This window comes from Plasmodium knowlesi, assembly GCF_000006355.2.
Source record: "Plasmodium knowlesi strain H genome assembly, chromosome: 8".
NCBI lineage: Eukaryota > Apicomplexa > Aconoidasida > Haemosporida > Plasmodiidae > Plasmodium > Plasmodium knowlesi.
In genome coordinates this window covers 986,975-1,059,063 of record NC_011909.2, presented here as the reverse complement: position 1 = coordinate 1,059,063, position 72,089 = coordinate 986,975, and the positions used below count along the sequence as shown (strand labels likewise).

At 39.4% G+C, this 72,089-nt stretch overlaps 11 protein-coding genes across 11 annotated transcripts in view; 4 read left to right on the top strand and 7 right to left on the bottom strand.

The window, feature by feature from the left end:
* Positions 1-1,625, bottom strand: part of PKNH_0823100 (conserved Plasmodium protein, unknown function) — a gene marked incomplete at both ends in the record, with an annotated part of 3,269 nt that extends 1,644 nt beyond the window's left edge. The window contains 3 exons of the mRNA XM_039113989.1: positions 1-741; positions 896-1,320; positions 1,535-1,625. The exon at positions 1-741 is cut by the window's left edge and continues 1,644 nt beyond it. Of these exons, the coding sequence (XP_038969622.1) occupies positions 1-741; positions 896-1,320; positions 1,535-1,625 (1,257 nt within the window). The remainder of the gene's footprint in view (positions 742-895; positions 1,321-1,534) is intronic.
* A 448-nt stretch (positions 1,626-2,073) lies between these two features.
* PKNH_0823000 (conserved Plasmodium protein, unknown function) lies at positions 2,074-7,177 on the bottom strand (the record flags this gene model as incomplete). The annotated part of the gene is made up of 18 exons (XM_039113988.1): positions 2,074-2,129; positions 2,868-2,986; positions 3,208-3,278; positions 3,403-3,469; positions 3,634-3,715; positions 3,868-3,937; positions 4,127-4,267; positions 4,410-4,481; positions 4,624-4,697; positions 4,807-4,912; positions 5,069-5,148; positions 5,293-5,350; positions 5,478-5,528; positions 5,619-5,682; positions 5,839-5,881; positions 6,156-6,281; positions 6,440-6,629; positions 6,797-7,177. 18 exons carry the CDS (start codon positions 7,175-7,177, stop codon positions 2,074-2,076), a joined length of 1,851 nt encoding a protein of 616 aa, XP_038969621.1.
* A 2,584-nt stretch (positions 7,178-9,761) lies between these two features.
* PKNH_0822900 (conserved Plasmodium protein, unknown function) lies at positions 9,762-23,234 on the top strand (the record flags this gene model as incomplete). Its single annotated transcript, XM_002258835.1, has 1 exon — positions 9,762-23,234. The coding sequence occupies one exon, from the start codon at positions 9,762-9,764 to the stop codon at positions 23,232-23,234; it is 13,473 nt and encodes a 4,490-aa protein (XP_002258871.1).
* A 476-nt stretch (positions 23,235-23,710) lies between these two features.
* On the bottom strand, positions 23,711-26,455 carry PKNH_0822800 (cleavage and polyadenylation specificity factor, putative; the record flags this gene model as incomplete). Its single annotated transcript, XM_002258834.1, has 1 exon — positions 23,711-26,455. One exon carries the CDS (start codon positions 26,453-26,455, stop codon positions 23,711-23,713), a length of 2,745 nt encoding a protein of 914 aa, XP_002258870.1.
* A 1,087-nt stretch (positions 26,456-27,542) lies between these two features.
* PKNH_0822700 (triosephosphate isomerase, putative) lies at positions 27,543-29,249 on the top strand (the record flags this gene model as incomplete). The annotated part of the gene is made up of 4 exons (XM_002258833.1): positions 27,543-28,349; positions 28,567-28,687; positions 28,927-29,021; positions 29,136-29,249. 4 exons carry the CDS (start codon positions 27,543-27,545, stop codon positions 29,247-29,249), a joined length of 1,137 nt encoding a protein of 378 aa, XP_002258869.1.
* Positions 29,250-29,806: 557 nt separating this feature from the next.
* On the bottom strand, positions 29,807-31,511 carry PKNH_0822600 (conserved protein, unknown function; the record flags this gene model as incomplete). Its single annotated transcript, XM_002258832.1, has 3 exons — positions 29,807-30,924; positions 31,060-31,140; positions 31,439-31,511. The coding sequence occupies 3 exons, from the start codon at positions 31,509-31,511 to the stop codon at positions 29,807-29,809; spliced, it is 1,272 nt and encodes a 423-aa protein (XP_002258868.1).
* A 1,946-nt stretch (positions 31,512-33,457) lies between these two features.
* On the top strand, positions 33,458-38,722 carry PKNH_0822500 (P-type ATPase, putative; the record flags this gene model as incomplete). The annotated part of the gene is made up of 1 exon (XM_002258831.1): positions 33,458-38,722. The coding sequence occupies one exon, from the start codon at positions 33,458-33,460 to the stop codon at positions 38,720-38,722; it is 5,265 nt and encodes a 1,754-aa protein (XP_002258867.1).
* Positions 38,723-39,397: 675 nt separating this feature from the next.
* Positions 39,398-39,724, bottom strand: PKNH_0822400 (E3 ubiquitin-protein ligase RBX1, putative; the record flags this gene model as incomplete). Its single annotated transcript, XM_002258830.1, has 1 exon — positions 39,398-39,724. The coding sequence occupies one exon, from the start codon at positions 39,722-39,724 to the stop codon at positions 39,398-39,400; it is 327 nt and encodes a 108-aa protein (XP_002258866.1).
* A 4,338-nt stretch (positions 39,725-44,062) lies between these two features.
* Positions 44,063-45,471, top strand: PKNH_0822300 (uncharacterized protein; the record flags this gene model as incomplete). The annotated part of the gene is made up of 2 exons (XM_002258829.1): positions 44,063-44,146; positions 44,911-45,471. The coding sequence occupies 2 exons, from the start codon at positions 44,063-44,065 to the stop codon at positions 45,469-45,471; spliced, it is 645 nt and encodes a 214-aa protein (XP_002258865.1).
* Positions 45,472-45,866: 395 nt separating this feature from the next.
* Positions 45,867-47,411, bottom strand: PKNH_0822200 (uncharacterized protein; the record flags this gene model as incomplete). The annotated part of the gene is made up of 2 exons (XM_002258828.2): positions 45,867-46,484; positions 47,328-47,411. The coding sequence occupies 2 exons, from the start codon at positions 47,409-47,411 to the stop codon at positions 45,867-45,869; spliced, it is 702 nt and encodes a 233-aa protein (XP_002258864.2).
* A 2,995-nt stretch (positions 47,412-50,406) lies between these two features.
* PKNH_0822100 (SICAvar, type I) lies at positions 50,407-69,369 on the bottom strand (the record flags this gene model as incomplete). Its single annotated transcript, XM_039113987.1, has 14 exons — positions 50,407-50,835; positions 51,048-51,713; positions 52,045-52,722; positions 53,028-53,714; positions 54,013-54,672; positions 56,225-56,875; positions 57,461-57,573; positions 58,193-58,754; positions 58,924-59,012; positions 63,430-63,955; positions 64,114-64,704; positions 64,851-64,954; positions 68,157-69,009; positions 69,256-69,369. The coding sequence occupies 14 exons, from the start codon at positions 69,367-69,369 to the stop codon at positions 50,407-50,409; spliced, it is 6,723 nt and encodes a 2,240-aa protein (XP_038969620.1).
* Between the last annotated feature and the right edge of the window lie 2,720 nt (positions 69,370-72,089).

The following is a 72,089-nucleotide window of genomic DNA, read 5'->3' as shown; positions in this document are numbered from 1 at the left end:
CATACTCTCCATCCTTTTATAGTATTCATCATTAAAAATGGTATTCTCATAATTGGCTCTGTTTTTTTTCCGGAGCTCAGCTAATATGTCTTGGATTTTCTTGTCCTCAATTTTGTTTTTCATTTTGTTCGAAAAAAAGTTCTTAATCTCTGGCTCCATGCCCAAATATATGTTGCTCGATAGTACGTTGTATTTAACTGTGTAGTTGTCCACACAGATAAGCACATCATTAAAATCGCTTTTGCTTTTCCCTTGTGCCTTGGCTAACATTTCTACATTCTTTATGATTGTGTCCACGATATGTAGGTCCACGATGACGTAGTAATTCAAGTAGGACAACTCGTGCTCCTTTATCAGGGGGTCCTTCAAATAGATATAGATATTCATAATTTTTTCATTCTTTCTCTCCTTAATATAATTGTGTAGAAAATTGAAGTATAGGAAATTGCTCTTGAAGAAGGAATTATTTTCATAATCTAAAACATTAATTCTTTTTCCACTTAGGAGGAAGTCATTTATTACGTAACTGGAGAAGGTGTCAAAGTTGCTGTTCCCTTGAAGGTAGTCTGTGGCAGACGCTTCGAACCTGTTTATGTTCTCATGGTTCCAGTTCCGTATGTTTTCCGCCTTTTCCTTAATCACTTGGCTGAACTGCTGCTCCATGCTCATCATTTTGTTCTTGAGCTCATCCAGGTAATTGTTCAGCTCCCGCAGGTTTTTCTGCCTCTCTCTGTCCATTTTCTGCGGCAAAGGGGGCAAAAAGGGGAAAATATGAAAAGGCAGAAAAAGGAGAAAAATAAGAAAAGTAAAAAAAAGACAACCGTGAAAGGGAAGGAATATACCACTTGGCTATCACTACTCACAAAATGCATGAGCAGACTCCGGCCTAACGTACCTTCCTGTTGAGGTCACTGAGCAAGTCAATCTTGGAGAGAAGGTTTCTGTACACGAAGTTGACATAGTATATATTCTCCCTCTGAATGTTATTAATGGTGTCATTAAACATTTCTAATTTTACATCTTTCAAATTATCCAGGTATTTAGAATATCTCTGTAGCTTATTCTCATTGTAGGAGTAAATATGGGTTAATATATTTTCATTGTGTTCGTACGACTCATACAAACTGACGTCGTGTTGTACGAGGTACTCGAATTTGCTTTGCAACTCCTTCTTAAAGTCGACGATGTAGTTGTTCATGTCTTCCACGTAGTGTACTATTTCAAGAATGTTATCCACCAGCGAGTCCACACTGCTCGTCAATACTGATGCATTTCCATTTTGATCATCTTTCGTCTGCGGCGGCTTTGGATCATTCGTATCTGTCGAGAAAAAAAAAAAAAAAAAAAAGTAAAAAAGTCACGCATATGGAGGAATGAAAAAAAAAAAAAAAAAAAAAAAAAAAGTGCGTGCGGTAGAAAAGGTCCACGTAGACCTGTGCTTCATATCAAGACACCAGCGACTGTGTATCACTCTAGGGATGGATAAGCACATGTGTTAACATTCCCCTTTTCCTGGTTGTCACTCATCCCTTACTGCTGGCGTAACAATGCAGGTGCTTCCTCTCCACGTATATTTGTACCAGCCAGTACACAAGCAGGTTCACACTAAGCCGTCCTAAATTCATCCTGCTGATATCTCTAGGTCGTTGTGCCCCTCTGAAGATGCCCCTTCTGACGAATAGACAGTAAAAATAAATTCCGTCCTCAATATGTTGCACGAGCGTAATCGCTACGATGCGCTATTCACTTTTTTTTTTTTTTTTTTTTTTCCTCTTCCTATGCAATTTAGTCGTTAGTATATTCCCTCTCTTTTTTCTCGCCTCACGAAGCGTTTCATTAATGCGAAATGGCATAGTTAACAAGTCTCGTGTTGGTAAAGTAGATTATGGCGTGTGATTTCGAGGCCAAGTCTGCATAAGTTCACCATAGTTTAGGCCCACACGCAGGGGTTACGTGGCAAAAAGGGAAGGGAAAGGAAAAAATATATACAAAAAAAAAAAAAAAAAAAAAAAGTCATGAACAAATGAAAAAGCCAAGTGCCACAAATCGGGCAGCGAAATATAACTGAGCAAACTACAAAATGTTCTTTATCGTTTCTACGCTGGACTCAATTCTCCTTAACAGGTTATCTGTAGAGTTGGGAAATAGGGGCAAAGAATAAATGGGACGCGTTCGTTACAAATTCGGCCATCTAAGGTTTTCCGCCGCTAATCGCAGGGGACGGCTACAAAAGCCATCCCCCAGGGGGGAATAACTGTTTTTTCTTTTTCTTCTTCTCGATTACCACGCACGCTGGTACGCATGTAACAATGAACAAAAAAGGCATGGAAACTATATATATGTTACGAACATATATTTTTTTCCCTTTTTTCTTTTATTCATGAACGCAAATATTGGGGGCGGGGTGACGGGGCCAGCCCAGGCTCACAAAAAAAATACAAGGAAATGCTACACAGGGAAATTTCCGTACAATGAATACGCGCATGCAAAATGGAGCGAGAACAAATGGAGAACGAACTAGGCATATGCAAATGAATTTACCCATCGACTACTTTCCTCAATGCAAACGATAAAATGAAGCTTCCACTGGGGAAGGGGGTGCTCTATGCAGCCTCTCCTCTACCGCGGCCGAAGAGAAATAATAAAAATTGTCAACGGGCCCGCGTAGAGCCACAAAAATGTATAAGGGGGAGAAAAAACGATGCACAATAGACCGAAGAAGTGGAAAATAAAATAATTGCGCAGGGGCGAAGCATTGGAAAATTGAAAAGGTGGGATAGTTAGCAGAAAAAAGCACAATTCATGCAGATGGCAAGAGCATCCCCCCTCCGGTAACTCTATCAGGGCTACGGCCGTGTTAGCCGTACCTGTGTTGCTCAGTAGCTTGCTCTGGATGTGCATATACTTCTGCTTCGTTGTTTTTTTTTCTCGCTCGTTGATATCCTCGCTAAGGTTCAAATTTGACTGCACCTTTTTTTGTAAAATACTGGGGAAAATAGAAAGGTAGCAAGCATGGTGGGAAATAAAAAAAAGGATCATGTGGAAGGGTCATAAAGGAAGAAGTAATACAACTAGCCTTTGCTGTAAATCACAGGAAGACGCGAGAAAAATGGGAAGAACAATAAAAAAGAACGAAGTGAAATCACTTTTTTTTCTTTTTTTTTATCCCATTTCTTTCCCGTCAGAGTTGCACTTATTCCGCCCAACCGTTCATTCCGCTCATTAATCCTCTGCAACGATTCCTCAGACAGGACACTCTTTTGCTGCTTTTCCATTTTCTGCTTAGAAGAAAATGATACATGATTCTTTAGTGCATCACGAGCGAAGGTGTATGTCTTCTTCGTGATGGGGAAGCCCAACATTAGTTCCCTTCTTTTCCCCTCTTTTTTTTTTTTGCGTTACGTTTTTCTTTATTTCCTCTTTTTTGTTGTTCAACTGTTCCTGTATCATTTGCTTTTTCTTCTTGATACTGAGCAGAGGGGGGGGGACAAGGTTGGATGTGTGTAGGAGGAAGTGTAGAAGGGGGCAAAATGGGCAGGATAGGACAGCGCAGGGAAGCACCCCAACGCATTCGTGGCACAATGCTATGTGACAAGTGCTCGGGATTAAAGCGCCTTCTTAGTGCTTGTTTACTTTTCCCGGATCATTTTGTTTATCTTCATTTCCTCTTTTTTCATCTCTTTCATTTCCTTCATCTTAATCGCCGACTCTTGCTCTGCGGTTTAACGGATGGATTTCAGAGGGAGGCACGTCGTCGCTCGTGATGGATGAGTCAAATCCATCAGTTGTTTAGCAACCATGTAGCAATAGCGTAGCAGGCCTCTGCATAATCTCCTCCGGGTGCATCCCCTCCCTTTTTGTACTCACGTTTTTTCTCCTTCCATTTCTGTATCATGTTCTTTTTCTCCTCAATTTTGGAATCGTTTTTGCGCTGCTCCTGTGATTAAGTATCGAAGAAGTACAGTAGGTGTAGGCGGAAACCGTGAGTTAGAAGAACTCCATGGAAAAAGGAGCTCCTTAAATTGCTGGAAAATATAAAGCGAAGTAAATGTAATGCGAGATTAATCTGAAATGTGATCCCTCATGGCACGTCAGTTTCTTTTTCTTTTCCCCTCTCATCTCTTACATTCACATTAATGATGCTGATGTTGTTGAGGCACCTGTTCTTTAAGTGCTTGTACGAGATGAATTGCTTGTACCAAGACACGTGTTCAATAATTTCTTCCTCCGATTTGTTCATGCAGCTTTTCAGCATGCCCAAAAGAACCTAGGCAGGGGGGAAGCGTATTGTATTAGGATTAACACGTGCACCTATCTGCTGGTCCTTTTTTCCACTTTTTTGCTGAAGGAAAGAAGCTGCCCTGTCTTTGCAGCTTCCCGTTTTTGTGGCTGCCTCGTCTGTGGACTACCTCATCTCCCAAATTCGCGTTGTTCTCGTACACTTTCATAAAATAGTTGTGTTCGTCTTCATCCCAGGTGCCCTGCGAGCCGTTAACGTGCGTATCGTCATGTATATGCCTTCCCGAAAACATACAGTAAAGGTATGTCTTTGCGCGCCTCTGTGTGTTCTCATAGGGTAATTAAGGAGCTTTCCTCTTTCCTTTTCCCTATATGCCTATGTACCGTTCTTCCGCCTATGTTCCTAATGTGCTCATTCACTTCCAGCAGCTTCTGTACGTTGCTATACAGCGTCTTGTCTTCAAAAGGGAGAACATACAAATGGGTTAAAGGCAGAAAAAAGGATAAGCACGAGTCCAATTTGGGGGTTCCCCAGAAAGACCTTCCCTTTTTTTTTCCTTTGTCTACCCGTGTTCGCCGATTCGTAACACCCTTGGAGGTACTTCGCAACGTCATCGTCAACTGTTATATCGTGCTTGGTCACCGCCAAATAGAGGACGATGTTAAGGTTGGTCTTCGAAGGGGAAAAAGTGAACAGGTTATTCAAACACATCAAACTGGGTAAATCGGGGCAACACTTGGAAGAACATCGTAATGCATGACATAGCATAGCGTCTCGTTGTGGAGCAAACTAGTCAGTCGTATATCTGCCTCGAAACCCATCCGTCACCTCTTCCAAGTACTTCTCCCGGAAATCTTCGAAGATATTCTTGGACAAAATTTGGTACTCCTTTTCGTTAAGTTCGGAAACTGCGCTCGTCACAAATGGGAACGGTAAATGGAAGCGCCAAATAGATGGATAGGTATACAGGCACTGCCTAGCCCATCACGGTGAGACCCATCCTTCCCCCCTTTTTTTTTTTTTTTTTTTTTTTTTTTGCTTTACAAACATACCGTGAGCCCCAATATTTTTCTTGAACTCCGAAACGGTCTTTACCAAAACGGACAGCCACTGATTTAAAGGCAAAGGTGGATACAGCCATGTGCCAATATTTCGATATGCACAGGTGAAGCGAAGGGAGCGGTAAGTGTTTTCTCAAAGGAGGTCGAAAACAAAAGAGGAAATCTTCCTTTCACACCTCCTTATACTCGTTGTCTAGGAAATCCTTGTGCTGCTTAATGCTTCGTCTCTGCACATGGAGAGTGAAATATGTTGAAATTCATATACATTTCCCATGTGAGGATTTTTTTTTTTTTTCATCCTTTATTCTTCATGTAACCGTTATTTGGTCGATGTGTTCACTGTTGATCGCTCTATTCATTTCCTTCTCCAATTTTCGGAAGCTGCTCGGTGGGTAAATGGCGTACGATGTTGCAACATGTTCGGTTCAGAGGCTTAGGCGAGGGTGGATGAACCTAAGCAGAGGAGCAGACAAAGGGAGACACAACGAATGGGAGAAGCCCAACACGTCGAATTGTATTCGTAACTTCTCAGCGTACGATGATGTCAAGTGTCTATATTTGGACTTCCAATCATTTATATCTACCAACAGGGAAGGGAGAAGAAAAATAAAATAAAATAAAGGGGAGGAGTCATCATGTATCTCTGTGCTGGTGAATTATCGGTCCTCTCTGCACCAGATGGGTACCATCATAGGGTATTTTTTTGTATAAGCTCATAACATTGAATTCTTCTCTCATTTTTCAATTTGTCCTTTTTTTTTCTTTCTTCGTTTTTTTCTTGGGAGTTCCGCTCGAGAAGATCATTACAAAATACGTGTTGTGGAATTATGTCACCCGTGACCCGTTCCGCTTACCCTTAATTTCCATATCGAAGAGTGCATTTTTTTTCTCGTTCGTATGCATTTGTTCTATGTTAGTAACATTGTCCTTTGTATCGCCGGGAGCCTCGTCACCCTCATCACATGACTTGTGTCGGTTGCCTGCGCATATGTTCAGGTGGGTACAGGGGTTTGTCTTTCTCCCCCCCTTTGCGTTAGAGAAGTACGTTTTCGCACAAAGTGGCATAGTGACGATGGTGTGTAGAAAAATATGTAAACATATGGTTGTGTGTGCTTGCTTATTTTGTGGTTCTGTCTACCTCTGCTATTATCAGCGCTCTCCCCCGTTTCGTGTCCGACCCCTTCAGTTGGAAGAGTATCCCTGTCATCTTCACTCGATTGATAAGCATCCTTATCACTACCACCATGAGGTAATGCATTTTCCCCTTCTCCTTCGTTCAATCCTGCTAATGCTTCCTCTCCCCTCGGCTCTACAAAGCTCAGCGAAGCCTACGATACGAAGAAAAATTGTGCATGCTCCAGTAAAAGCTCGAAAAAAATACCATAAGGGAAAATAACCGTCGAAGTGCAAATATTGGGAGGAACTTAAAAACCTCCGTCATCCCACGGGAAATATCCTCTATGAGGTTTTATCCAGGGGCGTGCGCATTTCTTACGGGCCCTGAACTAAGGTGATTCCTGCTTGCACTCCCTGCGTCAATGTCGTCCATAGAATAATCGTCATCCTTATCGCATGGGGATTCATTATTGGAAGAATCGCCTCCTGTGTTGCCCGAAATCGCCACATCTTCGTCCGTCAAAATGATGTGGTCCTCACTGTCTACATAACTTCCTTCTTGTACTTCATTTTCAACCTCATCAGAAAGGTGATCATCTAATTTTACTTCATCCAACGAATTAACTTCTTCCTCCTTCATTCCTTCCTCGATGGTACTCATATATTTAATCATCATTTTCTTTTTCTGGCTGTGAGTTTTATTCTTGCATTGTTCATCATCTGAATTTTCTCTACTAAAGGAATCATAGTTCCCCTTCATGTTTCGTTACCATTCCTACTTCACTTTTATCTAGAAGATGATATATGGAATAGGGAGAAATTGTGTTATCCGATGCGAAATAACCATACAAGGATAGTGTACACACGAATTACTTCTACCACGTTGGTCTTCTCCCTATTCTCTTTTTTTTTTTTTTTTTTTTTTTTTTGCAAAAAAACGTGGAGAAATAGTCATTTTACCAAGAATGGTGCATGCATCAGTGCGGTTCATTTATCACCTCGGAAAAAGGCAATTGTCACCACGTATGCTTCGCTAACGTTCTGTAGACACTCCTTCAAAGAGATCTGTTGGTAATTAAAGAAACAAAGGGGGACTTTCAACTGGTACCCTAATGCATGAAGTATTCTATGTAAGGCTATACGCATTAGAAGGCCTTTACTCAGTGGTACGGGGAGAAACATGCCTCACTTGTTCATATGAACAAAACGGTGAATGTGAATTTATACCATCTGATTTGTTTAAAATAGGAAGATAAATCCATGTGGACAGACAGAGAAGTTGATCCTTTTAGATGATACACATGTGTACTCTTGCGGGATTCTAGAGGATTTTTTTTTTTTTTTTTTTTTTTTTTTCATCTGCCTCGAATGGATGGGCCACTAATCGGTTTGAAATGACGAGACAAGGGGAAATGCCCTCTTTTTACGCTATTAAATTGATATAAGAAAAAAGAAAAACGGAGGAAATGCTTCACTGAATTTAAAGGGTATTATTCACATTTTTGTAAACCTCTTTTGTCGTGCAAAAATCGGTCTGCAATTTTTTTTGTCTGGACGCACGTTGATACTATGTAAACTCTTTTATCCCATGGCTAATGGGCTGAAGCCCAAGTAAGGTGAGGAAAAAAAAAAAAAAATGACAATTTTCGTCTACCCCTAAGTAATGCAATGGTCACACCTATACTAGAAAATTTGACGAGGTTATAAAGGAGTAAGTTCCTTTTATTTTGTCAGGAAAAGAATTGCTGCAAAGATGTGTTTCTCATTTGAAGGATGCAGCTTTAAGCGTTTTTTTTTTTTTTTTTTTTTTTTTGTGAGCGAATTAATGTGGAGAGGGAAAGAGCCTCCGTGAAGTTGGCCTTTCTTTTATCCCCCTATGCAATGCAAAGGTGACAGTCAGTATCATGCCAACTGTGCCCTCCCAAAGAAGGAAGAGGGGAATACGCACGTGTGTGTAGACATGCTGCGCACATACGCATGCTTCGCAAAACTCAGGTGACTATTTCGCAGGGGCGCGCCATTTTGCGGATGCAGCAACAACTGCTGTGCAGCTTTCCTTTTGAGTGTGACGATTCGTTGCCTATTCGCCCGTTCGCCTATTTCTTCAGGAACGTGCAACCGAGGCAAACTTCGCTTGACCATTCATATAGCGTCCATACATTTCGGTGGGCTGCCGCAAAATTGATGACAAATTGTTGGCGTAATTTTGGCCCACTAGTTTTCAAAAGGGTTTTTTTGAGCCTTCACAAAAATGACACTTTTATTTTTATTTTATTTTATTTTTTTTTGCACAAAATGGAGGGAAAACACACTTTGTAAATCGCCCGCAAAGTGGCATGGCAGCGACAGAACGACGTTGGCCAACTACTCGCGCACACCTCGACAAAATGCTGCGAAAAACAAAACATACGCACGTGGACCATCTATAGCTCAGTGCCCCACTTCACCCAAGGGACAAATCGCGGTGACACTTTTTAATGGCGCCACGTTGACGTGGGGTAAATTTTGTAAAAATTGATGAGGATATGGGTGCCGACTTGTCTGCACTGCATAACGCAGAAAATTTGGGCAAACATTGCAACGAAACATGCGGTGAAAAATCCTGCGAAAATTTCTGCGAAAAATGCTGCAAATGTTCTGGCGTCATTTCGCTGCATTTTTCTTATCCAGTGGATTTGTTTACAAACCAACTCGTACACTTCCATATGTGAAATAATGTACACACTCCTGCCACGTCGATCCTACGCGGAAAACTCACTCAAGTGTCCTGTTCCTGTTCCTGTTCCTGTTCCTGTTCCTTTTTTTTTTTTTTTTTTTTTTTTTTATTCCATCAGGTATGGTTTAATTGCAAAACTTACATTGTACAATGTGAGTGATTACTACCGAGTCATTCCGTGAAGGGTCTACATAGCATTTTCAACCGCTGGAGGGGGGTGGCGACGTCCCAATACAGTTACAAATCATTTGCAAAAAAAGCGTTGGGAATTTTTTCCTCACAAACGCACAGTTCAAATGCACACACATATTGAACAGCTGTGAAGATAGAATGATATCCCCCTCCGCATTTCTCTTTTTTGCCCTATTTTAGTTTTTTTTTTTCCTGCAGTTGTTCCTTTTATTTGATAGCTGTGACAAAGGCCCAGGCTGAAATTTCCCCTGGTGGCGCGGACACATACGTGCATATGCGCTAGTTGTAAAAGTGCAGGGGTGGGTCTACATGTGGAAAACCTTAAACGGTTAACGTACTGGGGAGTGTGCCTTTGCGTGATTGAAGCAAGCCACTCCATTTGATCCTTCGTTTCACCACCCTATCAGTTTCTCTCCCCTATTGACCCGGTGATACGATGAAAAAACGGGCAAACATCACGAACATCGAGCTGGAGGAAATCGTTTTCATATTGCTGAATTGTCTGGACGAAGAAAAAAAAAAAAACAGAGAAATTATCAACACGCTTAAAATATATCTCTTGTACCACAAAGGACAAATCCTCAATTATGTATTTTCCTTTTTGCAAATTCAGAAAGTCAGTCACGAAAATCAAAAGTTGCTACTCTCCTTGGTTCATGACTTTGTTCATTACTGTATTTATAATCGCTTTAGTAACACTGTTGATGAGTACCTAGACGAGGTGAAAAGGAATGAAACAGAAAAGGAGAAAAGAGGGGCTACACAAAAGTGGAGGACTCACAAATTTAAGGACCTACACATCTTTGAAAACATTCTAAAGTACTCCTTCTTTGATGGTGATGAATACTGTTTTGTGTTTCAGCATCTCCCTGAGGGGGGATTTCTTCCAGACGCAGTTTCACTACAAGAGGACGTGCCTGACCTGGTACTTCTCCAGCAAGCAGACAGTGGAGCCGCTTTTTCCCCACAGGCGGGAAATCTGAACTTTCCAATTGATGGGAACCCCATGGAGAGAATTATAAGAGGACAAAAAAAAAAAAAGGGGAGCATCTTTCATGAAGATAAAATCGCCAAGCTCATATGCCTCAAAAAGGAGGAATACAAAGCAGCTATGGTAGGCGAAACAAAAACCACACAGAAATCAAATCAGTGCGCATCTCTTCAGAGGAATGCCTCCCACTGGAGCGGACGCAGTCACGCCCAGAATGCCAAAGAAACTTCCGAAATAAATAACATCATCAGAAATATAATTGACTTCCTGTTGAACGAAATTCTGTTCATTAAGAGAGAAGACGACCGACATGGAATCATGACCAAGCTGTTGATTCTATGCGTCGTGAGGGAGGATGCTTATTTGAAGAAGAGGTTCGTGGAGAAGCTGAACGGCTGTCTGCGCATGAGCGGGACCGTCATGCACCTGAGAGACGCCCACGAGGGCGACGGAAAACGGACCAACGATAAATTATGTGAAGGACAAGCGTGTAACGACAAAGTGAAAAACGAAAAACAGGGTGATGACTTTCCCGAGAGGAGTAACACCAAGCTTTGTGCCTACCTGGAGCTCTACATTGACCTGTTCAGGCAGGTACCGCATCTGACCAAAAATGTCCTGAACGAACTTTTCAACGCCATTCTTTCTCTGGGCCAGAGTAGCAGGCATACAGATCTGACTTACAAAATTATGGTTGAAATATTTCAAGACATTCAGTTCCCCTCAGTTCTGTACACAATCATTAGCATGAACAAGAAGTATAAGAGGAAGGCCTTTATCATCCCAAATGAACACTACACTAACGTATACATTGAAAACGATATAATTCACTTGTCTCTGGAAAACACCAGTGAGGACACATGCACAACGTATACCAGGGAGTCGTCCCTAAATTCAAACGTCCAGGGGAAGAGTAACGACCTGGGAATTCTTACTGACAATATTAGACGGATCAATTTGCACAGGGTCAGGGACGGTGGAAGGGAGGATAAATTCACATCATATATGGACCACTCCTCTGAACACACATCGAAGAATGCATCCATGTGTGATGTATTCTATGACGCGCATAATGGTGAAATGGGACGAGATGTGTGGGATATCCCCCGTGAAGGAGAAGGCTCTCAAGAGAAAGGCAGTGATAGCAAGGCTGAGTCAAGCAACGGTGCCTCCAGAGGTAAACAGGATCTGGTGAAGGCCTTCCAGAGAGAAATTAAACCAAGCGATGATGCTACCGAAACATTTCGAAACGAATCGGAAGGGTCAGAAAAGTACTACACGGTTAAGAATTGGAGGGAAGAGATGGTTTGTCAGGTGGCAGAGGGAAGTGGGGGGAGCCCGCCCAAAGGTGGGGCTGATGTCCTGCGTGATAAAGAATCTCCTCCCTCCTTCTCTTTGTCCCCCTGTACCTCCCAGGATATTGGTCAGAAGGAACGAAAAAGGACGGAAAAAATTAGAGCAGTGTGCACAAAAATGTTAGCCTTATACCTTAGCATACTTCCCAGTTTTAAGCAAAGTAGTGAAAATTACAACAAGCTCCTTTACATCATATCAAAGTTGGTTCTGTATATAAACAATGACGAAATGACCAAGGAAGTGATCGAAGTATACATCCATTACTTCCTTGTTTTCTTCCACTCCACCATTAACAACGCCGCTTTAAGTGACATATCGGGGGTCTACAATAAGGATTTACAGGTACACATAAACTACAACAATGTGAGGGGTCTACCACAGTACAATATAATTAATAGCTTCCGAAGCATTCTTCAAAAATGTCTTACGAAGATACACCTCATAGTCGGTTTCGCTAACCACATTCTGAAGGTGGCCTATGCAATATTAATTATCATGATTAATCAGAATTATACAATGAACAACGCTAAGGGGGTTGTGAACTACATAACATCCAATGTTTACGTTTCGACTTTTATTGAAACCATGGAGCTATTTAACATCCTCATAACTTGTGCGTACACAAACAACTTGGTGTTTAATTTAATCAGGGAGAAAGCGAAGTCTAACATAAAGGTAGAAGTTATGGTTTCACTTACTCTATTAAGACAGTATCTTTTGCTCATATCGGGGGACATAGGAAGTGGTAATATAGTCCACTTATCTAATCAAAATATAGGAACAAAACGCGGTACTTACAAAAATTGCTTCAAACGGTTAAACAGCTTCATCAGTGACACGAGTAGAACTAAAACAAGTAACGTCGAACTAATCATACAGATGGTAGCAAATTTATCCGATCGGTTTAGCAACGATTTAAGTATCATTTATATGCTTTTAGAGATCGATCTAATTTTGTCGTACCATCATCATTTTGATTCCTCCTCTTTCAACCCGAGTGTCATTCTGGGGCTTCTCCCGCGGGTTAGCAGTCCTCTTTGTGATTTGTACATGGTATCCGAGGATATCCGCGGTAGAAGGAAAGAGGGGAAAAGTGAAAAAAGCCGGAATAGTGGAACGGGTGGAGAACCCCCAAATGGAGAAACGTTTCCTCCCCAGGAAAACCAAACAGATGAACACATAAACACCATGGGACACCACGACGAGGAAATTAAAACGTGGCTACTCATCCCAAACAGACACGTAATAAAAATAATGCACTTCCTAATTAACATCCTGCTGAGTGAAGAATCAAAATTTAAGAAACAAAATAAAAAATATGGATATTCAGTTGACGATAATGGAACCATCATAGACATAAACTGCAAATCCAATGAAGTTTTAAAAAACGGATTTCATCACAACAGGATGTTTTTTGATATACACTGGAACTTTTTCATCTTCATGTACCCTTCAGTTCCTTACATAAAGGAGCTAATATCCCTAGCGTTTCAGAAACATTTTTGCTTCTACTCTCCCAGAGTTCTGTACCCTCTTATGTTCGAATTATTGGTAGATGTAAAAAGAAGCTTCAGAATCATAGTACCTATTTTGAAGGCACTCAACATTATGTGTATACTTCTACACAATCACATGGTGAAGAAGCACTTGAGACTTCATTCCAGGCTACATTATAATTACTTGGTGTTGCCAAATATAAGCAATGTTATTTCGGTGCTGTTTATGTACTGCACCCACTCCAATTTTGTTGTTTCCTTCCTCAGTCTGCAACTCATATCTATATTGAGGAGCTTCACTCAAGGGAAGAGCATCACCTCCGTGCAGAGCTTCACTTACTTTGAGTTGCTCTTCAGTTTTTTAAGGCTAAGAAATCAGGTTGTGACACACAAGGGGGTGGACGCTCCTTTCACTGGGGATATTCTATGCAGCAGGAAAATCCTGAAACGTATAATTGCACTTACCAAAGGGAGAATGAAAAGACCTATAAGGCAAGTTGCAGATTCGACGCGGGTTCAATATTACCGTTCCTTAATTAAAATGAGTTACAGGGAGATTGGAAAACGGATTAGCAAGAAAGTGCTGAACATCTCTTTGAGTTCCAACTGTGGGGGGCGCCGAAAGACTTGGCGGCGAAAAGTTCGCGCTATTGTTAGGCATTACTTTAACGTGGATTTGGGTGCGCTTATGGCTTCACAGGACGGGAGCGGCATGAACGGAATGGATGCCAATTTGACATCCGCCAATGTCAGTGCCCCCTTCAGCCTTGACATGGGTGGACTGATGGGCACGAGTGCCTACGCAAACGCCGAGGCAAACACTTTGCATGCCACCCTGGAGCCCATGAGCTTCTGTTTCACTCGAATACTAAGACTTATGCAGAGATTGTTTAGCACATACGTTAAAGTGGAGATAGACAGGATATACAATTACCACAGTTATATAACCACCTTCTTTTACTCACTGGTAGAGTTGGCTAGGCTCGTGAAAAACTCCCAGGAATTTGAGAACACACTGATGTACCTAAATGTTGTCAACCTACTTTGCGTAATCATCAAGCAGTTCAGTGAGAAGTATGCAAATAAAATGATTACCATTTTTTTTAAGTTGAATGGTGAAGTACCTGTTAACGAGGAGGAAAACATGTTCCTAACGCTTTATATGAATTTCTCCACTATATATAGAAGCCACTTTTTTAATTTATACAGACAGAAATGTACCACTCCATATATGAAAAATTGTATTGAGTGCATTCAATTAATGAGAGTAGACTGCTTGTCCTCCAAGAGGAGCACTGAGAATCAACTAGACTTAAACAACTTCATGTTGTTATCTAATAAGTACAGTACTGATATGTCTAGGGAGAAAAACATTGGCCGTTTTCTACACTACCTCAGTGAATATCAGTCTGTTTACAGAGCAAGATTGTTTCAGCTGGGTGTGTGCTCTGAGGGGGGAAACTATCGTCGCAAAGAGGAAAAGGGGCACGTTGATGTAAAGAGGAATCCTTCTGCAGGAGAGGGATCCCATGATTTGGTACAAAACAACGCAGTACAGTCAACTACCCAACCAGTGAACCATAAAGATAATTTAAAAAAACGTCTTTACCAAAGTAACGAAGTGGTGAGGAAATCCTACCAACTACTGGAAGACAAACTAGGATCTTACATCCTCCAAAACGACATCAGCTTCTCCATAAGCAAACAGTTCCATCAGGATGTGATTTCCTACTACATAGAGAGCATACTAAAAAAGAACAACCTTTTCCGAGTCCTCTTCCTACTAAACAATATATACCACTCTGATGTAGCGAATAGAAAATCTAGCGCCTTCTCAATCTTTGGAAAATCAAGCAATGTTATCAATTCAGAAAATATAAGAAGTACGTTGATACTGACCATGGGTAAGTGTCTTAGGAAGGTACCCTCCGCAAAGGTTCGAGACCTGTCCATAATGCGAGACGTCTACATGAACGAGAAAATATTTGTCATTTATATTAAACATGTGTACGTGCCTCTAGTTAGGTATAGCATCGCTTTGAGCAATGCAATATATGGAAAGGACGACTCCGTCTTGAATGAAGAACATATTGTGAGGGAGGTGCTCTCCAACAGGAAGAGGTACGTGGATGAACGATACGGGGAGGAGATAAATATGAACGCGCTCGTTAGGAGGAGCATCCTCTCTGGGTTCGAAAAGAAGGAAAGTGTGTCGTCTTCCCCGAATGGATTGTCTCCTAAGATGGATGGTAACGTCGTGACCCTGGGGGGGACACCTACCGCCATAGCCAACAACAACGGAAACGCCATTTCCAGTTCCATTAATGGGGAGAACCGCGCCAGAGACTTAGCAAATATGTGGAAGCGCCTTCCGAATGAAAAAATCAACCTACTCATATTCCAGCTTTTAGTTGATCCAATTATCTGCTCACTCTACGAGGAAAAGGAAACGACTCTACAGGCGAACTTGCTCCGAGCGGTGAAAATGGTATCGAAGAAGCTAAAGTACATTAAGGAACCTGGTGGGGAGGTATCACATATGCAGAGGATGAAATGGGATCAGACCGATAACCAAGCGGGCGAAATTTTTACAAATCCCCCCGAATACACTGTCACGAACAACTTAGACATACCAAACCATCGGTGTTCCATCCAAGACGTGTGTGATTATTACTTGAAAGAAAATTTGAATGATGTCCCGTTTTACTCCTGCTTGTACATATACAAGTACATAATTATACACTGGGCTTTGTATTACCTGGACAATTTTGACGAGCAGACACCACCCATCAGCAACATAACGTTCACCGGAGTGGAAAAGTTTGCTCTGTACTTTAAGGAAGAGAAGAGTATAATTACAAATAAGAGCGAGAACCAAATTAGGGAGGATATAAAAACGAACGGATCAAATGGAGAACCGAAGGAAAACAACTTTTTGCAGATGCACCTGGAGAAAGAACAACGCATCATGGACGGAATTCAGAAGTGGGGGGAAATGATAGACTGGGAATGCAAAGAAATCCATACACCATCAGATAAAGTAATTTATAATGATTACTTTTCCGATCTGATGAAGGAAAGAGGCACAAAAAATGAGTCCAGGCAGGATGAGACAACCCCGCTATACTTAACCTCGATTGAGCCTCATCTAGATATACAAACTGAAACCTACACGAATTTGAAGAACGCACTGGAGAGCATACACAACTGCTTTTTTCTCCAAAAACCCATGCAATATCAGCCAGCATTTATCATCATTGATGTCTTAACAAGGTTGCTCTTGAAAATTGTGTTAAACGAAAAGAAGCAAATCTATCGGAAGTGCCATGAAGGTAGGTCTCCCCACGTTCGTGCCGGTGTGCTAGAGAAAAATGCAGATGAATTAGTGATGAAGGAAGACGTAACCGTGAAAAACTCACCTGTCAAGTTGGAAGCCTGCCATATGGGGACTGACCACCCCAGGGAAAATAGCACAAATAGAAATCTCAACATTACAAAGGGGAAGAGGAAAAGGAACATAACCAATGGGAAGTTGGCGAAAGAGAAAAAACACCAAGAAGATATGCACCACAGGACAACAGGTGGAAGGACCAAATGGGACACTGATGAAAAAAGTCACAGTGGCGCGGATGAAAATGTGGATTGTAAGAAAATCGTAGCGGACGAACTTTTTACCCAGTTGACGAAAGAAAAAAAAAAAAAAAAAAACGGAAAGAAAAGGAAGAAGACTCAAAAGGGACACAATGAAGGGAATACAAATGTCCCCATACGAGGAAGCCTATGGAACAACAAAATGCTTCACGCGAATAACAAAACTTTATGCAACCTAAGGATGTACGAAGACATTGCCTTGTCCTGCCTGAACCTCATCACCTCCATCATCGTCAAAACCGCCCTACATATGGATTGCTTCCACCTGCAGTTTAAGATAATTAAGTATCTACACGACATGTGCGTGGCGACAGACATAGCAGAAGTTAAGTTCCTATCCTTTCGGATCTTATCTCAGATAGTTATTAATGTTGGCAGGGTGGGGAGGAACAATGTGCACAGTAGGATAGTGCCCCAAGATGGAGGTCCTCTCGCGGAGGATACTCAAACGGGCCAGTTGAATATGTGTAAGCCAAATGAAAAAAAGCAACACTATACAAATGCAATAAAGGGGGACAAGTTAGAAGGAAAAGAAAATCGAGGTGACAACGATGGAAAGAATGTATCATCAGGTAACTCCGCAAACATTAAGAAGTATTACAATTTAATTTTTTCCTCCAGTGGGAACACGTCTTATGGAAATCCTTTCGATGCGAATGAGCGCGGCGGGACGTTAAACTTAAATGAGGGCAACAACCACAATGGTAGGGATAGTGAAAAATGTGGAAATAGAGGGATCAGTGCCGGTCTGGGAAAGACAGATGGACAGAGCGACTCAAACGAACAGTACCTTGACAGCGTCAGCAACGAAGAGAGTAACACGATAGAAAAAACAACAAATGAAAGAGTAGGCGGAAATCACCTGCACAGGGAAGAGACTAGTGTATGTGTCGAACGCGGGGAGGCAGTACAATTAAACGATCACACGGGTAGCGACAAAGGGTCCGACTCCAGCATTATGTGTAACTCCCTTGATGGTGCCAGTCCTCCATATGTGGATCCATCAAAAGGAAAGACGCGAGGAAAAAGTACTGCAGGGGGAGCGGTCGATCATGAACCAAATACGGATGAAGGGGGATCCATACAAGAAGAAAACAGTGGATCAGGAAAGGAAGCGAAGAGTGAACGCAATTACATATGCGAGTGCATAGGGTTGCTCATCCCTTACGTTAAGGACCCCGAAAAAATCATTAGCTACTTGAGCGTGTGTTCCGTCTGCGCACTGCTCGCCAAGTTGCAAAGGGGAAAAATGCTGTCGAACTCTCACTTCGTTTACTTTTTTTTCAATCGAATAGAAGTTATTTTGGATGTTCTTTCCAGTCAGATGACGAATCCAGCTATGGGGAAAAAGACGAAGAGGAAAGTGAAAAGGGAAAGGGCCAGCTGGAAGGGACAATCTGACAGAGATAAAAACAATTCCTGGGAGAGGCAATATGGTGGGGAAATTAGCAAAACTCTGGAGGAGGCCCCCCCCAACGAACCGATCAGCTGCGCTGCGAATTACGATGAGAATCCGACCGAAGAAACATTCATAGATGAGGGAGAGAGAATAAACGAGAAGACATGCGGCAGCATTGGGGGAGGAAGCGGTAGGGAAGATGGAGTAGAAAAAATGACCTACCAAGGAGAGAAAAGTAAGAAAGAGGATCTAAATGGTTTCCATGCCCGCGGAAGTTACCATCTTAGACTTGGAACCCCACGGGTAAGTTACAAAAATATCAGGAGGAATATGTGCACTGTAGAATTACACAACAATTTTCACGCCAAAGTGAGAAGAAGGATAAGGGAAATAAACTCGGGAACATACCAAACGAGTTTTATTAAAAAAGTGGGCCAGGTTATGAAGAAGACAAGGAAAGAAATAAACCTGTACAAAGTTATATGTGATGTAATTAGCGAGGTGCTTTGCTGTGAGGAGAAGAAGTCCTATGTGAAGTGCCTTATTAGTTGTATTCATAACAAGAATAGGCAGGTGGCTATTAGTGGACTCAACCTTCTCATGTATCACACGTGGAACGAAAGGATCAGCCATCAAGACATAGATATAATCATGAATAGGGTTCTTAATGAGGTACACTATTACACTAAGGTGAATGTTTTGAACGGGCGGTGGCAGAGTCTCCCAAGTGGGTCCTTCAGTAAAACGGCAACCCCCGGGGGAACGGATGCCCCTAACAGCACGCTAGATGCATATCGAAATATGTGCAAGGCGGACGAGAAAATTAGGGACCAAAATAAGAACGGACACAACACGCAAACTAAGAAAAGAAGCAATGACAAACTTGATAAACGAAGGAACGACGGAAATATCCTGGAGAGAGCCCTACGCATAATCCTACTGCTGTGCAGAGAACACCCATACGTAGTGATGAACAAATTATGCACACTCAAGTCCAAGTACAGTTATGAACATGTGTACTTTATCTACATGATTTGTAACAACGAAACGTTGCTGCATAAAACGATGGATTACTTGTTCTATCTAATGAACAGCCTGGACAGACTTAAGTTGACAAAGAACTTGAGTAACATACTTTCCTTGGTCTTCCACTTCCTCAAGTTTAGAAATGGCTACATTAGGAACTACACGAGAAAGTACTTTATCGAATTATTTATAATTATGTTTTATGTCCTTGGAGTGAAGCAGCTGGGTCATATGAGTGGGGTTGTGGCGATCTCTGCAAGTGCAACCCATGCAAGTGCGATCCATGCAAATGGGAAACCGGACAGGGGAGATAAAACATTCTCGCCAAGTTGGTCATTTGATACGCAGAACCTTTCGGAAGGGGAATTGCAACGCAGAGATCACCTCACCAATGTGGGCCAAACAGACAAGGCTGACGAAGCAACGGCGGTCGGTGCCACGTATCTGACGGAGGATGTATATGGAACTGACCAAAGTGGGGATGCAAGGGCCAAAGTTCCTGGGGAGTTCGAGGAAAGGAGGAAAGTTACGGGAAGACGCGATTCGAAAGGAGCGGCCACCCAGAGAAGGAACGCCCGCGAAGGAAATAGCCAGGACGATGCACGCCCACGCAAAGACAGCGATGATACCTTTGAAAATATGATTAACGGGTCCCCATTTTTTGTTAGAAGAAAAAGCATACTTCGCAGTAGGGATGTGAAGAAGGTGTCCAAAAGAGAGTTCAACAAAAAAATTTACCAAAACTATACATGCAGCATAAGCGTGAATAACACGCTGAACTGTTTGAGAATTATAAAGGAGTTGTTAAAGCTAAATAGAAGGAAGAGGATCCTAAAATGCATCGAGGAAGGAAAAGTGGAGAAGCTCTTATACTACAAGCACTCATTCGAAAACGGGCTCATCCAGCTGATCCACATTTTTTTGAGCAATCTCAGAGGTAGTGGCGATAGAAACGCCTCCAACGAACGTGGGTACTACCGTAAGGTGTTCAATTTCTTGGATATCTTCCTAAAAAGCAAAAACCTAAATTACGTCATTATCTCGCTAGTGACTCTTTCGCAGTTTCTACTGTGCATGAGCATAGAAGGAGAAAACTTGAAATTAGTAGAACCCATAATTAATGTCCTTTACCACGTCAATTGTACACACAAAAACGAAGTGATCACCAAATATCTACATCTGTGTTTCACCAATCTGTTCATCATTTTTAAAGCTATCAGGAAGTATCAATTCGAAATGGGTTCGGAACCCATACCCTTGCTAATCAAAGAGGAATACTCCATAAACATACTTAACTCTCTTTTTGTGAACCTAGACAATAGTAACCGAAACATTGTTAAGGTGACGTTGAAGGCTTTCAAGGAGGCATGCAAATATGCTCGTTCTGAGTGGCCATCTCCTTTGTGTGCTAGCTATGTCAACATTTTAACCACCCCCTCAGTTGTTCTTCCATACTTGAATAGCAGTGAGGCGGCGGAGAAGATACTCATGTGCGGAATTCTACGTGAGATTTTTAGGACTCTCCGTTGGGAGAGGCTCCACAAGGGGGGATCTGTATCACCTATTCAAGGAGAGAACACTCACAGAAAAGAGTTGTCCTGGTCAACAACGCAAACATCGAATCTGCCGAAGAAGCACATCTATGAAATCGCCACCTACCTGATGATCCATCTGGTGGACAAAAGGAAAAACGTCTCTTCCAGCGTGTGGTCAGCTTTGAAGGAGCTCCTTAGATGGAAGTTCTCTCACCACGTGAATGACATGTTGTTATATTTTGACCGCAAGCTTTTCCTCCCTAGCGAATGCGAAGTGGACGGGGTCAGTCGCATCAATGTACAGAGGGAGTATTTCAAAAGGAAGGGTTCAGTTGAGGGGGAAAAGGAGACAGGTGCTGGGGCGGATTACGATTACTTCGCGAAGGGGTGCACTTGGGATGAAAAAAGCAGCTCAAAGGGAGAAGTAAGTGTAGGTATGTTAAGCAGCGTGCCAACAGATAGACCTACGGGTGGTCACATTCACGATGTAGAAAAGTCGCATTCACAGGAGGTGGCCCCTCATAGCAGGAATACCACTGGAGAGCAACCTAACGAGGGGAAGAAGAACAGAAGGCCATCAACCATGAGTGTCGCCAAGAAATCGGATGAAGAGAGCGACATGAGCGAAGCGTGCAGTTTTTCTAAGACGAAGAAGGAAAAGGTCAACGCATATTATTACAAACTCCTTGTGGAGATTTGCATTCCACTTATTATATGCACCGACACGAAGGTGGCTCTCAAGAGGAATCTGTTAACCGAGTTGAATAGCTACTTGTACGGAGCTGACTTTGACTCAAAGGATGAAGACAATAAGAGCTTGATCAACATAAAAAAAGAGAATGACAGATTGCAACAAATATTTTCTACGAATCTGAAGATGAACCTTAACAACATCAACAGTGTCTACAGAGCTTATATTATCCTACTGAGTAGCAGAATTTATTTGGGGACAAATATATGGAATGCCAACATCCCAATTAACGAAGACATTGAAAAAATGATAAGTGAGTATGAAGTGAAAAGTACCAAGTCAAGAGCAGAGCATGTGCTTTTTGGGGACTTAAAAAATTATATGCACACGAGGAAAAGAAGAGAGAAAATAGAGAGATGTGAGAAAAAAAAGGACAAATTGAAAAAAAAAAAAAAAAAGGATGGTAATACGGAAGATGCTATGCAAAAAAGTATCACCTCCGTTTTGACGGATTCCATATTGAATACCCTCTCTGGGACCTTCAACTATTCCTACGATGGCGCCTTCTTTAACAGCCTTAATGTTAGTGGCAGCGTCGAGGCGGAATACAATCACCGAGGGAAGGGTTCAATAAATGGGGGTGCGAAAATAGACCCTCATAAAAGTAGCCAAGTCGATTGGATACACCAGGCTATTCATACGATTAAGACAGGTGATTCCGATCTCCCAAATGATAATTCCTCCAGTGACGAGGAAGATGTAAACATGCGTATGGGAGAAGAACAAAAAGAGGGACCTTCCCACCAGGCTAGGGTTATCAACACGAACAATCAATCTATCGAAGAAGATACGAAGGACCATTCTTTGATCGGACCAAACGGAGAACCAACTTGTGATGACAGACAAGGGGAAGAGCTTAACTTGGAAGTGCCACTGGAAGACGGGAACAACACCCCCCTCCAAAGGGAATTCCCCTCCTTGGAATATAAGAGAAGCCGCTCGTTCGACCCAGCGGAGGGGTTCTCCAATGAGAATTACGCGAACTTTATTTCGAGCAGCGATGAGGGGGAGGGGACCAGTACGGAGAAAACTGTAGGTGAGGATGAACAATGTTCTAACGCATTAGTAAAAGGCGTTGTTCCAACGTCCGAATTGCTGTTTTATACGCCGGGTGACCGAAATGCGAAGGAATTCCTGAGACGAAAACTTGCCAAAATACAACTTCTCAACCAAAAGCATAATTTCGTCGACAATTTTAAAACTGTGCTAAACTTAAAATTGGAGACAAGTCTCTTGCAGTGGATTGAAATGTTGAAGTTTCTGAAGGAAGACCCCCCAGAGTTCGTTTTGTCCAAGGAAAGCAAAATTGGCCACCTGCCTGATTTTTTCGAGTCCGCTTTAATATGCGCACTGTCAGTTATAAAATTGGTTTCGCTTTCATTGGATTGTAAGAAACTGCACCGCGTTACCTTCAAGAGTATGAAGAGGGAAGCTCAAACGACAGGGGACACACAAAATTTGAATGTAAAAGTGGGCAGACGAATTGATGGAGGAGGAGAAGAAGATGAACCATGCCCTTACCTGCAGGATCATATGGAAGAAACCTATTTCATTCAGTTGTTGTCCATCTGCACCAAATTGGAAGCACTTTGCTCTTCCATTAGCAAGCAGCTGTGTGCCTTTTTGCAGGAAGAGCGGACGCCGGAGCACTTGCCTATCATTAGGGCTCTGGCCATGCTCTCCATCTTGAAACCGTCCCCCTAGTTGTGTAAGCATGGAAGCACGTCCATATGTCACACTACCATATTTCTTCAAGCGCATTTGTATGTTTGTTTTCACTTTTTTTTTTTCTTTCTCCCATTGGGGGGATGCTGTCATTCCACCGGTTTCTCCCTACACCTAAGTGTACGAAATTCATTTTTAACGACGCCTCCACGGCCGATCAGTTTAGCAGTCTGGAAAAAAAAAAAAAAAAAAACGCAAAGGAAGCGAAAACGGAACACAGACATAAACAAAAAAAAAAAAAAAAGAAAAAAAAAAAAAACCAAATGGACATCTCAAATGGGGACCAACCCAACACTGAGATGCAAAGCGGACAAACAGGCAAAAACAATAATGAGCGGGCTTGTGATGTATCATTAGGATGGGAAAAGAATATGGAGTGCCGATTCTTCTTCTCCTCCTTCTTTAAACCCAACTGGTCGGATAATATAGGAAAAAATGCTTACCCCTCTCTTCCATTACACATTTATTTGCGCCCCGGAGGCGTACTCCCTAATCGAACTTATGAACTTCTGGATGGCCGACTCGGGCACATCATCCACGTAGGACCACTGGACGAGCAGGTTACTCCCTCCATCGTGAATGGCCCGTAGAGACAGAAACGACAGAAGAAAAACATAACCATCACCCTCCTTCACATTTTTTATAATTACCTCTTCGCCCAAAAAACGGATGCTGTTCCTATTTTTCGTGTCCACAATTTCTTTGAAAAAGGAAATTACAAAGTTGTAAAATCTGTGGTAGCTTATGCTGATGCTTTCACTGAACCGCAGGTTCATTAGTGGCATGGTTACTTGGTCTTCATTCTTAACGTAGTTGCGCGTGTCTCTGGGGGTGCTTTGTTCACCCTTCTTTAGTGCTTCTCCGCATGCGTTGACAGAGGCAATTGATGTACCTTTTGAGAGATTAAGAGGGTTCCCGTCGTGCTCAAAAAGATCTTCCTTGGTTGTTGGATATCTTTGTATTTCTACCTCTGGCTGGATCGGATTTTCCCCCGCGGGGTCCACCCAATCGGTGGACACTTTTGGGAGCTTTTTACTTAAATGTTTGGAGGGACTTCGTTGGGGGGAACTACATTCTTCTGCATTTTCCGCTTTATCCATATCTTCATCTTCGCATACTTCTTCTGGAGACCCCCCTATTCTAGACATTTCCTCATATTTCCTTTTGCCTAGTTGAGTGAGAGGGCTAACGGGGGGGGTTCCCTCCTCATGATCATTTATGAGGGTGTCCTCACTGCTCAGTTTTTCTCCCGGAAAGTCTACCGCATGAATAGGCACATTGCCCCCAGGTTCACTGTTGCCCAGACCGAAGAGCTTGTCCGAGGTGAAGCACTTGTCCCCGCGCTGAACTTTGACGGGAAAACACCTCGCCCGTATCACGCGCAGGAGCTCCCGTCTGGGGAGGAACAAAAGGTAGGGCTTCTCACGAATGGTAAAATATACAATATAAGCTGAGAAAGAGACGGTGTAGTTGCCATCCCGCGATGCCAATTTAGTTGCGTCACTCCGATAGAGACCGCTTACCTTGTTTGTAGACAAAAGGGATTTTTTCTCCTTCTGTTCATTTAAGTTATGTATAATATCGGCATAGAGAGAATCCTGCACATAGACGTGTTTCATATTACCCTTGGAAAAATTGAACTCGCAATGCTGACCCAAGGAAGGACAGAGAGAATTAATTAAATAGTTAGAAGATATATGTTTCGATAACTTTTCCATGCCGTTTTTTTCTCCATGAACAAAAAGAACATTTTGCGGGAGCACGTGTCTTATGAGTTGTTGAATACCATTGGAATCAGCGTGCGCAGAAAAGGAAAGGTAAATAATTCTACAGGCAACATTCAAATAGGAGCTTCCATCAAACGATATTTTCCTTTCCCCCATAATTAACTTATGACCCACAGTACCTTGAACACAGTACCCTGGAAGGACAATTAAATTATTACTTGACCCTGCCCATGCTTTAAAAGCCTTTAGAGATAATCCAGTATGTAGCATCCCTGGAGTGGCAAACAAAACCATCGGCCGATTTTCATCCAAGTAGTTGTTCACAAATGGAGAAATATTAGCAAAGTCGAAGAGGTTCTTTTTATCTGTGGAAACACAATTACTATTCACCCAAGAAGAATAAATACGATAATACTTGTTGGCATTTTCTGTTAATCCACATCCAAAGTAGATGGGGTAATTTATTTTCATTTTTCTCCAGTAGGAATCTAGAAGTATTGACAATTCTTGTGCTCTTCCAATGGCAAAAACAGGGATGAGGACCTTCCCTCCTTTATGTACACATTCGTGTACTAAGTTACACAGATCCAACTCAGAAGCCTTTCTCGTTGGTCTGACATATGTGGCATACGTAGACTCAGAAATGAAAATCTCAGGATTAAGCGAAGGAATTTTAGTGCTCCCAAGATGCTTATCTGGAACGGTATTATAATCACCTGTATAAATAACGCTAAAATTATTGACCTCTATTTTATATATACAGGCACCTAGCACATGCCCCGCATAATATGGAGTGATAGACATATTTCCCATTTCGTAAGTCTCATTTATTTGTAATCCTACTACTTTACCTATACAGGAGTAAATATGTTCTTCACTGATATTCCATGGGTCTTTCTTCAAACTACTAATGTTGTAATTTAAGAGTTCATCGGATTTTTCGTTTAAAAGTTTGATTTGTCTCTCAAAATTTTTTTTTTCCCATTTTAAGTCTGCTACTCGGCATCCATCTAGCAATAATATTGGACTCAGTGCTTTCGTTGGATAACTCATAATTATGGTACCCCTATATTTTAGTATCTCCGTGAAAAAGGGCAATGCTCCTATGTGATCCATATGAAAGTGACTTATTATTACACAGTCAATTATTTCATTTATTCTACTTAATTTTTCTATTAACTTTTCCTTTTCCGAGATACTGCTGTTCACTATTGTTATATTCACTTCCGTGTTCAGATGGTGTTCGTACATGTTTCCTTCGCCCATCCCCTTTTCCTTCTCTACGGAGGAGGTGTCATTACTTACCAGTATGTTGAAATTTGGATACTTCCTTTCGTCTTTATACCCGAGGTGTGAACCGCAGTCGAACATCACTCGCCGGTTCTCCAGCTCCACGATCACGCATGATCGGCCCACCGTTTGCCCAGCCCCCAACACACGGATCACAATTTTCGTGTGGTTGTAGTGTTGCATTGGGTTTGATATTTACTGGGCGGGACGGACAAAACTCTTTGAACTTTCTCTGGAATGGTCCAATATGGAGGTTCCCCTTTTTTTATGTTACTTTTTGCCCTAAAAAAGCGGCAGCCACTTTACAGCGTACCTCCACAGTTGTGTGTGTGGAAGGAGTACAAGAAGATTAAACCCCGTTGGAGGAAGTATATTCACAGGAGAACCAACCTTGTGGGCATTCCCCTTCCCTTACAAGGGAAGAAATACTAAGTTGGAGCTTTTACCAAAGAATATCATACCCCTGCAACCCACTTCAACAATCCCGTTTTGCGGAATTGCAGAAAAACACGGGCCCTTCAGCCGAGGTATGCCACTCCTAAATAAGAAAATATAATCCTTCCAAACGAAAGGTAACTTCAACAACAAAAAAAAAAGGATACAGAACGGAGGGGGGAGAATATTTCTTCGGACTTCTTTTCACGCTTTGAATTGTTCCCCGTTTTTACTATAGCGCGGCGCGGCAATATTTCTGGGGGCCTCTTTTCCCGCGTGCAGGAGAGGAAATCCCATTAGGGGAACAGATACCAAAAAAAAAAAAAAAAAAAAAAAAAAGAAATGTGCTATATACTTGGCTGCCACGTTATTATTATTATTATATTTTTTTAATTTCGTTTTTACCTTTTTAGCTCCCGCAGAGGTGTAGGTCGAACAGTGATGTTTTTTCCGTATTATCCGTTTGGCATGCATTTGGTGAGTGGACCTGCTCCCATTTTGATGTTCCTCTGTTGGGTTATCCGTCGTGCATTGTCAGGAGGTTAGCTAGTTGGCCCACTGTTTACGGAAATGAGAAGCTAGAAAATGATAATGGGGGACCCCCCGTCAATCATTGCGCCATGCAGGTACGCACATCTTTACACCTACATAACATACGCATGTTGTATGGTTCTTAGGGGGAGCTTTGGCTAGTTGACTGTTTCAGTGCGAAGATGAGCAGGCTTTCCTCAATGCGTTTTGTTCTTGTTGTTTTCTTCCTTCACCGTATGTGTTTGCCATTCTATTACCAATACCGCTGTACTACTCTCCTTTTAACTTCGCGGTTGAATCTAACATGAGAGATCTACTCTTGCGTGCTCTATGCATCTACTGGGTAGGCACAGAATGCATGGGCTTCAGTGACTGTCTATCGAACGATTTATCCATGCACCACCTGAAATCTAAGGAGGTGCGTTCCTTCTATCTCCGCTCAAAACCCCCCCTAAAAGGGAGGAAGAAGCAAGCCCAAGGAATCAGTGCCTACAGGATAAACAAATTAGATTCTGAAAGTGAAAACACAAATAAGGTGGTGGAAAATTCCTCCCCTATTGACAACGACGTGGGCGCCGTGGCCAATTCCCAGGATAGTTCGCAGGGTAGTTCGCTGCTTGATCCGTCGCCTAAACCGCGGACTAGCGAAGCGAGGGGGAAAAAAATCATCATCGGAAACTGGAAGTGCTACCTCACGAAGACAGAAGCATACAGACTTATCGACACGTTTACAAAAATAAAATACTCCAACAATATCGACCTTGTTTTATCTCCTAACATATTGTTCATGCCCTATCTTCTGGAAAAAATTGAAGAAAATAATTCGAAGATCTTTGCCTGCTCCCAGGACGTCAGCTTGGCAAGTGGCTTGGGGGCCTTCACCGGAGAAACCACAGCCACTTTAATAAAAGAATTTGGGAATAAGTACACCATAATTGGACATAGTGAGAGGCGTAGAGGGTTTTATAAAAATGAGGAGACACTTGAACAGACAGCGCAGAAGGTATACAACGCTGTACAATCGAAGCTGAAAGTTATCTTATGCGTCGGGGATGATTATAAAAATGAGAACGGTTTATGCACGTCATCCAAGACAAGAAAATTGCTTTCGGTAAGACAATCATATGGGGGAGAGAAAAAAAAAAAAACGGGAAAAGGAATGTGTTACATGGAAAAGGGGTGGAGAAAAGGACCAGTATGCTTGGACCACCTCGCCTGCGTAATCTCTCCCCACCCCCTACCCCAGTGCTGTTGTGCATGACCGTTCCATTTGTTCATATTCGCCCATCCATATGGACTCCATTTCCTCACCACTTCTCCACGTGCAGCTCATCAAGCAGGCAATTACTAAGGACGACATGCAGAACATTATCATAGCCCTGGAGCCCAGCTTCGCCGTCGGCACCGGCAAAAGCTTGGCGGTTGACGTTTTGAATAACTGCTATTGGGGTGAGATAAAATGATGGAAAGAACAAAATGAAAAAAAAAAAAAAAAAAAAAAAATACACAGGAGGGGAACCAATTGGGAACGGAGAAATAATGCTTTACAAGAGGGGGGTTTCCACTAATGTTACTTTTTTTCTTTTTTTGTTCTTCCTGCACCCCTTCGATTCGAATGCCCACTTGTACAATTCATTTTGGTACCCATTCTATAATATTGTTCCTTTCTTTTTTCTTTCCCCTCGCAGACATCAAACGAAACGTAGCTGAAGAGGTGGACAAGCAAACAAGCGACGCAGTGAAAATCCTTTACGGTGGATCGGTGACCAGGCGAAACATGAAGGTTTGTCTCTTCCCGCTTGTTTATGCCACTCATGCTGATCTCCCTTTTTTCCCATCGCACTCGTCTTTTCCCTCCCTTTTGTCCATTCCACTCATGCCCCTCCCCCCCCCGCAGGACTACATGGAAAAAACACCCGTCGATGGATTCCTCATAGGAAAGGCTTCCCTGGACGAAACCTTTATCGACATCATAAAGTACGTTGACCAATCATGCGATTCCAGTACATAGGTGAGGCTGCTTTGGACAGGAGGTTTATATCCCCCCCTAGTAAAAGCGCGTCACGTGTAGGGGATAGGCGCATCAAATTTGGTTCGGTCTGGCGTTACCTACGCCGCCATTGTGAACTGCAATTTCCTCCCACCGTTACTGAATTAACATTTTTTGTATACCTCTGCGCAACGCTGCAAATGGAGGTCACCAAAATTGAAAAGTGAAAAAACTTAAATAATAAAACGCATCATGTTGTGACAAACGCACGAGGGGAGACACATTCAGTTGTCCTCGCTGTAGCGTCGATAGGAAAAGTGAAATGGCTACGCGCCCTTGGGGGTGGCGGGCGCAGGTTCTCTTATCGCCATGCGCACACGCAAAGGGGGACAAAACAAACAAATGGAAAAGAAGCAGGGACAGAAAGAAAAAAAAAAAAAAAAAAAAAAAAGGAATAAAAGGAAAAGGAAAAGGAAAAGGAAAAAAGGAAATAAGGAAATAAGTGATAACTTAAACGAAGCTACACCAAATTATGTGGCACCAAATTATGTTGAATGAACCTGTGTGGACGAAAAAAATCACATCTTTATAATTTTAATTTTTTTCATTTTCTTCAAACTCTTCTTCTGCTTCTTTTCTTCGTATTTCCTCTGTTGCTCGGCCGACATCTTTTCAACTTTCTCTTTCTCCTCTTGCAATTTTTGCGCTTTTCTCCGTTCCTGCAATTCTTTCAGTTGTTGTTTTCTTTTCAGGTCTTCCTTCTCCACAATGCTTCGAAGCTTCCTCACGTGTTCCCTGACTTTTTCTGATAACTCGATGCAGTAGCAAGCGTCGATCATGTAGATTGAAAAATTTACCAGCGTGCGTAGGTCTTCGACATCCTTGGGGATGACAAAGTTCAAGAAGCAGAATTTGTGTTTCCCTCCTTTGTTCGTACGTTGTTCCTTCTGGTCATTCGACTGTTTCTCTCCTTTTTCCTCCTTCTGTTCCTTCTCCCCACTCTGCCTATCCTCCGAGTCGAATAATGCAATGTCGGTGATACACACATAATTTATGTACCTATCATAGGTATTTAAGAAGTTCAATATTTTCCCACTTAAAACCAGATCCATGATTTCATTGGAATCACCCTTGATGTCGTAACATGCTTTCAATTCCTTCTTTGTCATTAATTTTGTGTATTTATTCAAACTGGGGAAACGGCAATCTATGTACTTTTTCTGATGTTTCTTAAATATACACAGAACTCCCTTGTCCAGTTTTTCGAAATGTATAGCTACACTCATGGTATCCCTTTCCTTCACAAAATGATTGAAAATGAAATACCTCCACAAGCACTGTCTTTTGCATAAATTTAAATTAGCGAAATAATAGTTGCAGTTTTTTCTACCTGTACAGTAAAACTCAAATTTGTCATATGATTTTTCAAGTAAAAAAGATTTCTCATTTCCTATCTTGGCAAAGTTTTGGAGGAAGATATCTTTGCATGACCTCAACCAGTACAGGGCGATCATTCTGTTCGTCTTTCGGCCCACTACGCCATTCAAGATTACCACTATTAATAGGCACACGAAAATTCCTATTTTGAAGTAGAACAGATTTTCGTTGTCACCAGCCCATGACTGTATCAGCTGCTGCGCCTCTACCTCTGTTCCTTCTGCTGTTCCTGCCCCAGTTGCTGCCTCTGTTCCTGCGCCTAAGGAGGGAAGCGGCATGTACAGTGGGTCAGAAGTATACGCAAAATATAGATGTTCCGGGAAGGGCTCAACACGCCAAGAAAAATAAAGACTAAGTGCAAGTAGGGAGGAAATTCCCCTCTAAGTATGCATACCTCCAGTATTCTTCATGGAGTCCTCCTTTCCACGGTGGGCTTGCTCCGACTTGTCCACAATTACGACCTCGTCGAATTTATCTACAGGTGGGTGAGGTAAAAAAATGAAGAATAATTTATACTCATCGCCAAGGGAAACGATGAAGCGGTTTTGTCTCACGGGGGGTGGGGGAGGAAGTCTGCATATTTAGACGAATACGGTAACTCATAAAAATATCCCGATCGAAGGGAAGAAGTATCAACATTGAATCTCCCTCCCTGTGATAACCCCTCCACGTAGAAATATTTACAAAAATGTTCTCTACATTTGGAGAGACAAACTAGGACCCACGCGCGTATGAACTCGTGGGGGGTTCCTCTTCCCTGGGGACACACGTACCATTGTGTGAACGGGTAAGATAAAACGAAAGGTAAAAAACAAGGAACAAAACGACTGTCCTGAATTTGCGCATTTGTATAATCGGTTTGGAAGGAATTACAAATAGAAATGGGAGATGGAGGGCTGAGTTCACTTTCAACTCGCTCTCCTGCCAGTGTTTCGATTTTCTGTTTTTGTCAACTGGTACCAAGAGGAATGCCTCGTTTCCGTTATGAGACTTTCCCCACGCCTTCGATCTGCCGCGACGCAATCAAATGTGAACAAAAGCGAATTGATACTATACAACGCTGTTTGTTGCTTCTTCTTTTTAATTTCCGTTTCGCCTAAATGGGAGCCTATTTGCTTGGCTAACTTTTGCAGAAGCTACGCTCGTTTTGAATTCCTTCCAGCGGTGATGTACTTTTCATCCAAGTTTTTTTTTTTTTTTTTTCTATAATAACTCGGTAGTATTTTTCCTCATAAATGGATATATTTTTAGGGGGAAATTGATGGGTAAGGCTAGATAGCCAAACGGGTTTGTCACGACTTGCATACCATTTGTAGCTTTTTTTTTTTTTTTTTTTTTTTTTTCCGGGTTAATCTCTGCACGCAGGGGTAACTGCGAAAAGGCGGGCTGCATGTTGAGCATAACCAAATTTCCCCTACCCCCCATTTTATTATTTCATTTTATTTTAATTTTTTTTATTTATTATTTTATTTTTTTTTTTTTCCCTTGCGCATTTGTTAAATGTATGCAACTAGTGGTGGAGGGTTATACGAGCATGTTCCTTTCCAATTGTGTGCTCGTTTTGCCGTCCATCGCGCCGGCATATAGGTGTCCGCTCACCCTTTAGCCTACACTGTACAGTAATCCCACAGCGTGAGGAGCGTGCAGCTTTGTTTATTTGCACACGGTACTTAACAATTTGAAAGTTGGCCCACTCGATGCGTTTCGGGCGACGCCACACAGACGGACAAGCCCCATGTGCCGCGTGTGCTAAAAGCGTTTATGCATTTTGTAGTGAGAAATTTTCCCTCAACGAATTTTATTTTCCCCTTCAGTTTGTGGCATTTTTTGAGTCACCTGTGCGCCATTATTGGAACCACCGCTCACTCCATTTTTTACTCCATCTGCGCGTCACCTCATAATTCATACCATCCTTAGCCCACTATTCGCTCCATTATTCATACCCTATGTCCTACCCGCGCAACGATGTGCAAACGTACGTGCGAACATATGCATATATATAGATGAATACACGAATGCTTACGCAAGTGTCCTTACCTTCGCACATGCGCATGTCCTAACACCCGCGGCGCCTCACCGCTCTGTGCATACCGCCAACTTCATTTGTAGAGGCATCTCTAACGCTATTCTTTTTGATCTTATTTTTTTACGACGCCGGAGTACACCTCGCTTTGTTCGTATGTTGCTCAGCAATTAAAGGAAACTATTTTATTACACCATGTTTAAAGGCGCCCCTTTTGAGAACTCCTAACGTTAGTACACCAGCCCTGTTGTTACCCCCCCACACTTGTAACACACGTCAATTTTGTGCCTCCTCCCTGTGTGTATTCTGCGCTCTCTTGTGTTCGTTCCAAACAGGATGTGACGGGGTCGGAGGAGAAAAAGGAGCGTTCTGTCGCGTTCAGTTTGGGAGCACTTGGTCACTATATGTCTCTCCCCGCCACGTAACAGCGTAATCGCACAACCACACCATCCCTTAACCGCTCCACCATTTGAACATCTTTTAAACTTTTTTTTTTTACGCCGAAGAGAGGAGACCTGTCCGACCATCGCACTAATCGATGTGCCTCCCCCGTGGTCAACCATCCCCCAACAGTACATGACATCTTCTACGTCATGCTGAGTCTCCGCACCCTATTCGCTTCCACTTTTGTGCATCTTCAGTATTGAGGGGAAAAAAAAAAAAAAAAAAAAAAAAGTGGGAGAGAAGAGACATGCACTCATTTGATCTGTAGGAAGATTCCTCAGTTTTATGACTTCTGCACTTCTGAATGTAAACCACCGAAGAAACGATGCTGCACACCCAAGTAATGAACCTCCTTGAGTGGGTATCCACCAAAATCAAGGGGAAGAGCAACGAAAACAGAATATATCTTATCTCAAACTTTGAAGTTAGGAAGGAAAACCATGAGCTATACATAAAGAAAGCTCACGAAAAGCTAAAGGAAGAGGACCTCAACATAGACCTAATATTTGGAAAAAAACATAGGAATGAAATAAGAACGGCAAAATATAAGGTGTATAGTTTCCTACCACTGATCGTGTTCTTTCAATTCCTACGTTTGGGAAATTTGTACTTTCTCTCCATCTCCATGCTACAACTCATCCCAGAAATTACAGACTCTAAGGGAATGCCAACCTACCTAATCCCTCTAGTATTCATTATCGTTGTCGCTATGATCAAGGAATTTTTCGAAGACCTACAAAGACATAAATCTGATAATGAAGAAAACAGTAAGAAGACAATGGTTTTTGAAGAGGGCATCTTGAAGGAGAAAAAATGGGCAGATGTAAAGGATGGAGATGTCGTGAAAATATTTTCCTATGAATATTTCCCTGCTGATTTAATTATTCTCAATTCGTCAAACAAAAAAGGAATTGTAAATATTGAAACGAAGAATGTTGATGGAGAATCCAACGTGAAGCAAAAATATTGTCTTCCAGATGTAGTTAAATATTTCCAGGACGATAAACATGCTGGCTACTGCCAAATGGAATTAATAAGTGAAAGTCCTAATGATAATATTTTTGATTACAAGGGGCATATGCTCTTACCTCCTCTTCAATATAAAAAAGACGGAGGACAAGTAGTGCATTTTTATGATGCGTATAAAGGAGGAACCGTTTCTGGGGAGGATCCAACTGGGGGCACAAAAAGAAAGAAAACAGAAAAAAAACGAAAAATAAATAGTAGTAATAACAGTATTAATAATAGTAGTAATAACAGTATTAATAATAGTAGTAATAATAGTATTAATAATAGTATTAATAATAGTAGTAATAATAGTAGTAATGATAATAGCTATCATACGGATGAAGAGAATAAGGAAGGAGGCACCCCCACATGGAATGACAAGGGGGGAAATGATTACTCCAATGAAGATCACCTCTGTTCCGAACGTACAGTTGTCCAGGCCACCATAGACAATGTAGTCCTTAGAGGAACATCACTTGTAAACACAAAGTGGATCTATGGACTTGTTATCAACACAGGAAATAGAACCAAATTGATGAAGAATGCCTCTACCAAGTCAAGACAAAAATGGTCTAGACTAGAATTCGTTTATGGGAACCATGTTATCGTTCTCATAATATGCCAGGTGTTAATTTCCTTCATCGTTGCCATAGCTGGCGTTTTATGGATGAGGAGAAAGGGTTACAAGTTATGGTACTTAAATTTAGGTCATCAGGCCGATAGTCTCAAAACTTTCTTTATTACCATTGGCTCCATGATTCTTCTGTTTGGATCGTTCATACCAGTGGATCTACTCCTAATTTGGGAGGTCGTTCGTCTTCTACAAGGATATCTAATAAACTGGGATAACGATATGTACAGCACCAAAAGTGGGAGGCATGCATTAAGCAAAGCTGGACAGTTACTTGAAGAAATGGGAAACGTCACGCACATTTATTCAGACAAGACTGGCACTCTCACGCAGAATATTATGCAGCTGCAGAATATCGGGCTCGGGAACAAGGGTATCTATGGGTTTTACGATTTTAGCAACATTAAGGAGAACATCAGAAGGAAGCACGGGGGGGGTAGCCATGACAGTTCTGACCCTTTCTCCCCAGGGAGTGCAAAAAGTGTGGAAAGCCGAATGAGCAGGATGAGCGGGATTAGCGCCGGGGAGGATTTACCCACCAGGAACAGTGGAAACCTGAAGATAAGCTCGGAGCATGGCAGGGGAGAGTCGAGCGAATTTCCCCCCCTCACGTGGTCCAAGACTTCCGTCAACCCACACAAGGAGAAGAAGAACCTCATGCACAGGAACAGCCTCGCCAGCGAGCACGCAACCGCGGATGTCTACACGGAGGACGATTTCGAAAGGGGAGAAAACGAGTTTGTTTTCTTTAACAGAATTCTCTTTGTCAATAAAATTTACAGCATCAGGAATGACGTGCAGGATCAGGTGCACTTCCTCTTGCTCGTGCTCAGTCTTTGTCATAGCGCCATGATAAGGAATATAGACATCGACGAGATGGAAGAGGTAGGGGGTGCGGCGAACGAGACAGCTGAAAGTGCTCCTGTTTCGGCGGAACCCATGGTGGGACCCTCTGTCGAATCCAAAGCCGGTGAAGAACTCGATTCCCTTGCCCCCTCCCGTGCGGCATCCAGCGAAGGAAACCTGGAGAAGACCAAAATATTCGACCGGGAAACCATGATCAACTACACATACCTCACTCAACCGCAGCCGCAGTACGACGCTAGCTCGCCGGATGAATTGGCGCTGATAAGCACGGCTCTCTATCTGGGTTGCGAATTCGTGAATAGACCCAACCTGACGAGGATCGAAATTGAGCTGACGTCCACGTTCGCGCAGAGGTTCATCCTGGGGGAGAAGGCGTACAACGATTTTCTGCAGAAGAAGGGTTACTATGAAGACAATTTTGATGCCTGCTTTCCGGAGGTTAATTCTCCTATGGAAGGGAGAAGACAGCCCAAGCTGAATGATACCACTGAGAGGGGGGACGCCAACCAGGGAGGCGACAAACGGGGAGGCGACAAACGGGGAGGCGACAAACGGGGAGGCGACAAACGGGGGAGTGGAAAGCGGATAAGCCACGTAGAGGAGGGAGGCGGCATTCTCCACATGTCTATCCCGATGAAGAATATCTTTGGGGCGAACAAAGCCAGTCCAAAGGAGGTGATCAAAAGTGAGGGAAAAAAAATCAAGCGGGTGGTTGTGCCTATATTGGCCTACGAAATATTAGACGTCTTCGCATTTGACAACGTGAGGAAACGCATGTCCTTAATTATAAAAAATGAGAAGAAAGAAATCTACATGCTAGTCAAGGGAGCGGACACCAGTGTGTTGAAGCTAGCGGCAAAGAATCAAGAGCACATAGTAGACCACGTGATGTACCAGTTGAATGCATTTGCTACATCTGGATTAAGAACCCTCGTATTAGGATACAAACATCTAACGCAAGAGGAATTTAATAAAATGTATCAGGAACATGTGGAGGCAAGAAAAAGGTTGGAGATGCGAAAAGACGATGATGGAAGCTTGGGTAAGTTCTACGATGAAGCAGAAGATAATTTAATTATTATTGGGTGTACGGGGGTGGATGATAAGTTGCAGGACGACGTTCCGCAGGTTATACAGGATCTGCGGGACGCTGGAATTACCATCTGTGTTCTCACAGGAGATAAATTAGAGACGGCCATAAATATAGGACATTCAATTAACATATTAAATAAAGAAACATACAACGCAGTGTTCACGGAAACGGACCCGACTGTCTTGTTAGAACAAATGATTATTCATGAAAAGAATACGAACGCAGCGAACTTGCTAAATGTGGACCATGGAACCAAGTGGTGGAATAGCGTCAACTGGGAAAACCTAAACTTAGACCTAAGATCAGAAACTATTTTGAATTTTATGAAAACTAATTTTTACGGATCTATGAAGAAAAGCATCGTCTCTTCTTCTAACATGTACAATTTGAAGAACGAGAATTCATTACCAGAACTAGCCAAACAGGAAAAGATATTCAACTCTTTCCTTGAGTCGAGTGAATCGTTTCATAACAACTGCAACGATGGGGAAAAGGGAAGAAACAAGGACAAGGTCCACTACTCACAGTTCTCTATAACCATCACGGGAGAAGCATTAGACGAAATTATGAAGAGCAAAATTTTAAAAATAAAATTCTACACCTTAGCTAGAAGTGCATCTACACTCATTGCTTGTAGAGTGACTCCAAAACAGAAGTCCCTTTTGGTGAAAGAGAACTCTGCTTTCAATCCAAGGGGCACCTCACTAGCCATTGGAGATGGGGCAAATGATGTGGGCATGATTCTAATGGCTAATGTTGGCGTCGGAATAGCTGGAAAGGAGGGGTTACAAGCAGCCAGGTCATCAGACTTTACCATAAGCGAATTTAAGTACTTAAAAAAATTACTCTTCGTCCATGGAAGGGAATCTCTCAGGAGGAATTCCTTTTTAGTATACTTTTGCATTTTTCGAAATGTGAGCTTTTGTCTGTGTTCGATGGTTCTAAATTTCTGGACAGGCTACAGTGCTATAGATGCGTGGAACCCCTGGACCAAGCAAATTATTAACATTGCTTTTACTTCTCTCCCCGTTATTTTTTTTGTCGCCCTGGATAAGCAGCTCCCTCACCACATCCTCTTAAAAAATCCTCTTCTATATGAGACATCTCCATCCACGTTATGGCCCCTTTACTCCAATAAGAAGATAGAATTCTACACCGACAAGATAAAGCGGATTTACAGAAACATTTTCCATTTCTGTCTTATACCGTTTAGATTAATTCCATTCTTTCAAAAGTCCACGAACAAAATGAAGTCCTGGATTGGCAAACGATCGAAACCGGAGAAGTACAGATCCTACGGTACTCACTACCTTTTCGTTTATTTGCTCTTTGCCATTTGGCTAGCTACAGTGGAAACTATCATTATGCTCCATTTTGCGACTGGTCAGGTGGACCCAATAATCAAGGACCACCACAATGTAGATATAGACTTCCATACATTTTCGCAAATTCTCTACACCCACCACGTCATAGCAGTTAATGCTGTCGTTGTCCTTTTAACCAACACATGGTTCGTTATTTCTCACATTGTCCTGTGGATAGAAATTATCGCCACATTCCTTTTCTGGTTCATAGTGAGTAACAGCAAACTCTTTCTAGATATTATAGGAGCTGATGAATTGCATGGTACATTTGAAAAGGCACACTCCTCAGGCAACTTCTACCTATCTATGCTCGTCTCCCTGTACGTTTCCCTCCTGCCTTTGATTCTCCTTATGACATACCAGTTCATGAGAAAACCCACCATGGAGCAAATTGTCCTGGAACAACTCAAGCTAGGTAAATTTGAAGGTCTCCGAAAATACGAAGTTAAGAAGCTCGCCTACATTGACAGCAAGAACAGTTCCCATGTCTTTTCGCATAAGGGCTTCGCCTTCGCCGTGGAGGCCAAGGAGGCCTTTTGGGGTCTTGTGCAGAAGGCCATTTACAAAATTAAGATTCCGCTCACCAAGGACGAGACGGGTTCAGCAAAACCGAGACGGAAAAATTGAGCTCGTGGGGGCGCAACATGCATGCTACATGTATGTCACGTGTATCTGTGCCACTTTGGAATTATGGGTGGGGCGATAAAGGGAGTCACTCAATGTGTGACATCAGAAGGTACATTGTGAATAGTTTTTCCTTCTTTTCTCTTATTCTTTGTATTCGTTTTTCGGGGGCGCGCCGAATCACCCTTGGCACCTCCTTGCGGAACAACCCACACTTTCCTTTCTTTTTTTTTTTTGTTTGTTAAACCATTACGCTGCTCTGCATAGCATGCACTCACGTTAACAGGTCTATGGGCATACGTTGCCACTTCTGTTTTAGTGTATGTTACAGTACCCGCATTAGCACATCCGCCCACCACCCCCTCAGTAACCCCTCGGGTTGTTTAAATGGCACATTTTTTTAATTAGGGCTATAGGTAAAAGTTTTTTTTTTTTTTTTTAACGCATGCTATGGTGTACAGAAAAAAAGAAGCAGGCGTAAAGTGAACGATCCGGAAAAAGAGGATAACAATGTACATACGCCTACTTATTCATGCGTATGCTAACAAATGCGCAGAATTGATTAGGCTGAGCCGGCCTCTGGATACAAGATGGTCAATTTTAAGAATGTGCTATGTATAGATGCGCGGCACGGAAATAAACAAATGAAAGGGAACGTCCAATTTACTTCAATTCACTTCAGTTGGCTGCCTTCTGAAACTCCCAAGGTGTGTTATCGAGGGGACAAACTTGTCTGGCCTTTATCCATCTCGATATACAGTGAAGGTGAAAGGCATGATTGCACACACCCCACGCTATTGTACAGCTTTCCTTGTCCATTTTCTTGTCCTTATCGTTTCCATCATTTTCGTTTAACTTTGCTTGACATTCGATGCATAAATCCATTATGTGGTTTCTGCAAATGGCACAGTTATCTACGCTGATGTCCCAAGACCAGGCCGCCACACCTGACCATTTGTGAATTTTGAAAATCTCATTCTCTTCCTTCCCTTCGTTCTCGGCCATACTACCTAATTTCTGCGTTAGTGCAACAGATGGACGTGGCAGAGGGAAATTGTGTATAGAAGGGTGTAAACCGTGGAAGCAGCGTTCACACAGTATGCAACATGCTCAGCGTCCTCAACCGTGTGTGCTTACGGGTTATGAAAAGAGCGTGTTGGAAAGGGACCTCTTCACTCGTTTGAAAAGAATGTAAAATATAGGGAAAAGAAATATCTGCCAAGGTTTGCTTATGCAAGAGGGCGATGGCGTAACTTGTAAGCATGAAGCCCTGCTCTTTAAAAATAAGTAATGGGGGGAGGCGAAAAAAAAAAAAAATATGCCGCGTTTTCCTTTTGCGAAAATTACACATTTGGCACTCATGAAGAAGGGAACAAGTTCTTTCCCCGCAGCTTATAAATACGAGAATGACAGAAGCTCAATGTATTGATCCATCTTTTTTTTTTTTTTTTCCTTTATCTATGCTTAACTTTTTCTAAACGCTGCTTCCTTTTTGGTGTTTTATTCTTTCATTATTTATTTTTTTCTTTTCCTGGACCGCCGCGTTTTCCGCATTTTATCCTTTTTATATTTGTACTGCCCCCCGAATTTCGGAATTTTCCATTTTTCTTTATGCTCTTTTTACCAATTGTGATATAGTACACGTACATAGGTGCGTACTTTTTCTTTTCCTTCTCCTTCCTTTTCTTTCCTTCCCCCTTTTTTTTTTTTCTTTTTTTTTTTTTTATTTGTTGAAAAAAAAAAAATTAACCTTCCCCTAAATCATGTAAACACCAGTCCATATATTGTTGTTCTTATGACCTTAAACCCTAAAAAATACGAAATCTTACGGATACACCGTAAAATATTAAATCCCGCGAAACTAAATACGAAATCTTACACATATACACCGTAAAATATTATAAATCCCGCAACCTAAAAATGCGGAATCTTACACATACACCGTAAAAATATTATAAATCCCGCAACCTAAAAACGAAATCTTACACATATACACCGTAAAATATTAAATCCGACAACCTAAATACGAAATCTTACACATACACCCCGTAAAATATTAAATCCCGCAACCTAAAAACGAAATCTTACACATATACACCGTAAAATATTAAATCCGACAACCTAAATACGAAATCTTACACATACACCCCGTAAAATATTAAATCCCGCAACCTAAAAACGAAATCTTACACATATACACCGTAAAATATTATAAATCCCGCAACCTAAAAATGCGAAATCTTACACATGTACACCGTAAAATATTAAATCCCACAACCTAAATAAGAAATCTTCCACATGTACACCGTAAAACATTATAAATCCCGCAGACAACGTAAAATATTATATCCCGCAACCTAAATACGAAATCTTACACATATACACCGTAAAATACTAAATCCCGCAACCTAAATACGAAATCTTACACATATACACCGTAAAAATATTATATCCCGCAACCTAAATGCGAAATCTTATACGTGCACTGTAAAATATTATAAATCCCGCAACCTAAAAATGCAGAATCCTACACATATTCACCGTAAAGTATTAAATCCCGCAACCTAAAAATGCGAAATCTTTCACATAGACACCGTAAAATATTAAATCCCGCAACCTAAAAATGCGAAATCTTACACATACACCCGTAATATATTAAATCCCGCAACCTAAATGCAAAATATTACACATATACACCGTAAAATATTAAATCCCGCAACCTAAATACGAAATCTTACACATATACACCGTAAAATATTATAAATCCCGCAACCTAAAAATGCGAAATCTTACACATATACACCGTAAAATATTATAAATCCCGCAACCTAAAAATGCGAAATCTTACACATGTACACCCCATATACATTCATTCATTCCCTTGTTTTTTTTTTTTTTTTTTTATTTTTCTTTGTGGGAAGGAAAAGCGTGCATACACGACGTGTGCTATGCTTGCACACCGAAAAAAGAAGTGGATGATGATATTCTAAGAGTACAGTTACAAGTGTCCTAAATGTAGGGAAAAAAAAATTTTACGACAATAGTTGCTCGTAAAAACAAAAACAGAGGACGATGAAATTTCAATTCCACAGTTGAAAAACACTAAAGAAAAATAGCCAAAAAACCATATGCAACAAAGCAAAAAAATTGTGTGTACATACATGTTGGCACAAACCACTTTATCGAAGTTCACATACACTTTACACCAGACATTTATACAGAATAACGGGAATATGCGGAAATGCCTGGGTACAGCGCCCCGGGTTAAAGGTAAAGTTGGTTACGGGTTAAGAGTAAGGTAGGTTCCGGGTTAAAAGTAAAGTTGGTTACGGGTTACGAATAAGGTAGGTTCCGGGTTACGAATAAGGTAGGTTCCGGGTTAAAAGTAAAGTGGGTTCCGGGTTAAGGGTAAAAGTGGGTTCCGGGTTAAGGGTAAAAGTGGGTTCCAGGTTAAGGATAAGGTAGGTTCCGGGTTAAGGATAAAAGTGGGTTCCGGGTTAAAAATACGGTAGTTCCCGGGTATGGGGAAACCGTTTTCATGGTTATGTATTCCCCGGTTTAAGTGTAATGTGGTTTCCGGGTGAAGGATAAGGTACATTCCGGGTTAAGAATAAGGTAGGTTCCGGGTTAAGGAAAAGGTAGGTTCCGGGTTAAAGGTGAAGTTAGTTCCGGGTTAGGGATAAGGTAGGTTCCGGGTTAAAAGTATGGTTGGTTCCGGGTTAAGGATAAAAGTGGGTTCCGGGTTAAGGATAAAAGTGGGTTCTGGGCTAAGGATAAAAGTGGGTTCCGGGTTAAGGGTAAAAGTTGGTTCCGGGTTAAGTATAAGGTGGGTTCCGGGTTAAGGATAAAAGTGGGTTCCGGGTTAAGGATAAAAGTGGGTTCCGGGTTAAGGATAAAAGTAGGTTCTGGGTTAAGGATAAAAGTGGGTTCTGGGTTAAGGATAAAAGTGGGTTCTGGGTTAAGGTAAAAGTGGGTTCAGGGTTTAGGATAAAGGTGGGTTCAGGGTTTAGGATAAAAGTGGGTTCCGAGCTAAGGTGAATGTAGGATCAAGGTTTAGGGTTATGGTGATAGTAGTATCAAGGTTTAGGGTTATGGTGATAGTAGGATCAGGGTTTAGGGTGAAAGTGAATGTATGATTAGTGTTTAGGGTTAAGGTGAAATTATGATGAGGTTTTAGGGTTAATGTAAATTTAGGATCAGGATTTAAGTTTAATGTTTGTAAAGTGTAGGTTTAGGGTTCAGGGTTTAGATGTTTAGGGTTTTAGTCTTGCATGAATCTTCTGTTGGAGAAGAATGTACAGGTGTATGTATGTATGGATGGAAGTGGAGAAAACTACGGAAAGTATAATGAATGTATAGATGAGGATAACATGATTTGGGGGGTAATTAAAATAAACATAAAGGAGGACGAACAAACGGGAGGAAAACATAAGGGAAGGAATTAAAAAGGGGAAAGAAGTAGGGGGATGGAAGGAAAAGAAAAGAGGAAATGGAAGAAAAGAAATACAAGGTGAAAATTGTAATATGGAGGAGAGTTGCATACATTTATTTTTTTTTTCTCTCCTTGCTTTTTTTTTCTTTTTTTATTTTCTTCTATTTCTTATTTTCTCTTATTTTCTTTTTTTTTTTTTTATCTATTTTTCTTTTTTTTTTTTTTATCTATTTTTCTTTTTTTTTTTTTTTTCTTTTATTTATATATTTTTTACTCTTTTTATTTCCTTGTTAAAGGGGGGGGGGGCAATATATGTTTTTTTTCCTTATGTTGGAATGCTTTAATTAGAATGGGGAATGAATTGTATAATAGTTGGAAATGTGGGAGATGTTTCTTTTTTTTTTTAGAATGTGGTGGATGTTCTTTTTTTTTTCTTTCTTTCTTTATTTTTTTTTGATCCTTAAACCTACTCTTTCTAATAAAGATATTTATTTCTAATAAAGATATTTATTTCTAATAAAGATATTCTTTCTAATAAAGATATTCTTTCTAATAAAGATATTCTTTCTAAGAAAGATATTTATTTCTAATAAAGATATTTATTTCTAATAAAGATATTCTTTCTAATAAAGATATTCTTTCTAATAAAGATATTCTTTCTAATAAAGATATTCTTTCTAATAAAGATATTCTTTCTAATGAAGATATTCTTTCTATTATAAATATATATAGAGAAGGACACACAAAGAAAAAAAAAAAATTTTTTTTCACATGTTAAATTGAAGCAGAACAAACCAAATATACAGTATATAAAAGCAAAACAAACCAAATATACAGTATATAAAAGCAAAACAAACCAAAATATACAGTATATAAAAGCAAAACAAACCAAATATACAGTACAAAAAAAAATGGCACCTTTTTCTTTTATAAAAACATCCATATTAATCTTTGCATACCTATTCTTATGGTATCAAATCAATGATCACCACCAGGTATGAATAACAGAAAAAATTTTTTTTGTAATATTTTTTACAACTATAGGGGAAATTTTGGTGTGGGCTAAAACGTATACATATATATATATATTATATAATATTTTGCCGCACTAAATTATTATTCATATTTATTATTCATGTTTAAGGAAAAAAGGGGGGGAAGGTTTCAGGGATTTTAGGGTTTAGGGTTTAGGGTTTAGGGTTCAGGGTTTAGGGTTCAGGGTTTAGGGTTTAGGGTTTAGGGTTTAGGGTTTAGGGTTCAGGGTTTAGGGTTTAGGGTTTAGGGTGTAGGGTTTAGTGTATAGGAGTAAGTTTCCGGGTTCCGCATTTAGGGTTTAGGGTTTAGGGTTTAGTGTATAGGAGTAAGATTCCAGGTTACAGACATAAGGTTTTAGGGCATTAGAGAGTAGGGTTCTGGGGTTGGGGTTTAGGGTTCGATGTATAGTAGTAAAATTCCAGGTTGTAGACATAAGGTTTCAGGGCATTAGAGAGTAGGGTTCTGGGGTTAGGGTTTAGGGTTCGATGTATAGTAGTAAGATTCCAGGTTATAGACATAAAGTTTCAGGGCATAGAGTGTTCGGGGTTCCGGGTTTAGGGTTCAGTTTGCTTTGAAAGGGGGGGGAGAAGGAAAAAAGGGGCAAGGGGGGGAAGGAAAACCTTTCCCCCCTTGCCCCCCTTTCCTTAGAACATTCCTTACATATGCATATTTTATATATATATATATATTGTATATATATACGTTGTTATTTTTTTTTTTTTAGGTGAGTGCATTAAGCACTTTAAAGGATGATGATATATCGGATGGAAGCGGTTTATATTCATCAGAGGAAGATATAAATAGGTCAAATGTTGGTTTAAAGTCATTAGGAAGTGATGGACCACATGTTCCAAGTGTGAGTTATGGGGATTATCATCCTCCCCAAGGAGGAGTAGGTTCCGCCCATGCGGCACAGTGGAACACCCCAAGAGATAGAAAAAATGTAAAGGATCAATTTCGAAGAATTTGTAAAAGAATCTTTTGTCGTCGTGCTATGAAACATAGAACTATACTATTATTAATATTGGGCATGGTGGCCCTTGGTTTATTTGTTTTGTATTGTGGAAAATCATATATAAAATATTCTGACTGTGGTTACATGGAGACAATATACGGTTGGAAGGACTTTTACACCTCCCTTAAAGATAATACACCTTATTCAATGTTAACGCACGCAGTTTTTACAGTTGCCGGAATTCTCACATTAATCGCTTTTCTCGGATACAATTATTATAAAGCACGCAAAAAATACGTCGAAAAAAAAAAAAACAACAAAATTCTATAATATTAAAAAAAAAAAAAAAAAACACGAAATATTCTAGAAACTTCAAAATTATGAATTTTTTTAACTACAATCAAACAATCTAACAATGTTATGGAATGAAAAATAAGTTAACTTTTTTTTTTTTAAAACTACAGTGAAACAATTTACACCTTTTTCTTAACCTACAGTGAAACAATTTACACCTTTTTCTTAACCTACAGTGAAACAATCAAACAATCTAACATTTTTTTTAACCTACAATCAAACAATTAAAAAATCTAACATTTTTTTTTAAAACTACAATGAAACAATGAAACAATGTAACTTTTTTTTCAAAACTACAATGAAACAATTTCCACCTTTTTTTTTAACTGCACTAAAAGAAGTTCAACATTCTTTAACGTCTTTGTTGTCAGTTAGGTGGTTGTGTTGTGTTGTTGTGCTTTTTGAATTTCTTCTCTAAGACACTTTCGTATTTCAGAATCGTCCATTATACATTTAACCCAAACTTTGGATCGATAAAACCAGAATAGTATGCCAAAATAGATTAATCCAAAAACTGTAATAACTCCAAAGGAGCATATTTGTTGCCACACTGCATAATTGGCTCCTGCCCATAAAAGGAAAAAAGCGGTCAAGAATGCATAACACAAAATTAAGGGGTATGCTACTGAACTCACTAATACAAGAGTTAGTAGTATTTTATTTTTATATTTATAATGTTTTAATTTTTTACAACATTCTTTTATTTTTGTTCCAATTCCTTTAGAACTAGTTTCTCCCCTTTTCGCTGAAGAAGGTGTTCGTCCTGATAGTGTATGTTCTAACAATTCGTTGTCTATCGAACCGAGCAATGTGCTCACATCATCACCATCATCATCATTCAACCCCTTATGTGATGTTGTTGGAACCTTTGTTCCAACTCCTTGTACTGTTTTCAAACGATCATTTCCATTGTTTATATCTTCCTCTGATGAATATAAACCGCTTCCATCCGATATATCATCATCCTTTAAAGTGCTTAATGCACTCACCTAAAAAAAAAATGTATATATATATATATATAGAAAATATGCATATGTAAGGAATGGTCTAAGGGAAAGAGGGGGAAGGTTTTCCTTCCCCCCCCATCTCCCCTTTCCTTTTTCCTTTTCCTTCCTTTCCCTTCGAAGCAAAGTAAACACTGAACCCTAAACCCTACTCTCTATGCCCTGAAACCTTATGTCTATAACCTGGAATCTTACTACTATACACCAAACCCTAAACCCTAACCCCGGAACCTCACTCTCTATACCCTGAAATCATATGTCTATAACCTGGAATCTAACTTTTAACACCCCCAACACCTTAATTCCTAACCCCCTGAATCTGAATTCTAACACCCTAAGAACCTTACTACTAAACACAAAATCTTATTCTAACACCCACTAATACCTAATAGCCCAACAACCTTCATCCTAAACCCTAAACCCTAAAACCTAAACCCGGAACCCTAAACCCGGAACCCTAAACCCGGAACCCTAAACCCGGAACCCTAAACCCTAAACCCGGAACCCTAAACCCTAAACCCTAAACCCGGAACCCTAAACCCATGAACCCTAAACCCTGAACCCAGAATCATACTCCTATACACTGAACCCTAAACCCATAACCCGGAATCTTACTCCTATACACTAAACCCTAAACCTTAAACCCTAAAATCCCTGAAACCTTCCCCCCCCTTTTTTCCTTAAACATGAATAATAAATATGAATAATAATTTAGTGCGGCAAAATATTATATAATATATATATATATGTATACGTTTTAGCCCACACCAAAATTTCCCCTATAGTTGTAAAAAATATTACAAAAAAAATTTTTTCTGTTATTCATACCTGGTGGTGATCATTGATTTGATACCATAAGAATAGGTATGCAAAGATTAATATGGATGTTTTTATAAAAGAAAAAGGTGCCATTTTTTTTTGTACTGTATATTTGGTTTGTTTTGCTTTTATATACTGTATATTTTGGTTTGTTTTGCTTTTATATACTGTATATTTGGTTTGTTTTGCTTTTATATACTGTATATTTGGTTTGTTCTGCTTCAATTTAACATGTGAAAAAAAATTTTTTTTTTTTCTTTGTGTGTCCTTCTCTATATATATTTATAATAGAAAGAATATCTTCATTAGAAAGAATATCTTTATTAGAAAGAATATCTTTATTAGAAAGAATATCTTTATTAGAAAGAATATCTTTATTAGAAAGAATATCTTTATTAGAAATAAATATCTTTATTAGAAATAAATATCTTTCTTAGAAAGAATATCTTTATTAGAAAGAATATCTTTATTAGAAAGAATATCTTTATTAGAAATAAATATCTTTATTAGAAATAAATATCTTTATTAGAAAGAGTAGGTTTAAGGATCAAAAAAAAATAAAGAAAGAAAGAAAAAAAAAAGAACATCCACCACATTCTAAAAAAAAAAAGAAACATCTCCCACATTTCCAACTATTATACAATTCATTCCCCATTCTAATTAAAGCATTCCAACATAAGGAAAAAAAACATATATTGCCCCCCCCCCCTTTAACAAGGAAATAAAAAGAGTAAAAAATATATAAATAAAAGAAAAAAAAAAAAAAAAGAAAAATAGATAAAAAAAAAAAAAAGAAAAATAGATAAAAAAAAAAAAAAGAAAATAAGAGAAAATAAGAAATAGAAGAAAATAAAAAAAGAAAAAAAAAGCAAGGAGAGAAAAAAAAAATAAATGTATGCAACTCTCCTCCATATTACAATTTTCACCTTGTATTTCTTTTCTTCCATTTCCTCTTTTCTTTTCCTTCCATCCCCCTACTTCTTTCCCCTTTTTAATTCCTTCCCTTATGTTTTCCTCCCGTTTGTTCGTCCTCCTTTATGTTTATTTTAATTACCCCCCAAATCATGTTATCCTCATCTATACATTCATTATACTTTCCGTAGTTTTCTCCACTTCCATCCATACATACATACACCTGTACATTCTTCTCCAACAGAAGATTCATGCAAGACTAAAACCCTAAACATCTAAACCCTGAACCCTAAACCTACACTTTACAAACATTAAACTTAAATCCTGATCCTAAATTTACATTAACCCTAAAACCTCATCATAATTTCACCTTAACCCTAAACACTAATCATACATTCACTTTCACCCTAAACCCTGATCCTACTATCACCATAACCCTAAACCTTGATACTACTATCACCATAACCCTAAACCTTGATCCTACATTCACCTTAGCTCGGAACCCACTTTTATCCTAAACCCTGAACCCACCTTTATCCTAAACCCTGAACCCACTTTTACCTTAACCCAGAACCCACTTTTATCCTTAACCCAGAACCCACTTTTATCCTTAACCCAGAACCTACTTTTATCCTTAACCCGGAACCCACTTTTATCCTTAACCCGGAACCCACTTTTATCCTTAACCCGGAACCCACCTTATACTTAACCCGGAACCAACTTTTACCCTTAACCCGGAACCCACTTTTATCCTTAGCCCAGAACCCACTTTTATCCTTAACCCGGAACCCACTTTTATCCTTAACCCGGAACCAACCATACTTTTAACCCGGAACCTACCTTATCCCTAACCCGGAACTAACTTCACCTTTAACCCGGAACCTACCTTTTCCTTAACCCGGAACCTACCTTATTCTTAACCCGGAATGTACCTTATCCTTCACCCGGAAACCACATTACACTTAAACCGGGGAATACATAACCATGAAAACGGTTTCCCCATACCCGGGAACTACCGTATTTTTAACCCGGAACCCACTTTTACCTTTAACCCGGAATCCACTTTTACCCTTAACCCGTAACCCACTTTTATCCTTAACCCGTAACCAACTTTACCTTTAACCCAGAAATAACCTTCCGCTTAACCCGGAACCCACTTTTATACTGAAACCAGAACCTACCTTACTCTTAACCCGTAACCAACTTTACCTTTAACCGGGGGCGCTGTACCCAGGCATTTCCGCATATTCCCGTTATTCTGTATAAATGTCTGGTGTAAAGTGTATGTGAACTTCGATAAAGTGGTTTGTGCCAACATGTATGTACACACAATTTTTCCTTTTGTCGGATAAGTGTGTGCTTCTCCTTTATATTTTGCGACCTTATGCAACTGTAATATATTTCATCATACACCCCCCTTTCCTTTTTCTTTTTTTTTTTTGTTGTGCGCAGTCAGCAGACATCATTTATTCGCGCGCTTATCTTCCTGCTTTCCGCAAGAAAAAAAAAAAAAAAAAAAAAAAAAAAAAAAAAAGAAAAAATATATTTTTCGCAAGCGGAAAAAGAAAAAAGAAAAAAATATATTTTTCGCAAGAGGAAAAAAAAAAAAAAAAGAATGTGTGTTCTTTAAAAAAAAAGAAGAATGTTTTTTTTTTTTTTTTTTTTTTCTATAAACAAAAGGGTGTCCTTTCACAGAAAAATAAAAAAAGAAAAATTTTTTGCAAACAAAATAAGAATAAAAATTGGAAGAAAGAATATATTTTTTTTTCTTTTTTTTTTTTCAAAAAATATAAAAAGGAAAAAAAAAAATAAGGACAAAAGGTGTGAAACCAATATACTTCATCTTAAACAATAAACCCTGAACCGTGACCACTAAACCCTAAACGCTGAAACCATAAAAACTAAACCGTCAACCCTAAAACCTAAACCCTGAACCGTGAACCTGAGACCATAAACCCTAAACCCTAAACCTTAAACCCATGAACCCTAAACCCTAAACTATGAACCCTAAGCTGGGAACCCCAAACTGTGAACCCTGAACTGTGAACCCTAAACCCTGAAACCCTGAACCTGGGACCATGAACCCTAAACTGTGAACCCTAAACCTTAAACCCGAAACCCTAAACACTGAACCCTAAACCCTGAAACCTAAACCGTTAACCCTAAACACTGAACCTTAAACCAGTAACCCGGAACCTAAACTTGGAACCTCTTCTATAGGAACAAGTTCCATTGGAACACTTTCCATAGGAACCGCTTCCATAAGAACTTCTTCCATAGGAACATGTTCTTCTTCCATAAATTCCGATCCCATGAACTCTTGAACCAAAAGTTCCAGAAAATCCTTCTGGTTCAATTGTGTGTCCCCTTTTTGACATTCGTCCAACACTTCAAAATGAATTTCAATAATCGTTCGACGATTCACGCGACCAGAACGTTTCGTTCTCGTTGGAGCAGAACGAGGTTTTCGTTCCTTCACCAATTGATATTCATGTGAACTATCTTGCTGCACATGATCGAGGACTTGTTCCTGTACGGATGGACCAGGAATTTCAGTAGGAGATCTTCTGAAACGTGGTCCTCCTTTACCAAGAGGACCAAAATACTACAAAAAGAAAAAAAAAAAAAAAAGAGTGAGAGGATATTTTTGCTAAGAAGATTGTGAAATATTATTTTTACACATTTATTTTATTTTTTTTCTTTAACCATTAGAAAAAAAATTTTTTTTTTCCTTTTAATCATTAGAAAAAAAATTTTTTTTTTCCCTTTAACCATTAATTTTGTCCATTAAAATATATATTTTTTTTTTTTTCTTACCTTCCAAAGGTAATAAGCCATAGCAGAAAGGCCAATAGAGACAGGAGCCAAAGGAACAAAAGGGGTAAGGAGATCCGTTAGAAGGATGGGACAGACTGTATTCTCTAAAGTTTGTTGCATATGTTCTTTGTTATCTTCGAGCAGTGGTTTAACTTTGGGCTTTACTTCTTCTGTGCCAATTTTGCAATTAATATAACCTTCATTTAGTTTGCATTCAAAACAAGAATTAGGATCATTAGTATTTTTGCATTGAGGTGATTCTTTCATAATTTCACCACTTTTACCAAAAGCGTGATTTATTCCGTCATCTATGTCACAAAGAGGATGTACCCAACTATGTCCTTTTTTCTTCTCTTTTGCCAAGTCCTTTAATTGTTTTGCATATTCCTTAAGAAATAAACAACCCATCGTTTGTTCAAACGATGGGCCATTAAACTGGCCCTTAATGTGGCCATTCTTTTGGCCATTACCATGGGTATAAATGTGCTCTAATCCTGAAGCAAAAAGCAAACAAGCTGCTTTATTTGTTTTGCTCCGTTTATGGCCAAGTTTACTCCATTCCTCGTCCTTATTGCAATATTTGGAAAGGTCCCCTTTAGTCTGACCTTCCGTCATATGTTGTATAAGTTCAGTTAATTCGTCTTTGGCGTCATTTTCGATGTTGGTCTGATCATAAAAGAAGAAGGGAAGAGAAAAAAAAATATATATGTATATGTATACACATATGTATACACATATGTGTATACATATATACATATATATATATATATATATATACATATATACATATATACATATACATATATACATATATACATATATACATATACATATGTGTATATATATATATATATATATATATATATATATATATATATATATATATATATATATATATATATATAGCACATATACATATATATATATATAGCACATATACATATATATATACATATGTATATGTGTATGTAGTTGTTATTGATATGGGTTCCCTTACCCAAGTCACTGTTCCATTTTGGTCTTCCTTATTATTATTTTTTCCGTATTGTTTAATGGCACATTGGACTTGAGTACAGAAAGTTTCTATTTTATTTATTTTCTCTAGTGTTTTTTCCTGGTTGTTGTTGGATTTGGTGGTGTTGGATTGGTCTTCCTTGTCGAGGAGTTCGGTCATTTTATCCCCTACTTTGTCATTGGAATTATTGCCAATTTGGCAATTGGCAAAATCGTTTTTGTCTTGCCTATTGCAAACAAAACAAGAATTATTGCCCTGAGTATTGCATGAAGTTCCTCCATTCTTCATAATGTTATTACTTTCACTAAAAGCGTGATTTATTGCCTCTTCTAATTTTTTATTATCTAAGGGACATTGTTTTTTTGCTTTGTTTATTAATTGATCAGCATAAAGATTAAGTGCTGCGCACATCATAGTTTGTTTAAGTGGTACAGCATGCTCTTGGCCTTTGTTGTTGTTCTTAATATCAGAAATGTGTTTTAAACCTGAAGCAAAAAGCTTACAAGCTTTTTGCTTTGCCTTTTTTTCTCCTGGTGTGTCGTCTGTCGACGGACCGATGTCGCCCTTACAGTATTTGGCAACGGATTTCCAATTATTATCATCCGTAATATGTCCTAGAATTTTGTTTAATTCAGTCTTAACTTCATCTTGGATGTCATTCTGATCATGAAAGAAGGAAGAAAAGAGAAATAAAAAAATATATGTATATGTATACACATATGTATACACATATGTGTATACATATACATATACATATATACATATATACATATATATATATATACATATACATATATATATACATATACATCTATACATATATATACATATACATACATATATATGCATATATATACATATGGATCTATACATATATATGTACATATATACGACTATATATGTGCATACATATATACATATATGTTTTTATATGTGTATATATGCAGTTATCTATTGTCCCTTACCCACTTCACATCGGTGCTCTGTACACTATTATGTTGGGTATTTTTGTTTTGTGCTGCCTTCCATTTCTTTGCAGCGCATTGCATTTTACTACAGAAAGTGTCCATGTTAGTGATAGTGGATAAGGTAGACTTCACTTGGGGGTTGTTGCTTTCTTTGAGGAGTTCGTTCATTTGAGTTTGGACTTTTTTATTTTCTCCGTTATCATTGCAAATTTGTCCAGTTGGTTGTGTTGATGTTGTATCAACCAAAGTGTTGGAAACACTTAGTTCGCAATCATTAAAATTTTTTCTCCTTTCACACTTAAAGCAGCCATTATTATTAAGAGCCTTACATGGAGAATTAATTCTATTCCAATAATCAAACATTCTTTGAATTTTAGATTCATCAATGGGACATTTATCTTGAGATTTTGCAACTATTTGATCAGCATAAAGGTTAAGAGCAATACAACCAACTGCTCGTTGGAGCCGTTCGTCATTACCACTCTCTATTTTGTTTTTTAGGTATTTTAGTCCCTCCGCGATATGATTACATGCTTTTCTTTCAACACTATGTTCATTACCATCACCAAAGCTTTGGCAAGTTGCGTAATTAGTGTTTGCCATTGATGTGTCATTTCCTTTCTCCTTGATTTCTTGAAACATTGATTGCAATGTTGTTTTGGCACCTTCATTCCAGAAGTCACACTGTAAGGAAGAAGTTATATATATATATATATATATATATATATGCATATGCATAAATGCATATGCATATATACATATGTATACATACATACATATGTATATACATATGTTTATATATGTATATGTATACATACATATGTATCTATATGCATATACATATACGTATGTACATATGTACATATGTCTATGTATGTATATACATATACATATACGTATATATGTATATGTATACATGTATATATGTATATACATATGAATATATATGTATATGTATATATATTCATATAGTAGTACTTACCCAAGTCTTGGTGGGAGTACCAGGAGTACCACCTCCAGTCGTGGCTGTGGGGAGTTTGCTTTTGAACCAATTCGGTGCAGCACATTTAATATAATCGCATAACTTATCCATTTTATTTATTTCCGTTAGGGTGGCAGTTGCGGTGGTCTCAATTTTGTCCTTAACGTGTTGTAATTTGTTCTTTGCTGGCGTTTTGTTTGTGCCGTTGATGTTAATTTCGCAACTTTCATATTTGTCTTCATCCCATTGGCACGGAACACAAGGTTCCGTGCCATTGCAAGTACCCTTAAGAATTTCACCACCAACCTTAAAAGCTTTTTTTATTCCTGATTCCACTAAACATTTGGCGTTGTCCTTCATATGTTTTGCATAAGAATGAAGTAAGAAGCAACCCACTATTTGTCTCAACAGTGGGTTGTCCTTCAGGCTGATGGTTCCTGACGACGGCGTCGACGACGCCGTCGAACCATTGTAGATTGTCCTTAGACCGGCATGCAAATAATTGCATGCCTTCCTCTCAGGGTTGGTGGGATCTCTATTAACATCCACTTTATTACAATGTCCATTTCCGTTGTCTTTACCCCCATTTGCGTTCATTGCTTGTGAAAGTTCTGTCCATAAGTTCGCGACTTCGCCGCCTTCTTTGTCCCAAAATGTGCTCTGCAAAGTGGAATAAATATATATGTATATGTATATACGCACATATATATACGTATATGTATAAGTATACATTCTTTTTCTTTTTTCTTTTTCTTTTTTTTCTTTTCTCTTTCTTGATGGTTTGTGTAGTATCCGGTTTGCCTTTCCCCTGCTATCCGGTTCATACCATCCGGTTCATACCATCCGGTTCATACCGTCCAGTTCGTACCATCCAATTCATACCATTCGGTTCATACCATCCGGTTCATACCATCCGGTTCATACCATCAGGTTAGTGTGTAGTATCCGGTTCATACCATCCAGTGCCTACAATCCGGTCCATACTATCCGGTTCATACTATCCGGTTCATACCATCCGGTCTCCACCATCCAGTCTCCACCATCCAGTCTCCACCATCCAGTCTCCACCATCCAGTCTCCACCATCCAGTCTCCACCATCCAGTCTCCACCATCCAGTCTCCACCATCCAGTCTCCACCATCCAGTCTCCACCATCCAGTCTCCACCATCCAGTCTCCACCATTCAGTCTCCACCATGCAGTTCCCACTATCCAGTTCCCACCATCCAGTTCCCACCATCCAGTTCCCACCATCCAGTTAATAAGATCCGGTTTATACCATCCGGTTCATACCATCCTGTTCGAACGATCCCGTTCATACCATCCAGTTCCTACCATCCGGCCTCCATCATCCTCTTCCTACCATCCGGCCTCCATCATCCTCTTCCTACCATCATGTTCCCACCATCCGGCTTGTATCATCCAGTATATACCATCCGGTTTCTACCATCCGGTATCTACCATCCGGTCTCTACCATCCGGTTTCTACCATCCAGTCTCCACCATCCAGTTTCTACCATCAGGTTTCTGCACCATCCGGTTCCTACCATCCCGTTCATAACATCCAGTTCATACCATCCAGTTACTACCATCCACTTCCTACCATCCAGTTCCAACCATCCAGTTACCACCATCCGGTGTCTACCATCCGGTCTATACCATTCGGTTCATACCATCCGGTGTCCACCATCCGGTGTCTACCATCCGGTGTCTACCATCCGGTGTCTACCATCCGGTGTCTACCATCCCGTCCCCACCATCCGGTTCATACCATCCGATTACTACCATCAGGTTAGTGTATAGTATCCTGTTTTTGTCTGCGAGGAGTTTTTCCACCCCTCCCCCCCTAAAGCAGCTAAAGCTAACCCCTAAAACCTTATTCTAACACCCTTAAAACCTTCCTCCCTAAACCCGGAATCTAAGTTCTAACACACTGACACCTTCCCCCTAAACCCGGAATCTGACTTCTAACACCCTAAAAAACCTTCCTCCTAAACCTCTACAACCATATTATAACACCCTGAGACCTTCGTCCTAAACCCGGAATCCGCCTCCTCGCCCCTTTTTCCTTTCGTCTTTTCTTTTCTTTTTTTTCTTTTTCTTTTTTTTTTTTCTTTTAATTTTTTTCTTTTTATTCCTTTTCCTTCTCTTTGTATTCCTTTTCTTTTTATTTCTTTCCACCTTCTCTTTTATTGCATTTATATTATCCTTACCGCATTGTTGGATGCCTGAACTCGAGGAGCTAGACATTGTAAACGGAGACATAAAGTAGAACTACTGTTTCCGGCTGTTGTAGTTATTGGGGAGAGGGTTTCTTCGACGTTGGTCTTATATTCATTATCTATGAGTAATGCTTCCAATTTAGGTTTTACTTTGTCATTGTCTTGGTCGCTAATCTTGCAATCATTAAGTTGGTCGTAGTCGTCCAATTTGCATTCAATGCATGGACGACCATTTTTACAGTCTCCTATAATGTCTTTCACGGAATCGAATGCCTTGTTTATGCCGGGTTCTATGTAACAAATGGGACTTTGTTCTTTCATTTTTTGTACGACGGATTTTAACATTAAACAAGCAGCAAATTGATGGAATTCTTGGTTATCATAGGGGTTCTCATTTTCCTCAGGTTTCTTACTGCCCATACTCTTATATTCATGTTGAATACTCGAAATGTGCTTTAAACCTGCTGCAACAAGCTCGCAGGCGCCCCTGTTAGCGACGCCATGGGCGTCCCTTTCGCTCCAGTTGTTGCCGTCTTTGTCTGCGGTGCAGTATTTCGTTGCAACTGCTTTTTGATTCTCAGGTTTCTTCATTCCATCCAGCAGTGCTTTTAACTCCTTTTCGAAGTCATCCTTCATGCTTTCCTAAACATAAAACGGGAGTTATATATATATATATATACATATATATACATATGTACATATACATATATATACATATACATAGGTACATATATACATATACATATATACATATAAGTATACACATGCGTATTCACATACGTATATATATATGTATATACATACATATGTACATACATATATACATATATATACATATACATATATATATAAAGATGTATACATATGCATATATACATATACATATATATACATATATAAATATATATATATGTATATATAGACATATATGTTGTCGATGTTATTGATGTTGTTGTTGTTGTTATGGATGTTGTTATGGATGTTGTTATTGTTATTGTTATGGATGTTATTATTGTTATTGTTATGGATGTTGTTATGGATGTTGTTATGGATGTTGTTATGGATGTTGTTATGGATGTTGTTATGGATGTTGTTATGGATGTTGTTATGGATGTTGTTATGGATGTTATTATTGTTGATGTTGTTATGGATGTTGTTATGGTTTCCATTCCAACATCAGCACAGCACACAAAACCATGACCACGACCACGACAACACATTCCTTACCCAAGATGGAGTCGTTCCGGTTGGGCTTCCGTACTTCCTTTTTCCCAATTTTTCTACTACGCACTGAAGTTCTTGACAGAAATTCCCGTTGTTTTCCCCAGTACATGGTTTACCTATACAAACAGACACAGACATAGACACATAGACACATACATATATACATACATATATATATATATATATATACATATATATATATATATATACATACATATGCACATATATATCTATACATATATATACATCTATACACATATGCATATACATATATACATCTATACATATATGCATATACATATATACGTCTATACATAAATATATATATATATATATATATATATATATATATATATATATAGAACAAATTGTTTCTGTTTTTGTTTTTTAATTTTTGTTGTTGTATTTTTGTTTTTGTTTTTGTATTTTTGTTTTTGTATTTTTGTTGTTGTTGTTGTTGTTGTTGTATTTTTGTTGTTGTATTTTTGTTTTTGCATTTTTGTTGTTGTATTTTTGTTGTTGTTTTTGTATTTTTGTTTTTGTATTTTTGTTTTTGTATTTTTGTGTTTTTTTTTTTGTTTGTTTGTTTTTGTTTTTGTTTTGTATTTTTGTTTTTGTATTTCTGTTTTTGTTTTTGTCTTTGTTTTTGTTTTTGGAAATGGATGAAGGTGGATGTGGAATGGTCATATATTTGTTATTGGTAGGTTGGAGGAGAGAAAAAAAATGTCTACTTACATATGGTCTTGGTTAGAGATTTCTTCGTTAATGAACTAGTATCATCCTCATCTACTTGGTTGAGGATTGGGTCAATTTTTCCTTTTAAATTCTCTCCTTCCGTTGAGCTGCCGCTGCTGCTATTTTCCTTAATTTGGCAAGTTTTATAGGCGTTAAACCTTTCACATTTAAAACATTTATCTCCATCATCCTTGCAGGGAGATGTTTGATCCTTAATGTTTCCACTTTGCAGAAATGCTTTATCTATAGCGTCCTTTACTTTCTTTTCATCTGCACATGGAAGTGCTTCTAATTTATCAGCAAAAGCATTTAATAAAACACAACGCATGGTACGTTTAAATAATTGATCCTCTAAATCTTTCTTCGTACTCTTTCCCCCCTTTCCACTTGTATTTGCTTTAATTTCATAAATACTCTCTAATCCTGCAGCAATGAACTCGCATACTGTCTTCTCTTCTTCCTTGAATGTACTGCAGTGCTTTTCTACCTTGCCCTTTTTATCTTGTATCTTCTGAGAGAGTTCCGTCAATTCACTTTCGACACCGTCCTTCCAAGGATGATTCTATACCAAAGAGGAAAAAAAAAAAAAAAAAGGCAGAAAAATGTATGAAACCCACTCTTACCTAAGGCAAAAATTTCTATACGTCCTTTTCCCTCCCCAACACATATATATTATATTAGACACATTCCATGCTGCTCGACTATCATAAGTAATATATTTTTTTCCTTACTCTAGGCTGCCCGTTCCCATTAGCCTTCCATCTCCCCATAACACATTCTGCACGCTCACATAGGTTTTCCTTATCTAGACATGGTAAACCTACAGGAAGAAGGATGAGTGATCATGTATGTATGTAATCAATGATGTCGTCCGATGTGATGTTGTCTTTTTTCCCCCCATGAACACAGTCGTGTAGTAAATGTTGGTAGATTGGTTCTGTAGTATCCTGTTTCCTTGCCATCCGGTTACTACCATCCTGTCGTTGTCGTATCCAGTCCCTGTCTGCGAGGAGTTTTACCTACCCCTCCCGGGAGGGATGCTGGGATGCTCCCCTGCCATCCGGTTACAACCATCCGGTTTCTACCATCCGGTTACTACCATCCGGTTACTACCATCCGGTTACTACCATCCGGTTACTACCATCCGGTTACTCCCATCCGGTCACTCCCATCCGGTTACTACCATCCGGTTACTACCATCCGGTTACTACCATCCGGTTACTACCATCCGGTTACTCACATCCGGTTACTCCCATCCGGTTACTACCATCCGCTTGTTATGTCGTATCCGGTTTTTCGTCTTCGAGGAGTTTTACCTACCCCTCCCGGGAGGGATGCTGGGATGCTTCCCTGCCATCCCGTTACTACCATCCGGTTCATACCATCCGGTTCATACCATCCGGTTCATACCATCCGGTTCATACCATCCGGTTCATACCATCCGGTTCATACCATCCGGTTCATACCATCCGGTTCATACCATCCGGTTACTACCATCCGGTTACTACCATCCGGTTACTACGATCCAGTTCCTACCATCCGGTCGTCGTTGTATATAGTCCCTGTCAGCGAGGAGTCTTCCCTCCCCCCCCCCCCCCCTAAAGCGGGTGAAGCTAACCCCTGAAACCTTACTCCTAAACCCTGAAACCTTACTCCTAAACCCTGAAACCTCATTCTAACACCCATACAACATTATTCCTATACCCTACAACCTTACTCCTAAACCCGGAATCTGACTTCTAACACCCCTAAGGCGTTATTCCAACACCCCTACAACCTTACTCCTAAACCCGGAATCTGACTTCTAACACCCCTACAACCTTACTCCTAAACCCGGAATCTAAGTTCTAACACCCCTACAACCTTCCTCCTAAACCCGGAATATATGTCCTAACACCCTGACACTTTTGTCCTAAACCCGAAATCTGACTTCTAACACCCATACAGTATTACTCCTATACCCGGAAACCCCATTCTGACACCCATACAACATTATTCTGACACCCCTACAACCTTTATTCCGACACCCCTACAACCTTATTCTAATACCCGGAATCTGATTTCTGACACCCCAACAACCTTATTCTGACACCCCTAAAACCTTATTCTAACACCAGGAATCCTAATTATGACACCCCTACAACCTTATTCTAACACCCATACAACCTTAATTTCAGCACCCCCACAACCTTCTTCCTATACCCGGAATCTAAGTTCCTACACCCTGACACTTTAGTCCTAAACGCGGAATCTAAGTCCTAACACCCTGACACTTTAGTCCTAAACGCGGAATCTAAGTCCTAACACCCCTACAATCTTCATCCTAAACCCGGAATCTGAATTCTGACACCCCTACAATCTTCATCCTAAACCAGGAATCTGAATTCTGACACCCCTAAAACATTATTCTGACACCCTGACAACTTCCTCCTAAACCCGGAATCTAAGTCCTAACACCCTGATAACTTCCTCCTAAACCCGGAATCTCAGTTCTTACACCCCCACAACCTTCATCCTAAACCCGGAATCTAAGTTCCAACACCTTGAACCCCTCCCCCTAAACCCTGAATCTACGTCCTAACACCCTGACACGTTTGTCCTAAACCCGGAATCTCACTTCTAACACCCATACAGTATTACTCCTATACCAGGACACCCCATTCTAACACCCATACAACATTATTCTAACACCCGTACAACATTATTCTAAAACCCATACAACATTATTCTAACACCCATACAACATTATTCTAACACCCCTACAACTTTATTCTGACACCCCTACAACTTTATTCTGACACCCCTACAATCTTCATCCTAAACCAGGAATCTGAATTCTGACACCCCTACAATCTTCATCCTAAACCAGGAATCTGAATTCTGACACCCCTACAACCTTCATTCCCAAACCCGGAATCTGACTCCTAAACCCGGAATCTGATTCATAAACCCGGAATCTAATTCCCTGCATCCCACAACCTTATTCGGACACCCCTACAACATTATTCCTAAACCCGGAATCTGACTTCTAATACCCGTAAAACCTTATTCTGACACCCCTAAAACCTCCCTCCTAAACCCGGAATCGGACTATGAACACCCCTGCAACCTTATTCCTGAACCCGGAATCTGAATTTCTAAACCCGGAATCCGAATTTCTAAACGCGGAATCTGAATTTCTAAACCCGGAATCTGAATTTCTGAACGCGGAATCTGAATTTCTGAACCCGGAATCTGAATTTCTGAACCCGGAATCTGAATTTCTGAACGCGGAATCTGAATTCTAACACCCCCCAAAATCTCCTCATCCCCTTCATCATCCTCATCATACTCTTCCCCCCCCCCCCCAACTTATAATTTTTTTTTTTTTTTTTTTTTTTTTTTTTTTTTTTTTTTTTTTTTTTTTTTTTTTTTTTTTTTTTTTTTTTTTTTTTTTTTTTTACTTTTCTTTTTTTGCTGTGTTTGGGGTTGGTTGGTTGGTTATTGAGATTGGGGTGTCTACTTACATATTTTGTCTAAAGATTCCTTCAGTCCAGTTGCTTCGTCGTTAAGCATTCCTTCCAATTTGCTATTTACATTTTGAGTGTTGCCCTGGCCATTTGTGTTAATTTCGCAATTATCAAAACTTTCGTCCTGTGTACACTCCAAACAGTCACCACCCTAAACCCGGAATCTCACTTCTAACACCCATACAGTATTACTCCTATACCCGGACACCCCATTCTAACACCCATACAACATTATTCTAACACCCATACAACATTATTCTAAAACCCATACAACATTATTCTAACACCCATACAACATTATTCTAACACCCATACAACTTTATTCTGACACCCCTACAACTTTATTCTGACACCCCTACAATCTTCATCCGAAACCAGGAATCTGAATTCTGACACCCCTACAACCTTCATTCCCAAACCCGGAATCTGACTCCTAAACCCGGAATCTGACTCCTAAACCCGGAATCTGACTCCTAAACCCGGAATCTGACTCCTAAACCCGGAACCCTACTCCTAAACCCTGGAACCTTACTCCTAAACCCGGAATCTGACTCCTAAACCCGGAATCTGACTCCTGAACCCGGAATCTGACTCCTAAACCCGGAATCTGACTCCTAAACCCGGAATCTGACTCCTGAACCCGGAATCTGACCCCTAAACCCGGAATCTGACTCCTGAACCCGGAATCTGACTCCTGAACCCGGAATCTAATTCCCTGCATCCCACAACCTTATTCGGACACCCCTACAACATTATTCCTATATCCTACAACCTTTATTCCTAAATCCGGAATCTGACTTCTAACACCCTGAAACCTTATTCCAACACCCCTGAAACCTCATTCTAACACCCATACAACATTATTCCTATACCCCGGAACCTTTATTCCTAAATCCGGAATCTAATTCCCTGCATCCCACAACCTTATTCGGACACCCCTACAACATTATTCCTATACCCTGAAACCTCGTTCTAACAGCCCTATAACCTTCTTCCAGCACCCCGAAACCTTTATTCCTAAATCCGGAATCTGATTTCTGACACCCCGAAAACCCTCTCATCACCTTCATCTTCCTCATCATACACTCCCCCCACACACTTTATATTATTTTCTTTTTTTTTTTTTTTTTTTTTTTTTTTTTTTTTTTTAATTTTCTTTTTTGTTTTTTTTTTTTTTTTGTTTTTTTTTTCTTTTGGTTGGTTGGGGTGGGGGTTCGGTTGGTTATTGAGATTGGGGTATCTACTTACATATTTTGTCCAAAGATTCCGTCAGTCCAGTGTCTTCGTCCTCAAACATTTTCTTCAATTTGCTATTTACATTTTCACCTGTGGTGCCCTGGCCATTTGTGTTAATTTCGCAATTATCAAAACTTTCGTCCTGTGTACACTCCAAACAGTCACCACCCTAAACCCGGAATCTCACTTCTAACACCCATACAACATTATTCTAAAACCCATACAACATTATTCTAAAACCCATACAACATTATTCTAACACCCATACAACATTATTCCTATACCCCGGAACCTTTATTCCTAAATCCGGAATCTGACTTCTAACACCCCTAAAACCTTCTCATCACCTTCATCCTCCTCATCATACTCACACCCCCCACACCTTATATTATTATTATTTTTTTTTTTTTTTCTTTTTTTTTTTTTTCTTCTTTGGTTGGGGGGTTTGTTGGGGGGGTTTGGTTGGTTATTGTGATTGGGGTGTCTACTTACATATTTTGTCCAAAGATTCCTTCAGTCCAGTTGAATCGTTCTCGAGAAAGGTCGTCAATTTGTCCTTCACTTCTATTTTGCCAGTGGTCTGGCCATTTGTGGTAATTGAGCAATCATCAAAATTGCCATTTCTTTCCCATTTACATTCAAAACAACCAGGACTCTTAGGATCGGTACATGGAGATACTCCATTACCCATACTGGCACTACTTTCTGTAAAGGCCTTACTTATGCCACCCTCTATACTGCAACTCGTTTTACCCTTTGCTTCATCTTTTAATTTTTTGGCGTATGCATTTAGTGCTGCGCACATCATAGTTCGTTTAAGCAACTTCATAGGATCATTGCCGTCATTATTTGTTTTATTGTACATGTGGTGTAATCCTTTTGCAAAGAGGAGACATACTTCTTTTTTCTTGTAGTCCAGGCCATCGCAGTGTTTGTCTAAAGTTTTGTTATCATTGTTAGACATGTCTTTTCCAAGTGACGTGACATCCTTTTGGACTCCCTCCTCCCACATTTTATTCTACAAAGACAGAAGGTAAGGGAATATATATATACATATATACATATATAATTATACATCTACATATATACATATATATACATACATGTATATGTACACAAATGTATAGATGTATGTACATATGTAAGTGTATGTATATGTGTAATGGCCATTCCTACCACCCAGTCATTGCTCGTCCCCCCACTCCCCTTGTTGATCTTATACCAATTCGCTGCACATTTTACTCGTTCACATAAGGTACTGTTTGTATTGAAGTCAGACAAGGTTTTCTGTATTTGGGGGTCCTTAGTTTGGGGGTTGTCTTCTAACATTTTTTCCACTTTGTCCTTCACTTGGTCAGCAGTGCTGGAGCCACTTGTGGTAATTGAGCATTTTTCATAATCGTTTTCATCCCATTGGCAGGGGACATTATTACCACTCGTAGCATTCGTAGCAGTTTGGAAAGCTTTTTCTATTCCATCGTTTATGTCACAATACCCTTTTAATTTTGCTTCTTCTTTTAACTTTTTAGCATAAGCATTTAACAAAACACATTTTATAATTTGATCAGACAATTGGTCGCCAACACTCCCATTTTTATTTTGATAAATTTGTTCTAATTTAGCAGTAAACAGTTTGCAAGCTTCTTTATTTGCAGTATCTAGTTTCTCGTCGTTGCAATAGGTACTTGTGGCACCACTACCAGTATTACTCGCTGTATTAAGGGCATCATTCAGCTTCCCCTTAACGTGACCCTCCCAGAAATCTCCCTATATAGAAAGGGGAGGTATATATAAACATATGTATATAGACATATATACATGTATATATATACATATATACATATATATATATATCCATCTGCATATATGTAGATGTACACCCTTTTGCCCCCCCTTGTGGTGTTGCCCCTTACCTTTTGTCCCTGCACTTGTCCGTTGTTACTTAATTCCCAATGTGTTTTTGCACATTTTAGGCGCTCACATAAGCTCTGGCCCTCTTTCTTCATGCATGCTTCAGCTGCGAAAAAAAGAAAAGAAGGTTAATAGGATATGTAAAGAGACATGTTTGTATATATATATAATGTATGTTGTATATTGTATGTTGTATGTTGGTTGTGTTAGTATGTTGTATGTTGTATGTTGTATGTTGTATGTATGTATGTTGTATGTTGTATGTTGTATGTTGTATGTTGTATGTATGTAGATTGAGTAAATGTATGTCATTCACAATCGATGAAAAATTTTTTCCATTTTTTTCCGTCTAGTTCGTTCTAAATATCTGGTTTATATGCCATCCGGTTGATGTAGTATCCAGTTTCCACCATCCAGTCTCCACCATCCAGTCTCCACCATCCAGTCTCCACCATCCAGTCTCCACCATCCAGTCTCCACCATCCAGTCTCCACCATCCAGTCTCCACCATCCAGTCTCCACCATCCAGTCTCCACCATCCAGTCTCCACCATCCAGTCTCCACCATCCAGTCTCCACCATCCAGTCTCCACCATCCAGTCTCCACCATCCAGTCTCCACCATCCAGTCTCCACCATCCAGTCTCCACCATCCAGTCTCCACCATCCAGTCTCCACCATCCAGTCTCCACCATCCAGTCTCCACCATCCAGTCTCCACCATCCAGTCTCCACCATCCAGTCTCCACCATCCAGTCTCCACCATCCAGTCTCCACCATCCAGTCTCCACCATCCAGTCTCCACCATCCAGTCTCCACCATCCAGTCTCCACCATCCAGTCTCCACCATCCAGTCTCCACCATCCAGTCTCCACCATCCAGTCTCCACCATCCAGTCTCCACCATCCAGTCTCTACCATCCAGTCTCCACCATCCAGTCTCCACCATCCAGTCTCCACCATCCACTTCCCACCATCCACTTCCCACCATCCACTTCCCACCATCCACTTCCCACCATCCACTTCCCACCATCCGGTTCCTACCATCCGGTTCCTACGATCCGGTTCATACCATCCTGTTCCTACCATCCTGCTCCTACCATCCGGTTCATACCGTCCGGTTCATACCATCAGGTTCATATCATCCGCTTCCTACCATACAGTTGCCACCATCAGGTTAGCGTCCAGTATCCGGTCTCTGTCCGCGAGGGGTCTTTCCCTTCCCCCTTCCTCAACTAAAGCTAACCCTGGAACCTTAATCTTGAACCCTGGAACCTTAATCTTGAACCCTGGAACCTTAATCTTGAACCCTGGAACCTTATTCTTATACCCTAAAACCTTACTCCAATAACCCTAAAACCTTACTCCTAAACCCTGGAACCTTCCCTTTTTTCCTTTTTTTTCCTATTCTTTCTATCTTGGCAAAAAAAAAAAAAAATTCCCCCTAAGGAACTAAATTCCAGGCCATACTTTTCTTCCAACACCCTGAAAACTTAAGCCTAAAAATGCGAAATCTTACACATACACACCGTAAAATATTAAATCCCGCAACCTAAATACGCAATCTTACACATATTCACCGTAAAAATATTATATCCCCCAACCTAAATGCGAAATCTTATACATCTGCACCGTAAAAATATTATATCCCGCAACCTAAATGCGAAATTTTACGCATATACACCGTAAAATATTATATCCCGCAAACTAAAAATACGGAATCTTACACATGTACACCGTAAAATATTATAAATCCCGCAACCTAAATACTAAATTTTACACATGCACACCGTAAAATATTATATCCCGCAAACCTAAATACGAAATCTTACACATATACACCGTAAAATATTATAAATCCTGCAACCTAAATACTAAATTTTACACATGCACACCGTAAAATATTATATCCCGCAACTTAAATACGAAATCTTCCACATATACACCGTAAAATATTAAATCCCGCAACCTAAATACGAAATCTTACACATATACATCCCGTAAAATATTAAATCACGCAACCTAAAAATGCGAAATCTTACACATATACACCGTAAAATATTATATACCGCAAAACTAAATACGAAATCCTACACATATACACCGTAAAAATATTATAAATCCCACAACCTAAATACGAAATCATACACATATACACCCATAAAATATTATATCCCGCAAACCTAAAAATGCGAAATCTTACACATATACACCGTAAAATATTATAAATCCTGCAACCTAAATACAAAATCTTACACATATACACCGTAAAATATTATAAATCCCGTAACCTAAATGCGAAATCTTACACATACACCAACCACAAAACGCAGTACAACTCATGCACATCCATTCAATCCTTTCTTTTATGTATATATATATATATCCATTTGTTTACTTCCTGTTTTCTTCTAATATGAATGTTTTTTTTTTTTTTTTCTTTCCCCTTCTTTTTATTAATTCCCTTTTTCTTTTTTTTTTCTTCTTTTTTATCACTTTTCCTTCTTTTTATTACATTAATACATTAATAATGTACTAAGGGTGCAATAATTTAATACATTAATAATGTAATAATGCAATACATTAATACTTTAATACATTAATATATTAATATATTAATGATGTAATACACTAATGTATTAAGACATTATTGATGTAATACATTAATATATTAATGATGTAATACATTAATACAGTAATGTATTAATACATTAATAATGTAATACATTAATACAGTAATGTATTAATACATTAATAATGTAATACATTAATACATTAATATATTAATACATTAATACATTCATACATTAATACATACATACATACATACATACATACATACATACATACATACATACATACATACATACATACATACATACATACATACATACATACATACATACATACATACATACATACATACATACATACATACATACATACATACATACATACATACATACATACATACATACATACATACATACATACATACATACATTAATGATGTGATAATGATGTATTATATTAATACATTAATACATTATTAATATATTAATACATTAATACATTATTAATATATTAATATATTAATAATGTAATACATTAATAATGTAATATATTAATAATGTAATATATTAATAATGTAATATATTAATAATGTAATATATTAATAATGTAATATATTAACACATTAATATATTAATATATTAATAATGTATTATATTAATACATTAATATATTAATGATGTATTAATGTATTAATGGTCTGATAAGGATCTAATAATGTATTAATAATAGAATACTTACCGAATTTTTTATCAGTTTCCTCCTTTAACGTCTGGGTTAAGGCTGCTGCGTCAAAAGGAGTTCCATTCGAGAGTGCTGCTGTAAATGCTTGTTTTATGACGTCCTTATTTAGAGTTAATTCGGGCTTCGTCAGTATGTCTTCCATGGTAGATGATGCATTACTAGTACTACTTTGAGTGTTCTCACCTACAGTAAACTTGACTAAACTTGCTTTATTCCTCTCTAAATTTTCTTTCTTCCCTGCATCGTGCCCATCCGTCCCCGGTTTGGGCTTCTTACAGACCCTTGGCCAATAGGACCACGGCGTCCTTATCCTCCCGGGACCAGTATTGCCCCTATTCCCCTTTGCCCATTCTTTAATCGTATCACCGAGAACTGATCTTCCGAAAAATAAAGCGGCCTCATCCACTTTTCCTGCACATTTTTTAATCATTTCAACGTCCAAGCCCTTACCCACATGCGGCATTAAGTTCCCTTCTACATTATCCGACACGTAATCTATAACTTTGTCCAAGTGACAATGATCACTGTACAGATCAGATAGGGCCACTGCACCAACGACACAACGCGGATAAGCTTTATCGTCGGTGAGTTTTACATAGACTGGTCCGTCATCGTCGGCAGTTCCTCTACCGCTCTTTCCGATGGTTCTCTTTGTCTCTACACCACTCATGAAATATCTTATTTCAGCTATTCCTTTACATAAGTTCTTCAGATATTCCCCCTCGTGGGTTAGGGACCCCCCGGAACCCCCCGCATTTGCGCAGAGTGACCCTATTTCATTTGATCCCTCATGCCCGAGCCACCGGGCTAATTCTTCCCACGTTTTCCTCAAGGTTGCCTCCATTTTTTTCTACATAGGAAAAAAGAGGAGAAGGGAACACACATGTATACACTTATGTACACATGTACATACCTATATATATATATATATACATGTATACATATATATATACATATACATATATACATATATACATATATACAGATATACATATATACATATATATATACATATATATATATACATATACATATACATACATATACATATATATACATATATACGTACATATACATATATTTATGTCCCCCTTACAATAATTTCCTGCGGATCCGTCAGGGGCCTTCCATTATTATGCACTATTGTCTTCATCCATGCTTCCAACAAGGGGCTACCCGATTGCCCTCCTGGTCCTGCTCCTGATGCCATGATTTGTATGTCTTCGTCGTCAAGAACAAAAAATTATATACTATATATTATATATAGAACTAAAATATATATATATAATATATAGAGTTAAAACATATATATATATAATATATAGAATTAAAAGAAATATATATTATATATAGACTTAAGAAGAAAAAAAACCATTACATATATATTCTCCTCCTCTTCCCGCTCCCCCACACACTTTTTTTTTTTTTTTTTTTTGCTACAAAATATTCCTCTATATATATCCTTTCAATTCGACACATACATACATATATATATATATATATATATATTTTTTTTTTCTTCCTTTTCTTTTCTTCTTTTCTTCTTTGGAAACTACTACTTTTTCTGTAACTACTACTTTTGGAATTACTTCTTTCGGGAACTACTCCTTCAAACTACTTCTTTTGAAACTACTCCTTCAAACTACGACTACTACCTTTTTCTTTCGGAACTACTCCTTGGAAACTACTTCTTTTGATACTACTTCTTCAAACTACGACTACTTCCTTTTTTTTTTTTTTTTTTCCTTTCAGTTACAGGTTATAGGTTACCTGGTTACCTGGTTACCTGGTTACCTGGTTACCTGGTTACCTGGTTACCTGTTACCGGTTTACCTCTTTACCGGTTACTTCCTGTTACCTCGTTACCTGTTACCCGTTTACCTGTAACCGGTTACCTTGTTACCGCCCAAACTCACTCTAAATATCTTCTTTTGAGAAACTTCTTTCCTTCTAAACCTTTTCTTTTTTTCTTTTCCTTCCACGTTTAACCGTCCTTCTTTCTTCCTTGTTTTCTTCTTCTTCTTCTCTTTTTTTTTTTCTTCTTCTCTTACTTCTTTTTTTCTATCTGTTCCTTTCTATTCGTTCTTTTCTTTTTCTTCTTTTCTTTATTCCGTTCCTTTCTTTTCTTTTCTTTATTTCGTTCCTTTCTTTTCTTTTCTTTATTTCGTTCTTTTTCTTCTTTTCTTTCTTTATTTCGTTCTTCTCTTCTTTTCTATTTCGTTCCGTTCCTTTCTTTTCTTTTCTTTATTTCGTTCTTTTTCTTCTTTTCTTTCTTTATTTCGTTCTTCTCTTCTTTTCTATTTCGTTCTTTTTCTTCTTCTTCTTTTACTTCTTTTCTTTTCTTCTTTTCTATTCCGTTCCGTTCCTTTCTTTTCTTTTCTATATTCCGTTCCTTTCTTCTGTTCTATTTCCTTCCTTCTCTATTTCGTTCCTCCTCTATTCCGTTCCTTTCCTTTCTTTTCTATTTCGTTCCTTTCTTTTCTTTTCTATTTCGTTCCTCCTTTACTTCGTTCTTCCGTGTTCTATTTCGTTCCTTTCTTCTTTCCTTAATCTTCCTTCTTTTACTCTTCCTTCTTTTCTTCCTTTCTTCCTTCCTTTCTATTCCTTTCTTTCATCCTTTTCCTTTTTTTCTTTTCTTCCTTAAAGGTTTTTTTTTCCATTTATTCTTCCTTCTTTTTTTCTTTTCTTTTTCTTTTTTTTTTTTTCTTCTAGCCAGCTTCTTAATAAAAGGAAAGAAGGTTTGAAAAGAAAAAGAAGAAGTATGAAGGAAAGGTTCTTTCCTATATTATTGGAACAATAATTTGGCCTGGTACATAACCACCTTAAGGGAAGGAAGTAATGTTTGGTTTAAGGGAAGGAATGTAAGAAGAAAAAGAAGGTTTTCCTTTTCCTCCGTTTAGGGTTCGAACAACAATAAGATATGGCGTGGTATTTTAACTTCCTTAGTGGTGGAGGAAGTTGAAAATTTTTTTTTCAGGGAGGGAAGAGGAAGTTGAAAATTTTTGTTTTAGGGAGGGGGGAGTAGGAAGGTTTTCAAGGGGGGAAGGGAAGTTGAAAATTTTTGTTTTAGGGAGGGAAGAGGAAGTTGAAAATTTTTGTTTTAGGGAGGGGAGGAATGTTTTTTCAGGAGGGAAAAGGAAAAAGAAGGGAGGTTTCCTAAACGGGGCATGAAAGGAAGGAAAGGTTCTTTTTCCTCGGTTTTTCCTTCAACAACAATAAGATATGTCCTGCTACATAACTCTTTAATGGAGGGAAGGGAAGAAGAAGTTGAAATTTTTTTTTTTTTATTTTTTTTTCCTTGAGGAAAAGAAAAAGAAGGTTTCCCAAAGGAAGGAATGTATGGAGGAAAGAAGGTTCTTTTTCCTCGATTTAGGGTTAGAACAATAATATATGGCCTGTTGTTTTAGCCACCTTAAGGTAGGGAAGAAGAAGTTGAAAAATTTTTTTTTTTTTTATTTTTTTTCCCTTGAGGAAAAGGAAAAGAAGGGAGGTTTCCTAAACGGGGAATGAAAGAAGGAAAGGTTCTTTTCTAGGTTATTAGAACAACAGTGTGGCCTGGTACATAACCACCTTAAGGGGGGGGTAAGGAAAGGTTGTTCAGGAGGGGAGGGGATAAGGAAAGAAGGTTGCTTAGGTGGGGGTGGGGGAAAGGAATTATTGTTTAGGTGGTGGGGGAGAAGGAAATAGTGTTTAGGGGGGGAAAGGAAAGACTGTTTAGGGAGGGGTAAGGAAAGACTATTTAGGGGTAAGGGAAGACTACTTAGGGGTAAGGGAAGACTACTTAGGGGTATAGAAAGACTACTTAGCGATAAGTAATGAGGGTTTAGGGGTAAGGAAAGACTACTTAGGGGTTAGGAAAGACTACTTAGGGGTATAGAAAGACTACTTAGCGGTAAGGAAAGACTACTTAGGGGTAAGGAAAGACTACTT